At 38.0% G+C, this 72089-nt stretch overlaps 2 protein-coding genes and 1 long non-coding RNA gene across 3 annotated transcripts; all 3 read left to right on the top strand.

The window, feature by feature from the left end:
- Positions 1–36684: 36684 nt before the first annotated feature.
- On the top strand, positions 36685–39174 carry LOC149492730 (Tetratricopeptide repeat (TPR)-like superfamily protein). The gene is made up of 3 exons (XM_089715973.1): positions 36685–37253; positions 37329–37501; positions 38774–39174. The coding sequence occupies exons 1-3, from the start codon at positions 36726–36728 to the stop codon at positions 38880–38882; spliced, it is 810 nt and encodes a 269-aa protein (XP_089572099.1). The 5' UTR covers positions 36685–36725; the 3' UTR covers positions 38883–39174.
- Positions 39175–45257: 6083 nt separating this feature from the next.
- Positions 45258–54222, top strand: LOC149492729 (uncharacterized). Its single transcript, XM_089715936.1, has 7 exons — positions 45258–45375; positions 45463–45677; positions 46052–46285; positions 51489–52214; positions 52296–52460; positions 53524–53650; positions 54164–54222. The coding sequence occupies exons 1-7, from the start codon at positions 45258–45260 to the stop codon at positions 54220–54222; spliced, it is 1644 nt and encodes a 547-aa protein (XP_089572062.1).
- A 14085-nt stretch (positions 54223–68307) lies between these two features.
- Positions 68308–69701, top strand: LOC149492728 (uncharacterized). Its single transcript, XR_016318961.1, has 3 exons — positions 68308–68446; positions 68671–68826; positions 69003–69701. It is a non-coding gene; the product is annotated as an uncharacterized LOC149492728 (long non-coding RNA).
- The last annotated feature ends 2388 nt before the right edge of the window (positions 69702–72089 follow it).

The raw sequence follows: 72089 nt of genomic DNA, 5'->3' as shown, positions 1-72089 counted from the left end.
AGAAACTCCATGAGTTTTGCTTGAACGGAACTTATATTGATGTTGTGAATAGGTTCTCTTCATTTGGCAACATTATATTATAATTTAAGTTGGAACAGGTAGTGAATGAGCAATCTACTTATAACGCCCCATTTTTTTTCCCGTGTTTTAATAGTAGTTTACCGGTCTGTGAATAGTACCACCGGTCCGGAAGTTGGTATTATTTTTTGTCCGAAAAATTTCTATTTATGTTTTATATTTTATTTAACATTTTTGGAGCATGTATGCATGGTTTTTATGGGTAGAAAGTAAGTAAGGAATATTTTTGGAGAATTTAGATAATTAGTGAATAGTGAATTATGGTGTTATATTAAGTAAGGAAATTTGAGCAAATTATTTTTATGGAATAAATTAGAGAGTTTTGTGGAGATAAATAATATTTTGAAGGAATGTAATTGGAGAATATTTGGAGAAAAGACCAAAACACCCTCCTATTTGAAGAAAAGACCAAAATACCCCCTTAGTTGCTTTAATAAAGCAACTATCAATTATTGAGCACCAACTTTTGCCTTCTTCTTCTCCATACACGTTTCCTTCTTCTCCTTCTTCTTCTTCTTCTTCTTCTTCTTCTTCTTCTTCATTTTCTTCAATTCCTACTTAGTAAACACCCATCCAACTTGATTTAAGGCATAAATCTTAGAGAGTGAAGCTAGAGAAGTAATATTTGGTGACTAATTTCAAGGAATTTGGTGATTTTCCTACTTGGGCCAAGTAAGTGATTTTATGATAATCTCATTATTTTTGGGTTTAGAGTTGTCTTTTAACATATACATGCTTAATCATGCTCCAATTACTTCTTTTCTTTGTTTTCTTTGTTTGATTTTGAGTTTCTTCCATGTAGAGGGTGGAGAGCCTTCTAATAAGGATAAAGGCAAGACCAAAGCTTGAGAAGCTTTGATTAAAGCTTGTTAAAGCTTGTTTTGAAGGTTAGTGTTCATAAACACACTTACCTTACTCAAATTTTGATTTTGTGCCTTTATGCTATTATGTGTATATTTTGAGATTTTGTATGAAATGATTGGTTTGTTGAATTTTGGTTGCCATTACATGCTCTTGGATGATGTTTGATGAGTATTTATGTTGTGGTAGACATTGCTACCTTGTATCTTTGTGGTTCATGTTCCTTTCATGGCTCAAGTAAACTGAATTTGGGAAAAACGTGATTTTGAGTGCGATTTAGGACCATTTTTCAATCCTTTCTAATTTCCATCTGTGTCTGAGTCCTTCATAAAAGTTGTAGCTCTATCTCTTAGCTTTCCAACCCATCCTCTTGTGTCCAATTTGGAGATATATAACTCAACTTATGGCTAAAACACCCAAACTGACTCTGTTTGTGTCGAGCCACATGCATCACTGAATTGAGTGCCCATTTTGACCACTATAATGACAAGATTAGGTTCTGAGTTCTGCATAAAAGTTGTTGCCCTATGTCTTGAGAATTCTCTCGTTCTGAATTGGTTTAATTTGAGTGTGGGGTTTAGTAGGAATTCAAGAAACAATGGACTTGTCTGTCAGTCTGTGTTCCTAGCTTTGTTTTGTTATCTTCCATATTGATCTGGGCTGCGATCCCTTCATAACATTTGTAGGATTTTGTCTTAGCTTTCTAACGACTCTAATTTAATTTAATTTGGAGACCCATAGCTCCGGTTATGTTTTAAAAATACAGCAAAGGTCCATGTTATTTTTATGCTGGAAATTTTTCTATGTTAAGTCATTTTGTTTAAGTATGAGAATTTTTATGAATTACTTAAGTTTAAATTAAGTTTTTATTATGAGAAGACTAAAGAAAATGAATTTTATGAGAAATGTTTTTGGGCTCTAATATACTTGGTGTGGATTTGATGCATGATTTGATTTTATTATGTATGATGAGCATGCTCGGCATTTGATGCCATTATGATAAGAAGCTATGATCATATGCTAGGCACGTGGGTGTCTTATGTTAGGGCGGACACGCTCTATATGTTATGAAAAGGTTGGCGACCTAAGGCCATTATGAATAAGCTATGAAAACTTATCTGCTTCTTTTTCTCCTAAGTGTATGTGAGCCCTTATACAATATTTTTAAGGAAGTGAAATAAATGAGATCACATTATGTTAATAACTCTTAATTTACCACAACTTATTTATGATATCAAATGAATTTCTAAAGCATGATGTGTTGGTGTGCATATGTACTGCATGTTCAAATTTAATGATTTTATGTATATAAATGATTATTTTTAAGTATGTTGTCATCACAACATTGGTTTGTTGTGTTTTATGAGCAGCACTGAGTTTTATACTCAGCGAGTTGATTTTATCACGCGCAGGTTGGAGATTGTGCTTGCTGCTTAAAGACCTGAAGAGTAGCATCAGAGCTGAAGAGATCTTTTGGTAGTTGATTAGTATTTTATGTAACTAAAAATTATGGCATGTATAAGTATTACATTTTTGGAGACTGTATTATTTCATTTATAACTTAAGCATGTTATTGTAAATTATTTTGGTGTATATATATTGGGAGATAAACTTGGACTTATTTAATGGTTAGAACATTAGAAGTTGATATATTTAAATGAATGTATTGAAGTGATGAATATTATAATGTTATTGAGGAACTATGGAGTTATGAAATTATAGAAGTGCTATTGTGTTGTTATTGGAGTTTGATGGGGTTCGGAGTTTGAATTTGGGAGTGCTTTGTATTCATATGTTTGGCAACTTCTATTTTTAGGGGAAACTCTTGCAGTTTTTCTGTAGGATTCTCCCAAATCATTTTCAAAACAGAATACTATTACTTGCTAAACTTGTGAATACTAAGTCACTTCTAATTCATAATATGATTGTTTGATTTATATGTAGGTTAGGACGGTGCCTCCGGCACCGAATGTGTCATCCACCGTCGGGTCTTTCGGGATCGGGCGGCGGGTGTTACATTTAGTGGTATCAGAGCATAGGTTTAGGCGGTTCTCGGACTATATGCATATAGAGGCATTTATCTATTTTGAAGTGAGAGTATGAGTAATTTAAGTTAAATACATGCCATATTGATTTGGTTTGGAACTTCTCTCTGATGCGAACCTTTTGGTCTTTGTAGGAGTTGAGTGATGTCTCAACATCTGTCAGATGAGGAGGTGGATAGTTATGTCCCTCCTAGTGGTGGTATTCCTGTTGGAGATGCCGCTAGTGGTGCTGTGGGTTCTGATGCAGAGCACGCCTCGAGGGTGGGGCAAGCTGCTGCAGGTCCTGCTGGGCCTAATCATGATACATTTGTTCAGCAGTTAGTTGCTGCTTTGAGGCAGGCAGCAGGAGCTATTCCCCAAGCTCCAGTTGCTCTAGCCCCTGTTCCAGTTCGTCCCCCTATTGAGAAACTGAGGAAATATGGAGCTGTTGAGTTTATGGGTAGAAAGGATGATGTGGCTTCTGCAGCAGAGTATTGGCTCCAGTCTGTGGAGAGGATATTGGAGCAGATGCAGTGCTCACCTATAGACAGTTTGGTTTGTGCCACTTCCTTATTGAGAGAGGAAGCTTACCAGTGGTGGGATACTGTATCACGGACAGTTAATGCTGAGCAGAGGACTTGGGACTTCTTTCTTTCTGAGTTCAGACAGAAATATATTGGGGAGCTTTACATTGACCAACATAAAGCAGAGTTTTTAGCATTAAAACAGGGCAGAATGTCTGTGGCTGAATATGAGAGAGAGTTCATCCGATTGAGCAGGTATGCTACGGAGATGATTCGTACTGAGTCTGATAGATGCAAGCGCTTCAGGAAAGGCTTGCATGATGAATATCGCATGCATTTGGTTGCTCATCCTCATACATCATTGTCTTCCCTAGTGAAGGCAACTTTAGAGCTTGAGGAAGTGAGGAATGAGTAGCAGGCTAGGAGGCAACGGAGTCAACAGGGTCAACAAAAGAGGGTTCAGGGTATGGTATCTGGACAGACTTCTGGGGCTCAGTGGTACTCATGGCAGAGTAGCTCCACAGACCACATCTGTTGCTAGTGGTGGAGGTGCTACGTGGATTGATATTCCGCCATGTCCTCAGTGTGGAAAGAAGCATCCCGGGGTTTGTAGGAGATTTTCTGGGGCATGCTTTCGATGTGGGTCTACAGAGCATTTGCTTCGAGACTGCCCTATGACTTTGGCTAGTGCAGCTCCTCAGGTAGGGAGGTCAGCTCCTTATGTTTCGAGAGGCAAGGGCAGAGGCCGTGGTGATACAGGAGGTACTGGGAGTCAGAGGCCAGTTTCAGAGACAGTGGAAAAACTTGAGTCCAGAGCACCTGCTAGAGCATATGCTATCCGGACTAGGGAGGAGCAGGATGCCCCAGACGTTATCATTGGTACATTCTCTCTCTTTGATCTTTCTGTATATGCTTTGATTGATCCTGGCTCTACTCATTCATATTTAGGCATACATGTGGGTAGATTGGGTAATATGCATGCTGATATGTTAGAGCATAGTATTGAGGTTACTAATCCCTTAGGTCATAGTGTCATAGTTAATCGGGTGTATACAGATTGTCCATTGGTAATCTATGGCCATGTGTTTCTGGGAGATCTAATAGAGTTGCCTTTCCGGGAGTTTGATGTGATCTTGGGTATGGATTGGTTATCTAGACATGGAGTTATGATTGATTGTAGACTTAAGAGGATTACACTCCAGACTTCATCTGGTGAGGAGATTGTAGTTGTGAGTGAGAGGTCGGATTACCTCTCTAATGTTATTTCTGCTTCTACTGCTAGAAGATTGATCCAGCATGGTTGTGAGGCCTACTTAGCCTGTGTACTTGCTCCAGAGTCAGAATCTCCTAGTGTCCATGATATACCCACAGTATGTGATTTTCCGGATGTGTTTCCAGAGGAGTTGCCTGGTTTACGTCCTGAGAGAGAGGTTGAATTTGGTATTGAGGTTATGCCTGGTACTGCACCGATATCCATTGCTCCGTATCGGATGGCGCCTTCTGAGTTGAAAGAGTTAAAGATACAGATTCAGGAATTGCTTGATAAGGGGTTTATTCGTCCTAGTGTATCTCCGTGGGGTGCTCCAGTATTGTTTGTAAAGAAGAAGGATGGATCACTTAGATTGTGTATTGATTTCAAACAACTTAACAAAGTTACTGTGAAGAATCGGTATCCATTGCCTTGGATAGATGATTTGTTTGATCAGTTGAGAGGAGCTAGTGTATTCTCGAAGATAGATCTGAGATCAGGTTATCATCAGCTAAGGGTGAAGGCATCAGATGTACCTAAGACTGCTTTCAGGACACGCTACGGTCACTATGAGTTCTTGGTAATGCCGTTTGGTTTGACTAACGCTCCTGCAGTGTTCATGGATTTGATGAACCGGATCTTTCATCCTTATTTAGATCAGTTTGTGGTTGTGTTCATTGATGACATCTTGGTATATTCTCGGACTAGAGAGGATCATGATCACCATTTGAGAATTGTACTTCAGATATTGAGAGAGAGAGACAGTTATATGCTAAGTTGAGTAAGTGTGAATTCTGGTTGTCTGAGATTGCTTTCTTGGGTCACATTATTTCTGCTGAGGGTATTAGAGTTGATCCGAAGAAGATAGAGGCAGTGCTTGAATGGAAGCCACCGAAGAATGTTACAGAGATTCGGAGTTTCTTAGGATTGGCTGGTTATTATAGAAGATTTGTCAAGGGATTTTCTCTCATTGCGGCTCCTTTGACTAGGCTTCTTCAAAAATATGTTAGATTCGAGTGGAATGATAAATGTCAGAATAGTTTTGAGAAGCTTAAGATGATGCTTACTGAGGCTCCAGTGTTGACACAGCCAGTTTCGGGTAGACCGTATGATGTGTATAGTGATGCTTTACATAATGGATTGGGTTGTGTGCTTATGCAGGAGGGTAAGGTAGTTGCTTATGCTTCTAGACAGCTTAAACCACACGAGAAGAACTACCCTACGCATGATTTGGAGTTAGCAGCTATAGTCTTCGCGTTGAATATTTGGAGGCATTACTTGTATGGTGAGAAATGTCATCTGTATATGGATCATAAGAGTCTCAAGTATCTGCTTACTCAAAAGGAGCTTAATCTGAGACAATGCAGATGGTTAGAGCTACTTAAGGACTATGACTTCACCATTGATTACCATCCGGGTAAAGCTAATGTGGTAGCAGATGCACTTAGTAGGAAGTCCTTGGTTGCTTTACGTGCTATGAATACTCGATTATCTGTAGCTAGTAATGGTGCACTCGTGGCAGAGCTTATGATTAGACCTAGTCTACTTCAGCAGATTTGAGATGCACAGAGAGATGATGAGACAATTGCCTTGTGGAAAGATCGAGTCAGAGATGGAAGGAAAAAGAGATTTATGATTAAAGATGATGACTGCTTGTACTTTGGGGATCGGATTTGTGTGCCTAAAATTTCAGAGCTGAGGAAGAGTATCTTAAAGGAAGCTCATAGTAGTCCCTATGCTATGCATCCTGGCAGTAATAAGATGTATCAGGATTTGAAATCACAGTATTGGTGGCCGGCGATGAAGAGGGATATTACAGATTATGTGTCGAGGTGTTTGACGTGCCAGCAAGTGAAAGCAGAGCATCAGTTCCCTTCTGGTTTGTTACACCCTACTTCTATTCCAGAGTGGAAATGGGATAAGGTTACTATGGATTTTGTGATTGGATTGCCTTTAACTCCTAAAAAGAAAGATGTTGTATGGGTAATAATTGACAGATTAACTAAGTCAGCACACTTTCTTCCTGTTAGGACCGACTTCACCATGGAGCAATATGCAGAGCTGTATATAGATGAGATAGTGAGATTACATGGGGTTCCTTCTTCCATCATTTCAGATAGAGATCCGAGATTTACTTCTAGATTTTGGAAGAAGCTACATGAGGCTCTAGGTACTAAGCTGAATTTCAGCACAGCTTTTCATCCTCAGACAGATGGTCAGTCAGAGCGGGTTATTCAGATTTTGGAGGATATGTTAAGAGCTTGTGCTATTGAGTTTGAGGGCAGTTGGGAGAAGTACATTCAACTTGTAGAATTTGCCTACAATAACAGTTATCAGTCAAGTATTCAGATGGCCCCTTTTGAAGCACTATATGGTAGGAGATGTAGGACGCCACTGTGTTGGTCAGAATTGAGTGAGGGCAAGATGGTAGGTCCAGATTTGATTCGGGATACAGAAAAAAAAGGTCAGAATTATCTGAGATAGATTGAAAGCAGCTTCAGATCGTCAGAAATCTTATGCGGATTTGAAAAGGAAGGATATAGAGTATGCAGTGGGAGATAAGGTTTTCCTTAAGGTATCTCCGTGGAAAAAGATATTGCGATTTGGAAGAAAGGGTAAGCTTAGTCCTAGGTTCATTGGTCCATATGAGATCATTGAGCGTGCGGGTCCATTAGCCTATAGACTAGCTTTACCACCAGACCTGGATAGGATACATAATGTTTTCCACGTATCTATGTTGAGGAGGTATCGGTCCGACCCATCACATGTAATATCAGTGGAATATGTGACTATAGAGCCAGATTTAACTTATGAGGAAGAGCCAGTGAGGATACTTGCTAGGGAAATTAAGGAACTAAGGAATAAGAGAATTTCGTTGGTAAAGGTTCTTTGGAGAAACCATAAGACCGAGGAAGCTACATGGGAAAGTGAAGAGATTATGAGACAACAGCATCCTCAATTGTTTAATTCAGGTGAATTTCGAGGACGAAATTCTTTAAGGGGGGGAGAACTGTAACGCCCCGTTTTTTTTCCTGTGTTTTAATAGTAGTTTACCGGTCTGTGAATAGTACCACCGGTCCGGAAGTTGGTATTATTTTTTTTCCGAAAAATTTCTATTTATGTTTTATATTTTATTTAACATTTTTGGAGCATGTATGCATGGTTTTTATGGGTAGAAAGTAAGTAAGGAATATTTTTGGAGAATTTAGATAATTAGTGAATAGTGAATTATGGTGTTATATTAAGTAAGAAAATTTGAGCAAATTATTTTTATGGAATAAATTAGAGAGTTTTGTGGAGATAAATAATATTTTGAAGGAATGTAATTGGAGAATATTTGGAGAAAAGACCAAAACACCCTCCTATTTGAAGAAAAGACCAAAATACCCCCTTAGTTGCTTTAATAAAGCAACTATCAATTATTGAGCACCAACTTTTGCCTTCTTCTTCTCCATACACGTTTCCTTCTTCTCCTTCTTCTTCTTCTTCTTCTTCTTCTTCTTCATTTTCTTCAATTCCTACTTAGTAAACACCCATCCAACTTGATTTAAGGCATAAATCTTAGAGAGTGAAGCTAGAGAAGTAATCTTTGGTGACTAATTTCAAGGAATTTGGTGATTTTCCTACTTGGGTCAAGTAAGTGATTTTATGATAATCTCATTATTTTTGGGTTTAGAGTTGTCTTTTAACATATACATGCTTAATCATGCTCCAATTACTTCTTTTCTTTGTTTTCTTTGTTTGATTTTGAGTTTCTTCCATGTAGAGGGTGGAGAGCCTTCTAATAAGGATAAAGGCAAGACCAAAGCTTGAGAAGCTTTGATTAAAGCTTGTTAAAGCTTGTTTTGAAGGTTAGTGTTCATAAACACACTTACCTTACTCAAATTTTGATTTTGTGCCTTTATGCTATTATGTGTATATTTTGAGATTTTGTATGAAATGATTGGTTTGTTGAATTTTGGTTGCCATTACATGCTCTTGGATGATGTTTGATGAGTATTTATGTTGTGGTAGACATTGCTACCTTTTATCTTTGTGGTTCATGTTCCTTTCATGGCTCAAGTAAACTGAATTTGGGAAAAACGTGATTTTGAGTGAGATTTAGGACCATTTTTTAATCCTTTCTAATTTCCATCTGTGTCTGAGTCCTTCATACAAGTTGTAGCTCTATCTCTTAGCTTTTCAACCCATCCTCTTGTGTCCAATTTGGAGATATATAACTCAACTTATGGCTAAAACACCCAAACTAACTCTGTTTGTGTCGGGTCACATGCATCACTGAATTGAGTGCCCATTTTGACCACTATAATGACAAGATTAGGTTCTGAGTTCTTCATAAAAGTTGTTGCCCTGTGTCTTGACAATTCTCTCGTTCTGAATTGGTTTAATTTGAGTGTGGGGTTTAGTAGGAATTCAAGAAACAATGGACTTGTCTGTCAGTCTGTGTTCCTAGCTTTGTTTTGTTATCTTCCATATTGATCTGGGCTGTGATCCCCTATAACATTTGTAGGATTTTGTCTTAGCTTTCTAACGACTCTAATTTCATTTAATTTGGAGACCCATAGCTCCGGTTATGTTTTAAAAACACAGCAAAGGTCCATGTTATTTTTATGCTGGAAATTTTTCTATGTTAAGTCATTTTGTTTAAGTATGAGAATTTTTATGAATTACTTAAGTTTAAATTAAGTTTTTATTATGAGAAGACTAAAGAAAATGAATTTTATGAGAAATGTTTTTGGGCTCTAATATACTTGGTGTGGATTTGATGCATGATTTGATTTTATTATGTATGATGAGCATGCTCGGCATTTGATGCCATTATGATAAGAAGCTATGATCATATGCTAGGCACGTGGGTGTCTTATGTTAGGGCGGACACGCTCTATATGTTATGAAAAGGTTGGCGACCTAAGGCCATTATGAATAAGCTATGAAAACTTATCTGCTTCTTTTTCTCCTAAGTGTATGTGAGCCCTTATACAATATTTTTAAGGAAGTGAAATAAATGAGATCACATTATGTTAATAACTCTTAATTTACCACAACTTATTTATGATATCAAATGAATTTCTAAAGCATGATGTGTTGGTGTGCATATGTACTGCATGTTCAAATTTAATGATTTTATGTATATAAATGATTGTTTTTAAGTATGTTGTCATCACAACATTGGTTTGTTGTGTTTTATGAGCAGCACTGAGTTTTATACTCAGCGCGTTGATTTTATCACGCGCAGGTTGGAGATTGTGCTTGCTGCTTAAAGACCTGAAGAGTAGCATCAGAGCTGAAGAGATCTTTTGGTAGTTGATTAGTATTTTATGTAACTAAAAATTATGGCATGTATAAGTATTACATTTTTGGAGACTGTATTATTTCATTTATAACTTAAGCATGTTATTGTAAATTATTTTGGTGTATATATATTGGGAGATAAACTTGGACTTATTTAATGGTTAGAACATTAGAAGTTGATATATTTAAATGAATGTATTGAAGTGATGAATATTATAATGTTATTGAGGAACTATGGAGTTATGAAATTATAGAAGTGCTATTGTGTTGTTATTGGAGTTTGATGGGGTTCGGAGTTTGAATTTGGGAGTGCTTTGTATTCATATGTTTGGCAACTTCTATTTTTAGGGGAAACTCTTGCAGTTTTTCTGTAGGATTCTCCCAAATCATTTTCAAAACAGAATACTATTACTTGCTAAACTTGTGAATACTAAGTCACTTCTAATTCATAATATGATTGTTTGATTTATATGTAGGTTAGGACGGTGCCTCCGGCACCGAATGTGGCATCCACCGTCGGGTCTTTCGGGATCGGGCGGCGGGTGTTACACTACTCTAGTTATTTGCCAACTCTCATATGTTAGTTGATTTCATGTAATGAATAATTGAATTCTAGAAATTTTCTATGCGATTGCCAAATTACTTAACTTTCCAAAGTTGTAATATGAGAAAAGAATGTAAATTGCACAGTTATTGATGTTTAATTATTTTGAGTGATTAATTAAAAACTTTGATAGATGAGTTATGAACTCTACTTCTCCTGAAGTATGGAATTTTAATAGTCTATGTTATTATTAATATGAGATTCAAGACTTTAGTTTGAGAGTCTAATTGTGAACTTGTAAGCAAAGAGTAATAAATGAGAATTGTTGAAGGTTAAAGCTTGTATGAAAAGGAGGATGAGTATTTGATTTGGTTGATTGCCCGATGGATGGGTTGTGTGAATTTGATTGATGAATGTTAGATATTTGATATTGTCTAAACAGGTAGAAAGTCCTATTTTTAGGAGAGGTTCTGCCAAAATTTTGATAGAATCTTAATTACTTATCATTATAGCTAGTAAATTAGTAGCTAAATTTATTTAAAGAGATTTCTTACTCTATTCCTTTCTCTCCTCTTGATTTAACTTCTTATAGGTCGACTGAGCTCGTCCGCTACTACTAAATCAAAAACCAAAACAAAAGCTTTTTGTCCTGTATAATAAATAGTGCATTACTCCTTGCTTCATGTATAAAGATACTACTACATAATGTTATAATTACCTATTTAATTATTTATGACTTATTTAATTTATAGCATAAATATTCATTACTTTTATATTTTTTTATACATATTTGCATGTTTGTACATTTGCATAACAATCTTCGTTTATTTAATGTGTTTGCATTTAAATGCAATGTTTGATTAGATGTGTTGTGCTGATGATATGCCCTGTTTGTGTGGGATTGGAATGAAGTGGTCACCACTAGGTTTGTGAGGGCGATCTACGATAGCGTCAGCCATGTATGAGTAGATCAACGCCCCCGTGCGCATCTGATGATATGAATGATATGGAAAAACCACAGGGTGGCCTCCTGTTGGTATGGAAAAGAAAAGAGAGTATAAAAAAATGAGAAAGCTGGTCAAGTAAGGATTAAACCAGTCGACCATGTATGGGGGATCGGCTTCCTGGTGCACACGTCATGAGAGGATGGGCCATGTGTAAGGATGGCTCATCAAGGGTTTCGGTGACGCCACTGACCAATTTCCACTTGTTTGATTATTTGAAAGTATAATTATTTATGAGTGCTGATGTTGTGCCATATACTTGACTTGTTGTGTGTTCATTCTAGTATTTTAAGAAGCATATCGTGTGAATGCTTGTGCTCTGCAATAATTATTATTCATTATAAAAATCACATTTCATTTGTTTAATTTTTTCCAGGAGGTAGATTCTTCTTTGTCCCGGCTAAAAGTTATTTCCTTCACCGCAGAGTTAGAAAAGTAATTTTCTAATTCCAGTAATTATTTAAATTGTGAGCCTTACGTACAAGAACTTATTTATTTCTATTTGATATTGAACTCTACAGTTGTAGGATTATGATAATTCCTATTATAGGATTATGATAATTCAAATTATGTATGAGTGTGATCATGTTAACGGGTGACTTTAGGTTGATGATTTACAGATCTATATGTGCATATATGGACCGTTAGCCATATTATGAATAATGTGTAATGTAATTGGGCCCAAGTTATGAAATATCTAAAATGTTGGATTTGAACTAGGATATAATATGATCATAAAATTTGTTATATAAAATAATATGAGCTTACTGTTCCTGTGATCTAATGTGATGTAATTTAATTTAGTGATTCAGACTTACTAAAGGTCTTAGGGCCTTATGCTTGCCCAAGCACCAATGTCGTCCGGCCCACAGTTTTGGGTCATGACATTTACATATCTCCCTTCATTAATTGTCATGTAAGTTGTAACTATTATTTTCAATTCATACTTATTAAAATATTTTGTTATTATAAATATTGATTGTCAATTATTATTTCTATAATGATGTTCTTATCATTTAAAATAAAAAAAATTACTATCTTAAATTTAAATTTTACAAGTTTTAAAATTATTTATTTACAAATAATTTATATGAATATTAGAAAAGAATTTTAAGAAAAATTAAAATATTAAAATTAAAATTAACTATTTAAAATTAATATTTATTAAAATTATTCGTAGTCAAAGAATAAAAAAATGATGAATACCAAATATTATCTTTTTCATCATATTAATTTATTTACATTTTTCAATAGAATTTAATTCGTATAAATTATTCGTAAGTATTAATCCACACATCATGTGGGCATACGACTAGTGTTTTCATAGAATTATTGTCTTCTACAAGAGATTAATGTTGATGCTCATTTTAACTTTGTTAAAAGCTCTGCGAATGACGTAGTTCATCAATTAGCTAGAGCAACCCGTTCTTGGACAGGCATGGGTGAATGATTAAACCATCCCCCTAAATTTGGATTGTAGTCATCGTTAATGGAATGCTAGTAATATCCTCTTTTCCTTCAAAAAATAATTATTTGTTTACAAATAAGTTATATGAATATTAAAAAATAAATTTAATAAAAAGTGAAATATAAAAATTGAAATTAAATGTAAAAAATTAATATTTATTAAAATTGTGGATAAAATAAGCATGTGGCTAGTATAACTGTAAAACAAGTAGTTAGTGAAACTTCTATTGACAATCAACTGTTCAAAACTTATTAAATGGATGAAAGGCTAAAGGTTTTTTCGGTTCTAGTTGTTAGCTAATCGCTTTTAACTAGTAGTTCTTTATGTAATGGTTTAAATTAGAAATATTCAATAAAAATAATTGTTTAACTTAAAATAATAAAGAACATTAACTATTTACTTAACGGAATTCGAGAAAAATGGATATGATTGTTAAAAAAAATTAATATAATTGATAGTAGTAAGAAAGAGAAGCTTTCAGATTGATATTGTAATTGATTGTATCTTATTTTAGTACATAATAAATATATTTATAGTAACTTCCTAGCTGTAACTGAAGGATTTTAATGCCTAGCAAGAATCTTATTCATAAATATTAAAAGGGTATCTTAAACATTAATTGTCCAGTTTAAATGGCCATTTGACCGAGCGTCACAAACCTAAGCAATGCTCAAGCTACTTATATGTTCGATTGTTTTGCATGTTCGGCATATTTATTAGTTCCTATCAAAAGTAACCTGTCATTGTGCTGATCATTAATGTTCAGCCTGAAAGAGCCATGCTTTCATGTAAACTACTCATCCCATTAGCTTAGTCCTTCAAGTCGATCCTCTTCTTTTGAAAATTGATTCCCTTCTATGTATGCCCTACTTGATAGTTCACTTTATGTACATTTACTTAAGTCTCAGTTATCAAATCAGGTCTTCTCTTAACGAATGCAACTTTTGAAGTTATCAATGCGCTCCAAACGACGGTGATGCTTCGAATAATATATTTATTATTAAGTTGCGCCTCTTGAATTTCTTTTCTTCTATATCTCTTCATTTTCCCCTTAGCACTTTCCTTGTATAAATCTGTAGTTTTGGAAACAAATGCCTTCCGACTCTGCCATCATCTCCTTCAATCAAAATCCTTCCTGTAAAAACTTTTCAAGCATTTTAAAGAGAGGTAATTTTTCTTCTTTTACTTAATTTTTATAATGGGTTCTCCTATGCCTCCTTCAAATAAGGGCAAGGGCATAGCTATTGAAACCTCATCGGAACCTAGTTCCAAAGCTATGAAATTCAGTGGATTTCCAACCAACTGCCATTTAAATGCCTCTCTAGTGAGAATTAGAGCCACAAGCATTACTATTAGGGATAGTAATACCCCTCCCCATCTTAACCAACCTTCCAACATTCTTCAACCCTTACAAAACCCAAAAGGTTGCCAAGAAAAGAAAAATAGTGCCACAAAGGGAAAATAGAGTTTCAAAGTTGAGATCTCTACAAGAAGAAGGAGATATGGGTAGGATTAGGGTAAAGTATTCAATTCTTGAGGAATTTAAATTGCTGACTATGGGTGAAAATGTGTGTGCCAACTTAGAGAAAAGCCCTAACTTTCTGATTTTATATGAGGAAAATTTAAGAGTTGGTGTTTGCCTTCCTTTAATTGTGGAACTTTGCGAATACTTGAACCAAATTGGAGCTACTGTATCTTAGCTCGCTCCTAATAGATTAGGGTAGTGCTAGAGCTCAGTATTTTAGCTTAGCAGGCTAATCTAGAGTTCTCTCCTTATATAGTAAATGGTTTATACTACCTAAACAACCGAGAGGGAAGATCATCCTCATTTGTCCGCTCGAGACCATCTTGGGGCGTTCAGAAGAATGCATGGCTCTTTAAAGGGGAGATGGAAAGAAAAATTCTTTATGGTGAAGAGCCAGAAAGATTTCAATATAAACACCTGTTAGTCGAGGGCTGATCCTTGTTTTCGCGAAGATAGACTCTTAACCAACAAAAGAAAAATCTAGCATTGATACCTTAGTTGAATATGCCAAAAGACCCGTACATAAATAGGGTTTATTAGAACTTTAGTATCCTATGGTTTGCTCAGGAAAACGCTCATAGCGAAGAAAAACCAATCAAGGTACTCTCTGTATGACATTTATGCTCGTCCTCTTTGAACTGACTTTTAACGCTTTCTACTTATTATAGATATGGTTGGTGATGATTTGCTAAAGAAAGTAGAGGAGCCAAGAAGAAAGAAAAAGGAGGCACAGGCTGCTACTTGAACCAAGAAGAAGTCATCTAATAAGGAGGGCTTGGTGTTAAGGGATGAAGAAGTGGAGGATACAAATACTCCTGCAGCTTCAGATCACTACCACCATCTTCCTTACCTTCTGACTGTCCTACTGTCAAGCACTCAACCTTACCTAATGTTGAAATCAATCTTGCTCCTCCTTCCACCAAGGGTACAGAAGAACCAGACAAGACTACTATGGAGGAGGCAGGCACCGTTGCTAATGATAATGAAATACCTTTATCCAAAAGAAAGAAAAGGCTTCGATCTAAGACTATGGGAAAGTGTCCTATTCTCCTAGATATGGAATCTTACATCAAATCCACGCATGGTACTTCTGCCTCATGTTTTCAAAGTCCTATGAGCAGGGATCTTGCTAGGCTTTTTGTACTTGAGCAAGATTGAAACTATTTTGATTCAATGGAAGAAAGTGCTATCTTTGATGGCATGAATTATAACTAATTCATTGTATTTTTTTTTTTTTTTGTACTTTTAGCTTTTTCTTTTTAGCTTTTTTCTTTTTGTCAGGTTATTCAATAAGTAGGTGTTCTAAAGAAACGTATTTGTGATCTTCAGATTAATTGTACAAAACTGGACGTAGCAAAGAATGAGGCAAACCAAATGGTAGATACTACTACAGAGATGCTAGAAAATTCTACTGATACCCATAGTCAAGCAATGAGTGCACTAAAAGAAGAACTTAACCGCGTACACGAGGAATATAAGAAAATTACCGATGAGGCTTTGATCATAAGTTTAAAGAATATCCAATTGGAAAAAAATAATGCTGATTTGGAAAAAGCCAAGGAAACTATTGAATAAGAGAACAAGGAGCTAAAGCAATAATGTGACTAGTTGAATGGTGGACTACCTCTTGCTCGGAAAGAAGCAGATAATGCTATCAACAACTTAGTTGACACTATTGATAGTTTCCAAGGTCGAGTTATTGCTGCTCTTCAAAGTCGATATCCTAATGATGATTTTGACTTTATTGGTGACATTCCCCTTACTACACTAACAGATGTCCTATTAAACGATCCTCCTGAGCAAAATCAAGAAAATGCTTCTACTGAGCAAGAAAACAGTAGTGTTCGCCCAAGTTAATGGTTTTTCTAATTTACATATATCTTTTTAATGAAAAGATTATTTTTCTTAAGGCCTCTGATTTTGAGTTTCTTGACTCATTCTATCCTTAGCTTACTTAGGTTCACAATTTTATTCTTGTGCAAATTTTTAGAGTATTTTGCTATTATACTCTGTCATTATTTGAATTGGGGTAAGCAAGTATAATAATGTCTCTTTATTTCTTTCGTGAAAGTTCAAGAAAAAAACTATTTGTTAGGATCATCCTATTCTCCAAGCTCCCCCTGAGCTTCCCCTTTTACAACCAAGCTCCTAAGATCCTAACACTTAGGTGAAAAAACCTGACTTTCAATTGAAACATCTTCATACATGATATTGTCAAAGATTTTCTGCATTCCATGGTCGGGGCATTTCTTGCCTGCCTATTTTTCGTATTCTATAGGTGCTCGGACCTATTTTTTGTGTTATTTCATAGGATCCTTCCCAGTTCAACCTTAATTTTCTTACTCCAACTGATCCTTTTATGATCTCAACTTTTTTAAGGACTAAATCCCCAAGTTTGAAATTCCTGACTCTTACTCTTTTATTGTAGAACTTCATCATCTGCATTTTGCATGCTTTTGCCCATACACTTGCATATTCTCGACATTCTTCTAGTAGATCTAGAGCTATTTTTATTTTATCTTTATTTCCTTCTATGTTATAATGTATAATGTGAGTACTCTATAGGCCAACCTGAATTGGTATAACTGCTTCGACTCCATAAACTAAAGAAAATTATGTTTCTCCTATAGACTTCCTTGGTGTTATTCGATATGCCAATAGCATACTATTTAATTCACTCGCCCAATTTCCTTTTTCTTCGTTTAATCTCTTTTTTAATCCCTGTAAAAGAATTATATTTGTCACTTCTATTAGTCCATTTGTTTGGGGGTAAGCCACAAATGTAAAATGTAATATAGCCTTCCAATTTTCACAAAATTGGCGAAAATTGGTTGAATAAAATTGTTTTACATTGTCTATGACTATACTATTTGGTACCCCATATCGAAAAATAATATTTTTTTGAAAAAAGAATATGATTTTATTTGGAGTAATTGTCGATAATGCTTCTTCCTCCACCCATTTGGAGAAATGATCTACAGCTACCACCACAAATTTCTTTCTATCCAACTGTTTTAGGGAATGGACCAAGGATATATATTCCCCATTACGCAAAGGGCCATGCGCCTCCAAAAGGTTGTAAATATGCTGTTGACTATCTAGTTACTCTATCATATTTCTAGCATTATTGACATGTTCTTACTTTTTGTTTGACATGTCTCTTTATGGTTGGCCAGTAATAACCAAGAAAATAATTTTTCTTATAATGGCATTTGCTCCTTCATGTGCTCCATATAATCCTTCATGCACCTCCCTCACAGTATACTCACCCTCATCCTCACTCAAGCATTTCGACTCAGGGTGTGCTTTTGACCTCCTATACAAAGTCTATTGTTTATAGGAATAGTTTGCAGCTTTCCTTGATATTTTGGTCACCTCTTTTTTATCTGCTGGAAGTATTCTATCCTCTAGGAATTCTACTATTGGCTTCATCAATCCTTGTTGCACTGCGATTATCATTACTTGCTCTTGCTCGATGCTGGGTACTTGTTGTATCTCTAATGGTATGGAGCTATCTATCCACTCGTTTCTTAATGCGACCATTTTAGCCAAATTATTCCCCTCCATATTATTTGCTCGAGGAATCTGATGTACCTCCCATTCTTCAATTTGAGATAGAAATTGTACTGCCAATGCCTTATATTTCATCAAGATAGGCTCTTTGACATCAAATTTCCTTATCAACTGATTAACCACCGTGACTTAGAATAAATGGACAAACATTCTAGTCTTACCTCTTGTGCTAATTTTATTCCTATAATTAATGCTTCATACTCGGTGCACAACATACTGAAGTTTGATTTTATTTGGTCTTTGCAGGATGATTCCTGCTCCAGCACCTGCATAACTAGATGCACCATTGTGAACCCCTCCCCCGAAAATACGCATATAATGAATATGACTAAGGGCAGAAATGCACCTGAATGTGTGAGTCGCCACCTTGTTTAATTATTTTAGGGTAAACTAGGAAAAAACCCTAAGTTGACTCCAATTTTAATTAACCTACTTACTAGATTAATTATCCCAATGTTTAAGGCATAGTCTACGAACCCGAGGTGGATCCCGAGACTATGTCATGCTGATAAACTAACCAATGAATGAATGCTTTGCAAGGTGATTGATGTAATTGGACCAATGAAATGTTTAAGTGATTTCGACTTGTCGCTCGGGGTTAAATCCCAAACGTGCCTACGTACTTCCGTTTGAATGGAAGATCAAAGTCAACGTAGTTCGATAGGCCTTTTTTTAAAGGGCTTTGAATGAGCATGCTTAATGCATGAGTGTGTGTATGCTTCGTGCATTTTGTTTAGGCATTTTGCCAAAGAATTGATTGATTTGATTAGGCGTTTGTTGCCAAAAGTGTTGATTTAAGGCCTTTAGCCGAAAAGATTGATTTAGGCAATTTGTTTGCCAAAAGTTGATGTGATTTAGGCAATTAGTTTGCCAAAAGTGATTATTTGAAGGCTTTTAGCCAAAATGGGTTGATTTAGGCAATTTATTTGCCAAAAGTGTTGATTGGGCGATTTATTGCCAAAATGATTGATTTAAGGCTTTCAGCCAAAAGATTGATTAATTCAAGGCATTTTGCCAAAGCTTCGATTTAAGCGATTTGTCGCTAAAAATGGTTGATCTCACCTATAGGCAATTTGTTTACCAAAAGTGATCAATTGAATTGCAATATAGGCAATTTATTGCCAAAAAAATGTGGTTAACTAAGGCTATTTAGCCACAATTATTGATTAATTGGACTTAAGCCGGACTGTTCGAAATAAAGGCGATTATACCATATTCATTAATTGACCAGATACTTTAGCCAATATTGTCGGATTTAGGCTTTAACACCACAATTATTAATTAACCGGGCATTTAAGCTCAATCATATTTAATTGAGGCAGTTTATTTGCCAAATTGATGACGTGAATGCATTTATGCAGCAGTTTAATTCAGAATTGGAGTAGAAGAAGAATATGCACAAAATGCTGAAATTAAATGAGCAGGGTTTCGTTATTACCTGAGTTAATCGGCGGCCGCTTCTTAGCTTCAGCTTGAAAATTCCAGATTAAGCTCCTCGTTTGGGGAATATTAATTAGAATTAATTTAATTAAGTGACCAGATATCACAACAGCAGAGTAGTAAAAGCCTACACTAAATGCAGAAAAGCAGTAAAAGAACCGCAAGGAGCATACGGGAGAAGAGAGCGTCCGTAAACACAGACTGAGTCCCTAAAAAAGTCGCATCGGGGCTGTTTATATAGGGAAAACCGGGATGGAGGACGGCGGCCGAAGCCGCTGTTTCCGGCGACCGCAGCCACCCTGGCCAGCGGCCGCCGCCGCCGTGGCCGGCGGACTTGTTAGTCTTTCGTTCCAAAGGCTTTTTCGGGAGTTCCGTACCTCCAAAAAATATTTCGGGCCCAGTTCTGCGACTCTCGCAATTTTTCGGACGTTTCAAGTACCATATTGGCATACTTTTGGTGAACTTTCCGAATGGCCTCCAGTCCAACCGGACCATTTGCAGTCTGGGAAAACAGGCTTTTTGAGCCTCAAAATTTGAGTATTCACAGTTGCCCCCCATCGGCAACCATAAAAAATGATTTATGGGAGTCGGTGGTTGTCTGAAAAATAAATTTTGAAGGCGAAAATCTGACGAGTCCAGAAGACCCGCCTTTTGGCTATTTCCTTGATTTTTTTCATTTTCTTCGATTTTTTTTTTTGGGCCTTAGGGGCCAAATTGGGAATTTTTGGGCCTTTGGGGCCAAATTGGGAATTTTTGGGCCTTTGGGGCCAAAATGTGAACTTTTTTTTATGTTTCTGCACTTACTGTTTTATTAGCATGCACAATTGGATTAAGAGTCTCTCCAAGGTAGAAAAGATCAACTTAGGGAGGTACGGTCTTTCTCCTATCGTTACTCTTAGGGGAGTGGTAATTGACTGGGATTTTCTACGGGCCTGCATCAGACTTTGGGACCCGGAGACCCACGTTTTCCGGTTCGGGGCCATGATGGAGGAGATGTGCCCTCTTTTTGAGGAATTCTGTGCTATTATAGGGTGCGATCCCAATGCCCCTTTAGTCAAGCACGAGGTCAAAATTGGGTATGTTTAGTCGTTCGAAAGCCTGTTTCAGTTCAGCCGGCCACAAGCTAAGGCCATGATTGTTGGCGACCAGAAAGCAATTCTGCTGCCCTTGATTGACGAATTTTCAGAGGTTCACTCAGACGACCCAGACCGTATGAGGCTGAGAATGCAGGCCTTGGTTTTCTGCTTATTAGCTGGTTTCTTATTCAACAAGGACCCAGGCTTTGGGGATTTACGACTCTACCCCATGATTCGACAGATGGAGGATATGGGTTGCATCGGCGGCATTGTGCTGGCAGAGTCTATCACGAGCCTTGACAAAGCTGCTTTAGGCTTCGATGACTGGACGGTCTCTCCGACTATTCTCCAGGTATTTCCCCTTTTCCTTTTTCTTATTTTTTCTTCTTTCTTTTGGTTCATTCCTTTGTAATAGAAAGGATCCATTACTCAGGTTTGGTTAAAGGACCACCTCCAAGTGGTTGCTGCTCGTACTCTCTTGCCCTATAACCCCTCTCAGTATCGTATGCGGAGGATCCTGATCACTCATCCGTCTACTGATGCATGGACCTCATGGCTGATTGAGTTGGTCCAAACGAGGTACTGTGGTTCATTTCCTGGTATGACATCACCCGTTTTATCCAGGTTAGCTCCCGCCATACTCGGGTTTACCTTTAGGCCTTACACACTGTACTTGGTACTGGCTTCGCGCGTTTTGAGGCAGATAGGGATAGACCAGACTGTCCCAATTGTAGATGGCACTTCAGTTGATTCAGCCATCACTCCGGGTGTTACCCAAGCCGTACTTAGGGCTTGGGTTAGAGACCATCACATGGTTAGGCCTTTACCTAATCCTGCCGGTGTCCAGACTTCTCCTGAGTATCGGACCTGGTTCATTGCCATTGTCTGGCCGGTTGAAAGGCCAAGGAGGAACGCACTGCTGAGTGCACTTGAAGGTTGGGCTCAGGCTGACGCTGATAATGAGATTAGGACTGATGAGGAGATTGTGTTAGCTCCTCGGACAGGCGAGGTTGGAGAGAGTTCAGCGGCTAGAGATGACTCGGAGGATGTTGCCCCACGGAGGCGACGGGACACCTAGACTCTTATAGGCTTTTGGACTTTTGTTATTTTTCCCTTATTTTGACTTTTTATTTGGGACTTTGACTTTGGATTTTGGATTTTGTTCTTTGGCTTTGGATGTATGCTTTGTTTTTTTTTTTTTTGGACTTCGACTTAGACTTCATTATTTATTTATTTTTCTTGGACTCTTTTGCTTTCTGCTTAACTTCAGGCTGTTTGACTTTATTGCTTTAATTGGGAATCTGATTTGACTTTTAAGCTTTCCAAGCATTTTTCAACTTTATTTATTCAAGCTCTAATTTTTGCCTAAGCCGCCCTTTCGGGTTTTCAACTTAGCGAGCTACCCATTTTTGCCTAAGCCGCCCTTTTCGGGTTTTCAGCTTAGCGAGCCCCGACTTTTGCCTAAGCCGCCCTTTTCGGGTTTTCAACTTAGCGGGTTTTTTTTCTTTTTCTTTCTTTCTTTTTTTTTTTTTGCACTTTTTCTCTTTCTTTCCCCCTTTTTTTTTTGGCAAAGAAGAATGAAATATGAAATGATTTTTTCATTAATGCTTAGACCGCGCCCAAAGAGGGCTGCCTACATATCTCCGATACACAATTTCTTTTTTCTGAGGAGAATCAGGTCTAATTTAGCTCTTTTTTACACCATGCAATGACTGTAATTACACATAATATCTTTTTAGCTGATCTAAATTACATGGATTCGTGAACTCCAAACCTTCTAAATCAGTCAAAATGACGGCTCCGCCGGACAGTATCCTCTTTAGAATGTAGGGCCCAGCCCAATGAGGACGGAACTTTCCACGTGGGTCTATGACTGGTTGTCTAATTTCCTTCAAGACCAAACAACCTTCTTCCAATTTTCGGTCTTTGACCTTCTTATTAAAATGCCTAGCCATTCTCCTCTGGTAAACCTGAATTCGGTGGATCGCTTGTAATCTTTTCTCACCAATACCCAGGAGTTGGAGGTGGTAATTCTTAGCCCAATCTGCTTCGCTGATCTGGCTTTCCCGGATAACCCTCGCCGACTGAACTTCCAGCTCAATAGGCAACACTGCTTCCATACCATACATTAAGGAATACGGGGTTGCCCCAGTAGGCGTTCTGATTGAAGTCCTGTATTGTGACATCCTACCGAGTTGAGTCTTTGCATTGAGTCGAGTCTTGCATTGAGTTGAGTCGAGTTGAACCAAACCTGGTTGGGGTAGAAAGAGATTAGAAGTGGACTTATTTGCATATAAAGGTTAGGACTTGTTTGCATTAAAATATACAGCTTGTGTATTAAGTTGTAGCCTTTGTACACTTGAGGTACCAATTGGGGAGTTTACACAGCCAAGTCATTTCATCTAGAGACTACCCGTTCTTATCAACTCACTTTCCCATTTTCCCGTTTCTCCTTCTCTTCTTACTTGTCCCGCCCATTTTCTTTCAATTGTCAACATAGTTAAGCATTAAGTCAACTTCAAGTAAGTAGAATTCCTTGAAGTGTGATGTTATTTCCTATTTCATTTAGTTCTATTAGAGATGAGATATGAGAATTCTTGTGTATAGGAGAAGAAAGTTCAAAAGGTGCAGAAAAGAGAAGCTGAAATAGAGGTCAAGCTTTTGACGTCAAGGTTTGATATCTCATATTGTTTACTATTTTCTTTGCATGTAAATTGTGTGGTGTGTTGCTAGTGAGATGATATGTTGCTTATTGTTGAGTGAGAAGAGTGGACATGATGTGAAAACAGGGGATGAATATATGAAGTGGAAACAGAGTTTGCTGGAAATTTTACCAGCAACTTCGTCTTGATTTTGAACCCATTTAATGATGGAATTAGGAATTGTCACAGAAGAGTTATTTGTTCCTTTTTGTGTTAGCTTTACACACGTTTTGGAATCACTCAATTTGGAGATAGCTATTGAGAGTTATGGCCAAAAGAATACAGACTGCACAGAATCACGTCGCGCGCTCGCGCATGCTGGAAAGCACGTCGCGCTCGCGACTTCCCATTGCGCGCTCGCGACTTGAGTCAGGTAGCTCTCTGACTCTCAATTGCACAACTCGCGCTCACGAGGATCACATGCGCGGTCGCGACTTTGGCCAGAAGCTCTCTGACTCTCAGTGTGCGCATCTCGCGCTCGCGAATCACACAAGCGCGCTCGCGACTTCATCTCGCGCTCGCGACTTGTGCTGCGCGGTCGCGACTTGAGCCAGAAACCTCTCTGACTCTCAAATGGTACATCTCGCGCTCACGAGGGTTGAAGACACACTCGCGACTTGGTCTCGCGCTCGCGACTAAGGTTGCGCGGTCGCAACTTTGAGCCAGAAACTCTTTGACTCTCATTTGACATTCTCGCGCTCGCGACTTGGCATGTCGCGCTCGCGACTGATGCTTTGACATTCTTTTTGTCTTCATTTCCTATGCAATTAACTTCCTTTGCTCATCATGCATGCATCCAATCATTGTAAAACAAAAATACAACATAAGAACATGGATTAAAACAACATACAAGCATTCATATGATGTGAATCAAATCAACATGATGAACTATGAAGTTATGCAACCATTTATGTGTTATGGTGTTATAATTGACATGTACATAAGAAGCTCCATTGAGGTTAGGTAGAAACCAGGCAGATAAGGCTATGTTGCGACATAGAATAGCAGATCTGCGCCCCATACAGTTTGGAACTCCGGCTACAGGCCGTTGAGTGGATATGATTATACAGGCCATAGCAGCCAAGCATACAGTATTCATACAGTTTCATACAGTTTATCTTATCACTTCGGTTTCACTATAACCTTATGGAGCCATACAGATATTTTAACTTGCTACTACATGAATCATACAGTAAAATAAACAGTAAGAAAGATCATTAAGGTAAAATGAAAGCCGCATGTTATGTGTGATTATATGTGCTTACATAATGCTTTTTGCTTATATGTGTGCTTATTGTTGTTTTATGTTGAGATATCCACTGAGCTTTATTTGCTCAGCGAGTTACCTGTTTAACTCGCAGGTTTTGAGATTGGTCCGTAGAGGGTCCGTTTACAACTGCTGCCGTTCATCTATAGAAGACTCGGTCTTCAGGGTAGAAACTCATTTTGTTATTCTTTTTATGGCATGTACAGGGCACACAGTTGGGCCCAATCCATTTTGTAACTAGTATCATGTCTTGTAAATATTCAGTACATTATTACTATAAGCAATCTCAGCATGATATTAGATTCATTATACATTATGATTTCAGCATGTCAGTTCATTCAGTCAACCAGGTTGTAGCGTCTCGGCTCGGTTTATTCGGGTTTACGGGTGGACCGAGAAGGGGTGTTACATGTATCCCCATAAGGCATTTGGTAATTGTTTGTGCCAAGCTTTATGCTTTTGAACTGTCTTTTGTAAAATGACTTTTATAGCCTTATTTGCAGCCTCTACAGCTCCATTTGTTTGTGGCCGATAGGGTGAAGACTTGTGATGCTGAATCTTCTTTTGCTTCAACAGGTCAGAAAATTCACTTTGAAAGTGGGACCCGTTATCAGTAATGATCTCGAATGGCGTTTCGTACCGACAAAGGATGTTAATACGAACGAACTGTGCTGCCTTCTTGGCATTCAAGACCGAATAGGAGGCTGCCTCAATCCACTTAGTGAAATAATCAACAGCAACCAGGATAAATTGGTGACCATTGGAAGCCTTTGGGTGGATTTTTCCGATCACGTCTATGCCCCAAGTTGCGAAAGGCCATGGTGAAGCAATAGGATTCAAATTGATCGGAGGCTGTCTTTGCAGCTTAGCAAAAATTTGACACTCATGGCACTTCTGCGCTTGCCTCACGCAGTCTGCATTCATGGTTGACCAGTAATAACCCAGGTTCACAATTTTTCGAGCCAGAGTTATCCCGCGCATGTGTGGACCGGACTCCCCGTTATGTAAGGAATCCATAATGGTTTGAGTTTCCCCTTCATCTACGCATCTTAGGTGCAGGCCATTCCAACTTCTTTTATACAGAACTCCCCCAGTAAGGAAATATCCGGATGCTAACTGTCTCAATGTCCATTGATCAGTCTTGGTGGATGCCTCCGGGTAGGCTTCATTCTGAAGATAATTCTGTATATCCCGATACCAGGGCTTGTCATCCACCAAATTCATGATATGTGCTGGCTGTTTCTGTAGCTGAACTATCAGAGATCGAATGACTTGGTCTCCCCCTACATTAACCATGGAGGCCAAAGTAGCCAGAGCATCAGCAAACTGATTTTTGGCTCGCGGCAAGTAGTGGAAGGATAAATCCTCAAATTGCTGAGCCAATTCGTCCAAGCATTGTAAGTAAGGAACAAAACGCTCTTCCTTAATTTTCCATTTTCTCAAAGCTTGGGAGACTATTAAATTGGAATCCCCGAAAACCTTGAGGACCTTTATTTCCTTTTCCAGGGCTGCTTCTAACCCCTTTATGCAAGCTTCATACTCAGCTTCATTGTTGGTGCAGTCGAAATCTAATTTGACTGCGATTGGGACGTATTCTTCACAAGGAGTTTTGAATACGACTCCAACCCCATTTCCATGGTAGTTTGAAGCTCCATCGAAGTAAATTTCCCAGACTTCACTTTCCAAGCTCAACAAGTCTTCATCAGGAAATTCTACCTCTGGCATTTGGTCTTCGACCGGAAATTCTGCTAATTGATCAGCCAAGGCTCCGCCTTTCACTGCCTTCCGTTGTACAAATTTTAAACCATAGGCTGCGAGCACCGACACCCACTTAGCCATCTTACTGTCAAGAACCGGCCTCTCCATAAGGAATTTCAAGGGATTCGATTCAGAAATAACGTATGTGGTGTAGGACAAGAGGTAGTGTTGCAGCTTTGTACAAGCCCAAACTAGAGCCAAACACAACTTCTCTATCTTATTGTATTTTAGCTCGTAGTCTAACATCCTTTTGCTGAGGTAATACACGGCATTTTCTACCCTTGTATCTTCTGCTTGTTGAGCTAGCATTGCACCCATCGCTTCTTCTGTCACTGATAGATACAATAGCAAAGGCTTTCCTAGCCTTGGTGGCTGTAAGATTGGCGGGGATAACAAATATTATTTGACTCGGTCAAAAGCTTTCTGATAATCCTCATTCCATTTGATGGCTACTCCTTTCCTGAGTAATTTGAAGATCGGACCACAAGTATCGGCCAATTGATTAATGAACCGGCTGATGTACTGTAGCCTTCCCAGGAAACCCCGAACTTCCTTTTCCGTCTTCGGTGCTGGCATTTCCAAAATGGCTTTGGCTTTTGAAGGGTCAATCTCTATGCCCTTCCGACTGACCATATGCCCCAGAAATACTCCGAATGTAGCTCCAAACAGACATTTCGCCGGGTTGAGCTTTAAATTGTACTTTCGAAGTCTAAGGAAGAACTTCTCAAGTGCTGTTGTATGTTCTTCAGCTGTTTTTTATTTAACAACCATATCATCCACATACACTTTTACTTCTTTGTGAATCATGTCATGGAAGATGGTCGTTGCCATTCTTTGATAGGTTGCCCCGGCATTTTTGAGCCCAAAAGGCATAAACCTGTAGCAGTAGGTTCCCCACTTCGTGATGAATGCCGTTTTCTCTTTGTCTGGCAAATGCATCATTATCTGATTATACCCGACAACGAGATCGGTCAAGGAGACCATCTCGTGTCCAGCCATTTGGTCCACCAACAAGTCAATATGCGGCAGGGGGAAGTCGTCCTTCGGACATGATTTACTCAAATCCCAGTAATCCACACACATTCTGACTTTGCCATCTTTCTTCGGCACCGGCACAATATTCGCTAACCACGTCGGGTAGGCAATGGGTTCTATGAACTTATTCTCCAGTTGCTTGGCTACTTCCTCCTTGATTTTCAAGGACCATTCTGTTTTCAGCCTTCTTAGCTTCTGTTTTACCGGCTTAGCCTCAGGGTATACTGGAATCTTGTGCACTGCTATTGCCGGGTCAATTCCCGTGATGTCACTTGCCTTCCACATGAAGCAATCGACAAACTTCTTCAAGCATTCAATGACCTGTTCCCCGTTCCCACAGTCAGATGCAATGTATGTATGTTCATTTTCTTCTTTGCCAATTATTATTTTTTCTTTTTCATTTTTTATTTCATTTATTTGATTTTCATTATTTTTGCTTGGAAATGCTTGGAAAGATAGACACGCGTGGTAGCCAATAATTTGCAAGCTCTTATTGATTAGGGCGGAATCGTCCTCAAAAATTACATCAAATTTGAAGTTTGGATTTTCTAAATCCGACACAGACGACTCAGAACTGGAACTGGACTCTGACTCAGTTTCAGACTCGGGGTCAGACTCAGACTCAGTACAGGACTTGATTACAGACTTTGACTCTAGGTTTGACTCGGGAGGGGGTTTATCAGCAGCACGCTCCTCCTCGGCGTACTAGTTGGTGAGAGGCCCTTTGTACGGCTTAATTAGGCTCAGTAGGTCTTGGTTCCCATCATTTCCTGTAATGACCGCAACCTCGTCAAAGAGACTAGGCTGCATGAAGTCTTCCACTTCCAGTTTAGTTATTGTTTCGGGCTTATTGCCCCAGACATGAGAAAATATTTCTAACCCAGGCAGCATCTTCTTAGCAGTCGGGAAGTAAAATGGTTCCTGGAAGCCACAATAAGGAATTGTTTCTCCCGGTTTGCAGAAATGACCATTCAAAGTCAAAAGGTAAGGCTGCATCTGTATACTCTTCTTCTTTCTTCTCCTGGTCCTTACATCAACCTCTTCAGATAAGTCATTCAGGTCCAGGACACAGTGTCATTTATTTCTAGGAATAGTTCGAAAGGATCGATCACTTCCTGGTCAGCAAGTGATGCCATTGGGATTGCAGGTGAAGCTGGTGAAGCTGGTGAGGTCGGTGATGGCACTGTAGGTGTGACTGGAACTTGGATAGGCACTCGAACAGTGGGTACCTGGTAGGATAAAGGTAGCTGGATTAGGGTACAGTGGGTAGTATTGTGTATCAGGGTAGCTGAATGTGAGGTAGATCGACTCTTTTGTCCAATTGTGCATAACTAAAAAGAATATTTTGTGTTCTTTTTAATGTTTTTAATGTTTATGATATGTCATGAATGCGCACAATATCACGTCATAATTCGTTTTAATGATATGTTTCACATCATTGGGTGCATACAGCCCTAAAGGATAGGTTCTATAGGCTATGACACAAATAGAATATTGGCTTATTAAGGGACCCTTGAACCTTGAGTAAGGATATACCTAACCACATGTGAGACAAAGAGTTTCTCGTGGGTCCAACAGTACGCATACTCATGGCCACCCCCAAAAGGATTAGAGATGGTTTGCGGTAACAGGGAGGACGCTTTGGCTGTCCTTCGACATAATCAAAGAGACCTGCTGATCAGCGCTACTTGCTATCCAGACTCAGAAGTTTGAACAGAAGAGAAGAAATTCATTTGAAATTCGTTTTTTATGCAATGGAGAAAAAGATTCTCAATCGTGTAAATAAATCAACAAATTTAAATGATTTAAAGTAAATTTCAATTAGGTTCAAATTATCCTTATTAAGCATTCTTAAAGAAAGAATACTTAATCTTTGTTGGGGTACCCTGCAAAACAAAGCATAGTAAAACAATACCCTGAAGAAGGGCTGGTTAGTTTACACAACAATCGTAGTCGACTTTATGTAAAACGATTACATAAGTACTCCCTAGTGAAGTCGCCAAACTGTGAACTCCTCCCCCGAAAATACGCATATAATGAATATGACTAAGGGCAGAAATGCACCTGAATGTGTGAGTCGCCAACTTGTTTAATTATTTTAGGGTAAACTAGGAAAAAACCCTAAGTTGACTCCAATTTTAATTAACCTACTTACTAGATTAATTATCCCAATGTTTAAGGCATAGTCTACGAACCCGAGGTGGATCCCGAGACTATGTCATGCTGATAAACTAACCAATGAATGAATGCTTTGCAAGGTGATTGATGTAATTGGACCAATGAAATGTTTAAGTGATTTCGACTTGTCGCTCGGGGTTAAATCCCAAACGTGCCTACGTACTTCTGTTTGAATGGAAGATCAAAGTCGACGTAGTTCGATAGGCCTTTTTTTAAAGGGCTTTGAATGGGCATGCTTAATGCATGAGTGTGTGTATGCTTCGTGCATTTTGTTTAGGCATTTTGCTAAAGAATTGATTGATTTGATTAGGCGTTTGTTGCCAAAAGTGTTGATTTAAGGCTTTTAGCCGAAAAGATTGATTTAGGCAATTTGTTTGCCAAAAGTTGATGTGATTTAGGCAATTAGTTTGCCAAAAGTGATTATTTGAAGGCTTTTAGCCAAAATGGGTTGATTTAGGCAATTTGTTTGCCAAAAGTGTTGATTGGGCGATTTATTGCCAAAATGATTGATTTAAGGCTTTCAGCCAAAAGATTGATTAATTCAAGGCATTTTGCCAAAGCTTCGATTTAAGCGATTTGTCGCTAAAAATGGTTGATCTCACTTATAGGCAATTTGTTTGCCAAAAGTGATCAATTGAATTGCAATATAGGCAATTTATTACCAAAAAAACGTGGTTAACTAAGGCTATTTAGCCACAATTATTGATTAATTGGACTTAAACCGGACTGTTTGAAATAAAGGCGATTATACCATAGTCATTAATTGACCAGATACTTTAGCCAATATTGTCGGATTTAGGCTTTAACACCACGATTATTAATTAACCGGGCATTTAAGCTCAATCATATTTAATTGAGGCAGTTTATTTGCCAAATTGATGACGTGAATGCATTTATGCAGCAGTTTAATTCAGAATTGGAGTAGAAGAAGAATATGCACAAAATGCTGAAATTAAATGAGCAGGGTTTCGTTATTACCTGAGTTAATCGGCGGCCGCTTCTTAGCTTCAGCTTGAAAATTCCAGATTAAGCTCCTCGTTTGGGGAATATTAATTAGAATTAATTTAATTAAGTGACCAGATATCACAACAGCAGGTAGGAAAAGCCTACACTAAATGCAGAAAAGCAGTAAAAGAACCGCAAGGAGCGTAGGGGAGAAGAGAGCGTCCGTCAACACAGACTGAGTCCCTAAAAAAGTCGCATCGGGGCTGTTTATATAGGGAAAACCAGGCTGGAGGGCGGCCGCTGCCGCCGAGGAGGGCGACAGCCGCCGCCGTGGACGGCGGCCGAAGCCGCCATTTCCGGCGACCGCAGCCGCCCTGGCAGGCGGACTTGTTAGTCTTTCATTCCAAAGGCTTTTTCGGGAGTTTCGTACCTCCAAAAAATATTCCGGGCCCAGTTCTGCGACCCTCACAATTTTTCAGACGTTTCAAGTACCATATTGGCATACTTTCGGTGAACTTTCCGAATGGCCTCCGGTCCGGTTGGACTGTTTGCAGTCTAGGAAAACAGGCTTTTCGAACCTCAAAATTTGAGTATTCACAACCATCTGGGTACAACAACTAGTGCCATTTACGCAAATTCCTTTGCTTGTCTGCTTCTACAGTTCGTGTTAATTCAAGGATGAAGTTTGAAAGTGCCTAAGCCTTTAATGTTGCTCTAATTATGTATTGTATATCAAACGCTCCAAGCCAAATTGACCACTCAACCATTTGTCCTGATGTCTCAACCCTGTGTAATATCTTTCTTAAAGGATAATTAGTTCGAAGACAAATTGTGTGTGACTCAAAGTAATGTCTAAGTCTTACAAAAGTAACTAATACTGTATATGCTAACTTTTCTATGAGTGAATATCTTACCTCTGCTCCTCTCAAAACCTTGCTTACCTAACTAGGACAGAAGCTACCGTTTCTTTTGCCATAGATAAGTATAAGTATAAGGGTTCACCTAGTTGTGGCCTACTGAGAAGAGGAGAATAGAAGGAGGCTTTCAAGTTGTCCAATGCATCTTCGCATTCTGCTGTCCACTCAAAGCTTTGTACATTCTTTAATGTTTTATAAAAAGGCAAGCATCTTCTAGCTGAACATGATATTAATCATCCAAGCGCTATGATTCACCCATTCAATTTTTGTACATCATTAACAGTTTGAGGTTGTTGCATATCCAATATAGCTTGTATTTTTTCTGGGTTAAACTGAATTCCTAATTAGGAAATCATGAATCCCAAGAACTTTCTTGCAGTAACACCAAAAACACACTTATCAGGATTAAGTTTCATCCCATACCCATGTAATATCTCAAGTGCTCGCTCTAGATCAGAAGCATGATGCTCGGCCTTGCTTTTCACTATCATGTCATCTAAATCGACCTCCATTGAATTACCAATCAACTCTTTGAACATTTTGGTGACCAATCTCTAATAGGTTGCTCCCGCATTTTTTAGTCTAAATGGTATAACTCTATAATAGTAGGTTACCCTATATATTATAAATGTCATTTTCTCTTCATCCTCCTTACTCATATCTATTTGGTGGTATCCTGCTGTAGCATCCATGAAACTATACATTTTGTATCCTGCTATTGAGTTTACTAATTGATCAATATTAGGCAATGGGTAAGAATCTTTAAGACAAGCCTTATTCAGATTTGTAAAATCTACACATAACCTCCATTTACCATTTGGCTTAGGTACAAGGACTACATTTGCTAACCAAGTTGGATATAAAACCTCCCTAACAAAACCTGCTTTAATCAATTATCAATTTCTACAACCATTATTTTTTACCGCTCAGGAGCATGATTCCTTTTCTTTTGTTTTACTGGTTTAATATTTGGATCTATACTGAGCTTATGACTCATAATGTTTAGGTCAATTCTTGTTATGTTGCTAGCTTTCCATATAAAATCAGATTTATGAGTTTTTTTAACTGTTATAATATTTTGTAATATTACCCATTTGGCGTCTGTTCTTACCTTGACCTTCTTTCCCTCTTCTATCTCCATTTCTATTGGCTTTGTCTCTAGCTTAGGGTTTAGCTCTGTCCGCTCCTTTGGTATATCAAATGGTTCTACCCCTTTCTGCAGATGGCTGCTTCTTTTCTCCCAAGCTCGGATTGAAGTGGGCAAAGAATGATGAGATCCTTTTAAGGCTACAATGTAGGTTTCTCCTGCTACTCGTTGGTCTCCCTAACCACTGCAATACCAATGCCAACTAGGACTTTCAATGTTAGATACTTTTATGGATGTACAAGCATTCAAATCAAACAATAATGGTCGTCCAATGATGGCATTATAAGGAAATGGAATATTAACAATGAGAAAATATGCTCAAAATGTTTTGGTATGCTCCTCTTCGCCTAGTTCCATTGATACCTCAATGGATCCTTCCACCTAAACCTGCTTTCCTACCAAACCTACCAAAGGTGTTTGAAAAGATTTTAATTTGCCCATATTAAGATTTAATGTTTTAAAAACATCATAAGTCAATAAATTTACTGCATTGCCATCATCGATCAAAATACACTTAACCCTGCAATTTTCAATGATTCCTTGAATCACTAATGCATCTACATGGGGATGCTGCACTTTTGCTCCATCTTCATTAATAAAGGTTATTGGAGGTTACTTGCTCGGGACTTTCTCACGAATTGAATAGACCTCCCTTGCATTCCTTTTCCAAGCTATATTATTGTCTCTCCCAATGGGGCCTCCAAATATCATGTTGATGAGACCCACTAACTCCGTCTTAGCCAATGGCTTTTACTCTTTTCTTTCATTTGCATTGGTTTCTGTTCGTCGCTGCATAAAATTTTTAAGCACTCCCCTTTGGGTTAGTTTTTCTATTTCCTTTTTTAATTGCCAACAATGCTCGGTACCATAACCCACATCTCTATGGAAATCACAGTATTTGCTTTTATCTTTATATGCAAAAGATTTGTCCTGCATCTTTCTTGGATATGTAACATAAACGACCTCATCATGCCTTTAAATCCAATCTAAAAGGTATGTTCGACTGTGAGCCAAGGGTGTGAAGCGTTCATCTTCATTATATCTAGCTCAGGAATATGGCATTCTGGACACGTAATTCAACCGAGCAAGGTGAGGCCCAACAAATTGAGGTGGTGACCGTCTCCTAACTTGTTCATACTTCTTCCTTTCTAAAGGAACTTTGGTCTAGGCCTGCTGCTGGGTCTTCCAAGCTTCATCTAATCAAGCATAATTGTTCGCTCGTGATATTAGCTCTATAAAAGAAAGTGGAGGATTAATATTAATATAATCAAATAATTTACCATACTTACAGTTTTTTTTCACTATTGCACCAATGGCTACTTTTGGATTTAAATCCTCAATCTGCATAGCCAACTTTTGAAATTTGTTAAGATAGTCCTTTAGAGATTCTCCATCATTTCTCTTAAGATCTATCAAATCTGAGGATATCTTTTGCTCGGGATGCACGTAATGAACTGAGCTTTGAAAATTGAGGCCAGTTGTGCAAAGGAACCAATTGACCTCATCTCGAGCATCTAGTACCATTCCTATGCTAGTCCTTTTAAAGTTACTGGGAATGCTCGACACCAAAGAGCATCCTTTGTTATTTGAGTTTGCATTATCGTTCGGAAGTTCGCCAAATACTCCTTGGGTCTGTGGTGCCATCATATGTCTGAAAATTTGGCATTTTGAATTTGGATGGAGAAGACAATGCTAACACCTCCTGAGACCATGGGGAGTCATTTTTGAGACTGTAGTCACTGCTGTCACTGATTACTCTATATTCTGAGGGTTTCTCTGATTCTTGTCTGGAAGCTTTCATCACTTGCTTCCTTTTGAAAATTTAAGTTTGACTCAATTCTCTAAGATGACTCAGTTTCCTCAACTGGATGCTCTGTTTCCTCTTCCCCATTCTGCTCGACCTCCTTCCCATTTATGAGTGAGTATTTATGATTCTGCTAAAGTCAAGAGTGAGGCTAGAAATGTATAAAACACTCCAAAATTGACGCGAAATTGTTGTAGGCTTATGCTAAGGCCTTTACTACCTGAGGATATATTGCGGGCGATGGATTTGAGGCTAAAGGAACCTCAATTGCATTAACGGGAAAATAATTATTTCGTCCCTAAGGTTTTTCATAATTATTTAAGTAGTCCCCGATATTTATATAAATATTTATAACATCCTTGAGGTTTACTTCCGTCTTATTAATTTGTCCTTCCGTTCAAAAAACACACTTTTTCCGTTAATTTTTTAGAGGAAAAGACGAAATTATCCTTTATAAATTTTCATTATTTCGTCACTGAGGTTTGCCATAATTATTTAAGTAGTCCTTGACATTTATCTAAATATTTATAACATCACTGAGGTTCACTTCCGTCATATTATTTGATCCTTCCGTTTAAAAAATACACATTTTTCTGTTAATTTTTAATAGAATGACCAAACTACCCTAAATCCTCTAATTAACATATCATCCCATTCAACTACCCTAATCCTCTAAATTTACCCAAAATTTAGAAAATTAAATCTAAAGTTTGGGTAAATTTCTAAATTCCTAGTCTGCTTGTTCAATTTTGGGTTTAAATCAAACTGAGTGATTAATTTAAATTTAATTTACAATTTATGATTTAAATTTATATGAGCATTTGTTAATGGTGGTGTCGGGTTTCAAGTGAACAAGAGTAAGCTAAATGTGCTATGTATATTTTTGTTTTGCTATATTGGTCTTCTTTTTGGCAAATTTTGCATATGGTTGTTGTTTTTGGGATTAATTGCTGAGGTTATTGAGCAAAGTAATGCATTGAATGCAAATACAAAGATTAAGTACATGAACATGTTTGATGCTCAAGTAGATGTTGTTCATTCTGCTTTGAGCTATATGAAATTTGTTTATACCATTTTTGTGAGCGAGTGAGAAGGAAAGCAAATAAGTTGAAAAGAAGGATATGTTAATTAGAGGATTTAGAGTAGTTTGGTCATTCTATTAAAAATTAACAGAAAAATGTATGTTTTTTAGATGGAAGGATCAAATAATATGACGGAAGTGAACCTCAGGGATGTTATAAATATTTATATAAATGTCAGGGACTACTTAAATAATTATGGCAAACCTCAGGGATGAAATAATGAAAACTTATAAAAGATAATTTCGACATTTCCTCTAAAAATTAACGGAAAAAGTGTGTTTTTTGGATGGAAGGACCAATTAATAAAATGGAAGTAAATCTCAAGGATGTTATAAATATTTGTATAAATGTCGGGGACTACTTAAATAATTATGGCAAACCTCAAGGACGAAAATAATTATTTTCCCTTGCATTAATCAGTACATGTGCATTCAGAGTATCATTTTGAGCTCCACTTAGTAAATTTTGAGATTCATTGGATGTCATTTTTGAGATAGTTGTTAGGAGAATATTGTTGAAAAGCTGAGGTGTATTTCAGGCTCACTGTAGCAATTTGATGGTAATAAGAAAAAGATGAGCTTTCAAATTGATATTATGATTGATCATGTCTTTTTTAGTATATAATACATTTATCTATCGTAATTTTCTAATTGTAACCGAAAAATTTTAAAGCGTACCAGAAATCTTCGTCATAAATATTAAACAAAAATTTTGTACATTAAATGCCCAGTTTAAATAATCTTTTGACCGAGCATTACAAATCTAAACGATGCTTTGGCTACTTTTATGTTCGGCATATTTATTAATTTCTATGAATAATTAATAGAAATAAAATTTTAATTTGATTAAAATTTTAAAAGTTAACTTCAAAAGCCGTAAGGGTTGCCAAATGTGATGGAAGAATTTTCTTTGACAGTAGAGTACGACGGTGCCGTCCGTAAACCTTGAGCAAATCGTGCATGAATTTCCACGTAGTCTAGCCATGTCACTTGATCACGCTTTTCCTGTGACGCGTGGCTTACACTCCTAGAAAAAGTTCCCCATAGCCGACCCCCACGCTCATGCCTACTCCTTGGCTCTACTCACGTGAAAGCTTACACGTGTTACCATCTGCTTCGTCCTCAAGTCAACTCCATCACCAAATCTAACGGCCCTCCAACTCCTATATATGATATCAAATCAAAATCTCAATTTCCAACTTTACCTGCGACTGCTATAATCACTAATCAGCCATGAAATCTCTTCTCTCGAAAACTGGTTCGATTTCTATTCTTCCCGAACCGCCCAAAATTTCTATCTCCCGTCGCGATTCATTCAACGGCATCTTTTCTGGCGAAAAAAACACCGTGAGTTCTCCTAAAATCTCAATGCACCTAGAAATCAACCGCCAGAGAGACACTCCGATCCGACGAGCCTTGTCGGAATCTGATCTCATGAAATCGGAAGCACATGTCTTCAGCCGGTCGTTTCCTGCAATTATACCGGAGGAGGAGCATCATGACGTGGATTCAAGAAATTTTAGTCACACAGGAATCTGGCCGAATAACGGTATTCCTTTGGAAGAGCTAGGGTTCAACGGAGGTGGATTCGGAAAAGGAAAGAAATTTGGAGGCGGAAATGGCGGCGGTGATAGACACAACCGAGAGTTTAGCGGCGAGGGGTTCGACGTAAGCAAGATGAGTGATTATTATAAAGAAATGTTGAAGTCAAATCCCAGCGATTCCCTTCTTCTAAGAAATTACGCGAAATTCTTGCACGAGGTATTTATTAATTAAACAAATCTTAATTACTTAAAAATGTTAATTAAAATATTAACTAATATATTGTGTTTGAAGGTGGAAGGAGATATGGAGAGAGCAGAAGAGTACTATGGAAGAGCAATACTAGAAAGTCCAGGAGATGGAGAGGTGTTGGCTATGTATGGGAAGTTGATATGGGATGCCCAAAAAGATGGAGAGAGAGCTAATGCTTATTTTGATCAAGCTGTTTCTGCCTCCCCTGATGATTGGTAAGATCTGTATTCATCGATAATTTTTTTTATGACATGATTTCCCAATTTCTTTTTGCTTTTTTATGAAAATGAAATCAAATAACAGTTTTTAGAGTAATATATATATTATAGCATATGTGAAGGGTTTACCAATATTTGAGAGTGATACTCTCCAATGACTTGATACGAAGGATTTATCAGTGGGATGAGCATTTTCGGTTCTAGCCAAATGAATCGTGCAAATTGGATAAATTGATTTTTTTTTTTTTCTTTTTTTATGCTAAAAATCAAACTGAATCAATTCAAATCAATTTGATTTGATCTTTTGATTCAGGTTTGTTTATTTATTTATTTTTGCTTTTAAGTTAATAAAAAGAAAATTAAACTAAAATGTTTTAATGTTTTTTTTTTATTAAAATTGAAATTGAAGTGAATGTTTTGAAGATTGGGCCAAATCTAATTAGTTTTTTGATAGGTTGTACACCCTTAAATTTGAATTAGTTCATTTATTTAATGAACTTAATTTTTAATTATAAATTTGTGGATATGAAAAGAAAAAATTACTTATGATTCACACATAAGATTTAATGTGTTATTTATAAGAAAATAATCAATCGTGATTGAATAATCTCACATTATTTAAATACTTAGAGTTGGTTTGTAAAGAGGCTAATCTTTTTTTTATTATTAAATCATTCGATATTTCGAAACTAATTGATCCGATTTATTCAGATTTACACCGAATAGGTCCACAAAGAGAGAAAACTCATTTTTTTTTTTTTAGTAAGGCCTGTTATCCCATCTTCGTATAAAGACAATAAATATTTATATTGAACATTGAATTAAATTATTTAAATGTTTACTTTTCATATATTTAAGTATTTTTCAATTTTTTAACAATAATTTTTTATAATTATTTTTTAATCTTTCAATATGTTTTATAATTAGTTTAAAGTATAAAATTATTTTGTTGGTTGTTATTCCTTTCTTGAATGTTCCAAAATGTTTGTAAGGTTTCTAATTATATATGTAAATAATTATTTTTTTCATAATAATCTCTATAATTGTTCATTAAATGAAGGAGTTTTATTAACATTTTAATGAATTAAGGGTAAAAAATGGCAAACTAACTTTTATTGACTAAATTCTTAATATGTATGATTGTGTCAAACCATGTAAATAAAATAAATCGGAGGGAATATAAGTTTGAGGGATTTGTTGAACTTAAATTTATAATTAACGTCAATTTTGCTATACATATACCAAGTAAAATGATATTTTGTTTTGCAGCATGGTGTTGGGATCGTATGCTCACTTTATGTGGGAAGCAGAAAATGACGAAGAGGAAGAAATAAGTGGGGAAGCTGAACTTTCATCGGCAATGGTTGCTGTTTTCTAGCGGGACCCTCTTGTGAAGTTATCTTTTGCTTTTCGAAATACCAAAAATTATTACTAACTTCAATAACAAAGGGGGAAAAAAAAATCAAAACAATAAAGATTTCTGACTCTTTCACGTGGAAAAGAAAAATAATTGGAGGGGGAGGAGAGATTATTGTAATTGTTTGAGCTTGTACTTTATTTTGTATAGTTATCTGATGTTTTTGTTTACTTCTTTTCTTCTTCTCGTGTTTTCAGATGCAAAATATTAACTATCTTGTTTGCTTTTATTTATAAAATAAATTGTTGTGCGATATCATCTTTTTTATTTTTTAGTATTTTTACTTTCAAATTATTTTTTATTCATTTGTAAGTGAAATTTTCAGATAAATTTAAAACTAAAAATTCATTTGCTTTTATATTCTAAACTTGATATAATAATTTTAAAAGATATAATAATTTTAAAAGATTAGAAATATGGATAGATTTATCATACAACTTTAGATTGTTTATGTTTATAAAATTTATATAAAAATTTTATTTTTTTAACAAAATTTGATTTGAATTTGTAAATTAATTTTATAAAATTCCATGGAATTCATTTATTCAAACCAAGAGTTAAATTTATAAATTTTTAACTTTATAAATATGATGGGAAGAGATAATTAATGACTAATTTAATTTTAGTTATGTAACAAGTGATGGAACAAAATACTGATAATAAGCATCTCTTGTCGGGATTGTACTAATTCATACCTAAGATAGTGCGGTAACATTTAGTACCCAGTATGGTCCTAGTTAGGGGTCGGGATGTTTCAGATTCCAAAATTAACGGTTTTAATTCCAAAAAAAATGTCAAATCCTAATCAAATTAGAAATTTACGGTTTCAGTTACGATTTATGATTTTAATTTTGATTTTTAACGGCTCCAAAGCCGACGGTTCCAAACGGTTCTTCAATTAATTTTCCATGTGGTTGCATAATTTTAAAATCAAAACAATTTGGAATTTTTTTGTTCAAGATTTAAAATTTAAATAATGAAATAATTTTTAAAAATAACTTTAAGAGAAATTTTTAAAAAAGGCTTGAACTTAATTAGAGACCGGAGAAATTATTTGGACAATAATTATAAATTGGAGAGCTTAGAGAGATTGCAAAGTAGAGAGAAATAATTTGGTGTGAGGAGAATGAAAATAATGGGGTATTTGTAGTAAATCCAAAAAATTTAACTTCCACAAATACTTTTAGCCGTTTATAATTGATAAAAATTTTTGAAAAAAAAATTTATGTTGAAATGGTTGAAACTATTGTTTCTATCCAGTTGTCAAAACATTTAGTTCTTGGATCCGCCGGTTTACAGTTCTCAAAATATAGAACCAGAATTGAACCACAATCCCTCGGTTTCGGTTCCAACCGATTTTAACTGGGAGTTTTGATTTCAAAAACTGAATTTTGGCCACCCCTAATCCTAGTCAATGGGTTTGGTTTGATTAATGAGAAAATTACAACTACCTTATATAATGCCTAATACATTAGTTCGTCCTCATTTTTAAGAAAAAAAAATCAAAATATCCTATATATCAGTTCTGTTATACTCTTTAATTCTTCTGTCCAATTTTGATAAAAAAATTCATCGATCAAAGAAAAAAAGCAGGAACCTAATTAGGAGAGAGAATAAATTTTTAATAAAAAAAATGTCCTTTGGTGACATCTCCTTTGAATAAGATTAACCCATAATTATTATTAAAATAGCTCCATTACATAGAAATAGTAAAATTAATCATCTATCACTCAAAAATAAAATAAAAAATTTAAAATAAAACGCTACAAAGAAAACGCGGAATAGTAACTGAAATCTGCGACTGAATCTAGTTGGTCGACGTAAATCTATGACCAATCGGCTACCACCAGTGACCGTTTTCTATAATAGAAAAAATAAAATTCTAGTGGCTGTTTAGTTATCGGTTGCTAATTTGCGCACTACTTATTACCGCAAGTTTTTATAACCTTTTAGCATCCGAATTATGATAATTTTGTGACAGTTTTTCATAATAGTGATTGTGACCAAATCTGTTGGTCGCTAATCTGTAGGTGCTTTATAACACGTAGTCATGACTTAGTCTTCCCTTTCTTTCCTCCTTTTCTTTTGTTATCCTTTGTGTCTTGCTGATTCTATGTCACCAGAGTTACTCGGCGGTGGTTGGTGCCACCGGAATCGTCACTATTGTCAGAGTTGGTCTTCATCAGGTAGGTTTTCCTGACGCCCTCTGTCCCTTTATATTTTGTATATTTGGTTGTTTGTATTGATTATATATAGATATGCTTTTTTTTTTTTGTTTTGATTTTGTTTGTGTATATTTTGTTGTTTGATGTTGCTAAAATCCGTTGTTTGGTTTTTGTAATTTTCATTTTGATGAAAATGGGTTGGTTGGTTTATGTTGATTAATTTATTTTAATTCCTTTTGTGTTTCTATGAGTTTGTGTTCTATTAGTTTGAAAAAGATGTTGGAAAAAAAAATATATTAATGAATATGAAAATGTAGAAAAAATTAACCAAAATGACAGTTAAAAAAAAAATCTAATTTAATATTATTTAGTGTGAAAATGTGTACTTGATGTGTAAATGTGAGAACTTTAAATTTTGATTAGGAGACTAAGAAGTTGTTTCCCTTAAAACATAGTGAAAAAAAACATATTGTTTACTCAACCAAGAACTGAAAGTGGTCATAGGATTTTGTAATTTCACCCTAACAAAAATGATTTAATTATATTATTTTTGCTTTTGAAGTTGAAAAATTTTTCACAAGAACAAGATGGTTTGATCACAGTTTGAGATAAAATAAAATAAGCATCAAATAGTCTATATAGATAGTTTAGTCTAGTGATTAATTAGAGCAAATAGAAAGCAAATTATGTTTTAGGTGGTTTTTGTTCCAAAATTTGATATGCATATACCTAAAAATATGATATATAGTCTAGTGATTAATTAGTGCATACTAAATCTCCCATTTGGTCATAAAATTAAGTTGTAGTTTTTGTGTTTTAGGTGGTTTTTATAAAATATGATATATATAGAAAGCAAATTGTGTTTTAGGTGGTTTTTGCTCCAATCAAAGTGAAAAAATACACATAACCAAAATGCAATTGCTTGTTTGATATTTGGCAATTTAAATGAAATTGATGGTCATGGAATTGAAATGTATACTATAAGTACAAATATGATCTACATGTAAAGTTGATTCAAATGCGTGTTGAATTAAATTTTTTGTTTATATGCCGAATTCATATTGAGTTTCATATGTGTGAATTGGAGGCCTAGTAGTGGTCATGAATTGGTTTGGTGAATGGTGTTGGATAATATAAGTGTTTTTGCTATTGTTTTGAATTTAGATTTAAAATTTTTATAGGGAGGTGCTGTCGAATTTTATTCAGAAATTAATGATTTATACACAATATACAAAACCTTGAGACACTTGCAATATAAAAATAGTATAGTTGACCTTAGTTGCACATAAATATGTCTTTCTCATCCGTATAGAAGAGAAGGCACTGAATTGTCCAAGTTGGACAATTCGAAAATGTCTATGTACTAATAGCACGAATGATAACCTCTTGCATATGCACCTACCAAGAGTTTCATTTGTATCTCCTGATTGTGTTCTCTGAATGCAAAAGTGGATTTAATGAAATTAAATCACATTGTGCATTCAGAGAATTATGGGGAGATGCTATTGAAATTTTGGTAGATGCATATGTAAATTAGTTGTTTTGTACTGGCTAGTGGCTATAGGACATTTTTTGAATGTCATAGATTCATACCAAATATGAAATGACAAGCTAAGTGTTGGTATAAGGATAAGGTAGATATAGGATGCTTCTTTGGTACTCGTGTACTGAAATTAATAATTTATTTAAATGACTTGTATATTATTTTATCGCTTGAACAACAAAATTTTCATTACTAATAAAAATGCAGAGTTTTCGGGAATGGATGTATTCGAGGTACGAGGTAAATGGGATATTGATAAGAGAATTCTTAGAAGGATTGGAATCGTTCGTAGAATTTGCAATTGCTAACCTGAGTTGAATGGATGATAGCAAATTGAGGTGTCCATGTAAGCATAAGAAGTGTCAAAACAGAGCATTTTATGATGATGATGCGATTAAGCTTCATCTATGCAAGAATGGTTTTATGGAGGACTATTATGGATGACGACACCACGGTCAACCTCGAAATTCTAGTGGTTCCGGTCATCCTTTTAGTGTGCCATCGGCCAATCAGTTTTTACAATTTCTAGTAGATCCAATCAGCAGATATAATGAAATGGTTCTTGATGCGATTGGGCCAAAATTCAATTGGGAGAACATGGAGGAATTGCCTAACTTGGCAGCGTAGAAGTTGTTTAATATGCTAAATGCAGCTAACCACGAAGTGTGGCTTGGATGCAAACGTCATTCAGTTCTTTTTGTTGTGGCACGATTATTGCATATGAAGTCGGAGCACCATTTTTTAGAAAGGTGTTATGATGATTTTTGTGCTATTAATGAAAGAACTATTGCCAGAAGATCATTCCATGGTGGATAACTTTTTACCACACAAAGAAATTAGTTCGTGGTTTAGGATTACTGGTGGAGAAGTTTTACTATTGTCGGAATAACTGTAAGATATAATAGGCATTGACTCTGAATTAAGAGCATGTAAGTTTTGTAATCTTCCTAGATATCAACGGTGAGGCAGAGGGACAGGGAGAGTACAAAGAGAGAAGGCATTCAAGAAGATGTATTACTTCCCTTTGATTCCTCGCCTACAAAGGCTATATGCATCTAATGCAATAGCTCAACACATGCGATGGCATGTTGAGCATGAATCAGAGGATGATGTAATGACTCATCCGTGAAACCCTGAAGGATGGAAACACTTTGATAATTAGCATCCTATATTTGCTGTTGAGATAAGAAATGTGAGGTTGGGGTTGTGTACAGATGGGTTTCAACTTTTTGGACAATCAGGATAACAATCCAATCTACCGCCCTCGATTTGTATGAAAGATGAGTACATGTTCTTGTGCATAATTGTACCAGTCCTAGTAATCTGAAATGTAAAATTGATGTGTTTTTACAGCCTTGATTGTTGAATTGAATGAATTATGAGAGTCTGAATACATTAAGACAGAAAAGCTGACATAGATGTTATGGGCCAATTTTTTTTTTTTTTCGCTCGCCCCTTATAGCTGGATAGCTGGAAATTTTCCAGATTCCATAAAGGAGCCGAATGAAACCAAAGTTTCATGTTCGGTTTTGAATTAGAGACGTTAAATTAAAGATGATGAATCAACGTCGACTATAACCCCTAGCCTTCCAAGCTAGCAATGCGGGTTCGATTCCCGTTATCCGCTTATATCCCTATACTCTCTAAAAAATAGAGATACTATATATTATAAATTTATATATAAAAATTTAATTATATAATAATATATATAATTAATAATATATATATATATATATATATATATATATATATATATATATATATATATATATATATATATATATAATATTTAAATATAGGGTTGAAACATTTGGTATTTCTATGAATCAGAATTTCATACTGCCAAGCTGCTCTGCTTTGGACGAAAAGTGATTTTCCAACGTTAGCAATGTTATCTGGATGGAGTACCATAGGGAAACTTGTGTGTCCCTATTGCATGCAGAACATTGATGCATTTACATTGAAAAATGGTGGAAAACAATGTTGGTTTGACTGTCATCAGAAATTCTTACAGAATGACCATATTTGGAGGCAAAATCGACAATGATTCAGAAAGAACAAGGTTGTTTCTGAACCCCCTTCACCTCTAAAGTTAGGAGCAGAAATATTAGAGGAAATTGAGGCTTTAGGGCTCATAAAAGTAACAGAGATAGGGATAGAAGAGATGCATATTGAGAAAATCGTATTCAAGAATCTGTTTAACACTATTGAGGGGAAATCAAAGGACAATGCCAAAGCTAGAGCGGATATGAAGGAAATTATCATCGCCCTAAACTTGAACAAAATGCTTTGATAGGGAAGTTTTCAAAGACTTGTTATACATTAGATAATCCACAAAAGCAAACATTGTGTGAGTGGGTACGCATATTGAGATTTCCAGATGGATATGTATTAAACATGGGTCGATGCAGTTACGTGAATAAATACAGACTATTTGGTATGCAAAGTCATGATTATCATATTTTCATGTAAAGGTTGGTCCCTATAGCATTTCGGGAATTGTTGCCGGGAAAAGTTTAGGGAGCAACGACAGAGCTTAGTTTATTTTTTAAAGAATTGATAAGCACTGTTATCTGATGCAATGATATGGAATGACTAGCACTGGAAATTCTCATAATCATAGGCAAAATGGAGCAGATTTTTCCATCGGGGTTTTTTGATTCCATGGAACATTTACCAATTCACCTGCCATATGAATGTCGTATTGCAGGACTGTACAATACAGATGAATATGTCCATTTGAGAGGTAAATTATTCACATACCATACAATAAATATCTCTCAACTTAAATAAATTAGGTTTTCCATAATATTTTCTTTTTGTGAAAAACAAGCGCTGCAGAAAATTAAAAAGAATGTCCGTAATAAGGCTAAGGTAGAGGAATCCATTTGCAATGCCTATTTGGTCGAGGAAGCCTTGACCTTTTGTTCATATTACTTCGAACCGCATGTTTACACTAAGCATCAAAGAGTGTCGCGTAACAACGATGGTGGAGATCTGATGGAGGCAGATATTAGAAGGGAATTTGTCAATTTTCACATATCCTGGGTATACAATTGGACAAGCAAAGAAAAGGAGACTAACTGATGCAGACATACGTGCAGCTCAAAACTACATTTTATTAAACTGTGAAGAAGTTACTCCATTTGTAGAGTATGTGACATCTTTGAATGCTTTATCTCTATTACATATCATATTCATATTTAGTAATATTTGGAACAACGCTTCTATAATAGCAAAATGTTGAGGATTTTACAGAGAAATAATCCCGGTTTGACGGATAGTGCAATAGATGTAGAATTTGTAGATTGATTCAAATATTATGTAAGTAACCTATACTTTTTATTCAACATAAATTATATGGTTGTTCCTCTTTCGTGCATTAAATTTTCTCATATTCAACACTATGATTTTGCAAACAGGCCATAAATTGTGCTACTGACATTGGTAACAAATTCATTATTGATCTAACAAGAGGACCTATTCCAGTAGCAAATGCATATTTTGGCTACTTTGTGAACAGATACAAGTTTCAAACTGAGGGTTATAGGACAAGCAGAAAAATGATGAATAGTGGGGTTTGCATAAAGGGGTCAAACTACAATGATGAATGTAACGATTTTTACGGGAAATTGATTGAGGTTTTGGAGTTAGAAGTATCGAGTAATTCTAAACAAACTATTTCAAGAAAATATAAATATAGAATTAACTAGCAAAATGAAAATGTATTTTATAATGTTATTTCCTTTTACAAGAGCTATTCATGTGGGAGGAGGCTATAACAGCCATGATGAGGGTGGCCTAGGAGAAGCAGTGCGCAAACCGATATTTTGACTTCACATATAGGATGTAGAGAAGCATGAAGAATCAGCAGTGTGTTTCTCAGGAGATATGGGATGCTTGGCAAGAGGCTTGGCGGCAACCCGATTTTATGAGGAAGTATGAGATATATGCCCAAAATAGGTAGAGTGAGACTAGTGGTCCAAGAGCAAGTCCTTCGAGACACACCGGTGGCTCCATATTCACTGTAGAGGTCACTGAGCAGTCGGTAAGAAAATAAACTCATAAAACTATATTGTTAATGGATTATTGATGTAGATATTAATTATGGTATTAAAATGCATTGCAATATAGGCATTATAATTAGGTCAGGAGCCTACACCGATCGAGGTCTTCCAATACACCCACATGAAAGACCACGACAATGTTATATTTGTTGACAGGCGAGCGAATACCGTTAATGTGAGTATAAGACATGTTTCAATTTCATTGCTAGTATGTTATTTATTTTTGCATTCAAATTATGTCCAAATTTCATCATCTATAATAGTCAAATTATTATTTTTAGGACAATTACAATAAAACTTGAGACCATGTAATGTCTTCATAGCCTGAGGGTGGAGAGCAGCTTACTGTTGATGAGCTATAGTTATATTAGGAGGCTGTGGGAGGCGAGAAGAAGAGAAAGGTGTACGACATCGGGTCACAGGCACCTCATTACTATGCATAGTCAAGTTGTGCATCTGCAAGTGCTTCCACACCAGCACAACCAAACTCTGCTAGTGCTAAGGAGGTTTGTATGCTGCGAACTCAGCTTGATGAGTAGGAGAGGCTCCTGTCAGAGCTTAAAGAGTGTGTGATGCAGATGTCCAACGCACCTGCAGCTTCTGCTTCTGTACATCCTCCTGTTTTCCCACCCGGAGAAAATCAAAAAAGTTTTTTTTATTTGTTTTGATATGTTTTTTTTTAAATGTTTATTTTGGAAAAATGGTGATAAAAACCTCTTTTTGGATATGCGCTACCGATAAATCGGTCTTATAAAACATTTTAAGTCGCCACCCATTATTTCGGCAATGGGACCGTTTCCAATTTTATTTTATAAAAGTGACTTCATTTAACCCAATTTTATTCAAGGCCAAATTATTTAGAAAAACTGGTCAAGCGAACCAATGAGGTTCTAGGTAAGGGAATTGGGTACGTCGGCCCATTGGAAGCCGACGCCCGGAAAAACCGGCCTCTTTTAACCTACCATTTCTAATTTTATTTTATTTTAGAAAAGCCAATTTATTTAAACCCATCCCAAATAAATCAAACCGAGTTCCTAGGTGGAAAATTAATTAACCGTCCCAATTAGGTTCATTCATTGCATTCATCACAAATAAATCATCATATCCATCATCCACCCATAATACATATCAAATAAAGATAAAAAGACCCGCTCTTGCCTTATGGTTAAAGGCAGGCCACAAACCAAGTTTAATAATATAATTAATGATAAACAATAAGAAATAAATCCTAAAAATCTCATAATCATCAATAATTAATTGATTTAGTTTGATTAAGGCTCAGTTTGCCCATAATTGAGCATTTTCCGGGTTAGGATTAAAATCTACTTAATGAAATGAAATTAAAATAAAATAACAAAAAAAAATTGAAACTAGGAAACAGTCGCGTCACGCGGGTGTTCTATGGAAGAACAGTCGCGTGGCTCAACTCTTATCCTTTATTCTGGAACCTATAAAAGTTGCGTCACGCAGCTGTTCTATGAAGAACAGTCGCGTGACGGAACTCTATCATATTACTGGAACTTGGAATAGTCGCGTCACGCGGGTGTTCTATGGAGAACAGTCGCGTGACGGAACTCCTACCTACGTGACAGAACTGTTTGTGACTTATTCCAAATCCTTGACTTTATTGATTATTTATTCAAGATATCACATCAAACACAAATATGAGGATAAAAGTATACTGGGTATACAAATAGCTACGTCACGCAGGTGGTCCAGTCTGAATCAAAGACTTTTGGAAATGAACAGCCGCGTCACGCAGGTAGTAGCTGCGTGACGCGACTGCTCTGATCCGCAACTACCTTTCAAACTACCTTTTTTACGTTTCTTTTTTGTTAACAGTGGTTTAACACAACTCAGAAATACTCAGAAATGGGCAAAATAGCATTTAACCAATACCAAATTAACCAAATACTAGAAAAATGAGATTTTTAAGAGATAGAATATTAGAAATGAAAAAGAGAAGTTAGAATCGTTACCTAGCCCTCAGATTTGAGGATTGCATGCACTGAAGTTAGTTCAGAGATGTTGTATCAGGATTCCAGACGCGTGGTTATCAAGCAAATGTTTTTCTTTTGTCTTTTCTCTCTTTTGCTCTCTTTATCTTTTTTTTGTTTTTCTTTTGATTTCCAAAACCAAAAATGTCTAATGGTTTGATCTTCCTTAAGTTTACTCACTTGAGTTCTTGGGGAAGAAAACCCTAGCCGTTTTTTTTGTAAACTTAGGTTAAAGCCTTTTAATTTTTTTGAGCCAAGAATCAGAGAAAATGTCAAAAAGTCCCGTTTTTGCTGTGAAATGTTGTATTTATATGGCTAGGGCAACAGGGCAGTCGCATCACGCGGGTAGTAGCTGCGTGACGCACCCGTAAACCTGCGTGACGCGACTTACTTTTCTTACAGTTGCCGCGTATCCATACAAACGATGCAGGCCGTTGCACGGGCGCGCGCCAGAGGTGTCAGTCCTGTTAGAGCTGCGTGACGCATCTAAGAGTGCCGTCACACAGGTACTAGCTGCGTGACACAGCCCTAACACGGGTCAGGCTCCTTTGGGCGGTTTGATTCAATTTTTGGTTCAAACACTTCTGGTTTATCGTGATACCTTGTCCCTTGTCCTCATATCATCATTGGGTCAGGTGGAGGCATAAAATCACGCGTCAACAGTTTGCCCCCCCACTTTATCATTAATTGTATAAACGATTAATGTTAAAGTGGTCCATTGACGCGCCTTCTATCAGGCAATCCTCTCGGAGCTCGGTTTGATCGGCTTGGAAAGATGCTGAATCAATCATCTGGTCACCTCCTAAGCTCGGTTTGATCGGCTTCGTCGGTTTCCATCCAACATATGAATGACTTCAAAGCTCGGTTTAATCGGCTTGGAAGACACCTTCGAGGCTCGGTTTGATCGGCCTGAAGGGTTTCGAAGATTTGGTCACCTTCTCAGCTCGGTTTGATCGGCTTCGTCGGTTTCCACGGAATCTGAAGAGACATCCTCGAAGCTCGGTTTGATCGGCTCGAAAAATGTTGATTTGGTAACAAAGTCTTCGAAGCTCGGTTTGATCGGCTTGAAGAGCTTTGATCTGGCCACCTACTCAGCTCGGTTTGATCGGCTTTGTCGGCTCCAGTCGGTTTTGAAAGAGCATCTTTGAGGCTCGGTTTGATCGGCTCGAGAGAAGTTGATTTTACCCTGGTCAACTTCGCAACTCAACATCATTGACTGGGGAAGAAGTCCCGAACAGCTTCGCAATACATCATCACTGATCGGAAGGACCTATCGGCTTCGAAAAACCATCACCGGTTGGCCTGAAAAATTGTTCACCAAAAGAAAAAGAGCAGTGTCCGTGTATGAATAGACTTTGCCTTCTGTTAGAAAAATATTGGAACATCACATGTTCCCATGCATTACTTATGAAAAATTTTGCAAAAATTTTGGCGTAAACGATTTAACAGGAATTTGTTATCTGCATTTTCAGATATACCTTTTATGATATAGTAGTCGAAAGAAAACTCACCTGAGGGTAATCTGGGCAATTTGATGTCCTGCCCCCTGTGCGATGAGTAGACAAAAATTGCTGACGTGTACGAGGCGCACATCGACGTCAAGTTGCCGGAATGGGTCGTTGTGGGCTTTTGAAATGGGCCGTGTGGGCCTGTTGGGCTTGAAAAGAGATAATGGGCCCGACGCTCTTTTTGGGCCTGGAAGAGTGGGCTTGGGCCCAGCTTGTTTACTATAAGTAACTTCTTTCATAACCAATTCAGTTTCACTCATTCACAAACCCTAAGCGATTGAAAATTCTCTGAACTGTTCAACTGAAAACGATGTCTCAGATTTTAGAAATCCCTACTTCTGCTTACACTCGGGAGATGGAGACCCTCGGGGCCCTACCCGATATCCCAACCTTTGACGGCGAGCCGGTGCCGGTGAGCCGGAATCCGTTGACCCCTGGGACACGACCGTTGCAGCTTCTGCCATTGCCGGGTACGGAGTTCCCGGTCCGGTACGAGACAAGCCGGATGCGCGGCTTTCAGTCCGAGGTAAGTAGAAAATTCCTTTCTCCTTTTGTTTATTTATTTATTTATTTTTTTTTTACCGCTTTTGATCCGTAGCTGTAGTAAAAATTTTCAATTTTTGTGTTTAGGCCTGTGTCAACAGTCGCGTCACGCAGGTAGGAGTTGCGTGGCGCGGCTGTTCTTCCATAAACAGTTGCGTGACGCGGCTGTTCTTGGGTGAACAGTTGCGTGGCGCAACTGTTCGAGGCGCCAGAAACCCTAGCTTGCCTTGAACCTTATAATCGACCCCTTTTTACTGTGTTAGACCTTGATTTGTTGACGTTTGACTGTTGATAACTCTAGGCGACTTGATTTTGCCCTGAAAATTGCATGAAAACAATACAAACATAGTGGAATTAGGTTGAAATTGAACTACTGCGTACCTTCGACGCAGCTGTTCTTTGGAAGAACAGTTGCGTGACGCGACTATTCGTCAATGTGTAAGAGTCTTGAACAGTTGCGTGACACAGCTAGCGAGATGCGTGGCGCGACTTCGTGGTTGCGTGACGCAACTGTGGAGTGGTGTGGCGCGAGTGCTGAAGTGCGCTACGCAGCTGTGCTTCTGAGTGCGCAACTTGGGCAAAGCTGCGTGGCGCAACTACGTAGACGCGTGACGCGACTTTATAGTTGCGTGACGCAGCTACGGTTCAAACCGAACTTTGTTTTTGTTTTTTATTTTTCCTGCCATAGAAGAAAATGAACAATTGTTAGTGTTATATTTATTGAAATCGAAATTTTTCTTATAGGTTAATCTGGGCAAGGCCCGCTCGGGCGGATCGGCTACTGATGCTTCTACTTTCTGGGATTTGCTGGACCCGCCTATGCGAGCTCGGGTCGTCGCTGCAGGCTTAGGAGATTACGCCGCCGGATTGCGCCGCATGCAGCCTCGTTTCCCGCCCGCTATGCGATATGCATTGATGGAGCGGTGGAACGATTGCACACATACTTTCGTATTCGGGTTCGGTGAGATGACTCTCACGCCCGTGGACTATGCTGCTATTACTGGCCTGCGCTTCACTGGCCCGGTTCCCCCACTGGATGCTCGGTATCAGACGGCCACCCTCGAGGCCCAGTTAGTCTGTTCCTTGCTCGGTGTCACTACGCAGACCTGGTACACCGTACAGGGGTGCATGTCTTACGAGACGGTCTTTCGGTTCTGGGCTGAGAGGATCAGGACCCGGTTGGAGGCTTGGAGGGAGTTGCTGGAGGAGGTCCGACCTGCTGCTCTTGCGTATACTCGGGAGGAGAGGGACCAGGCTGCTCGGTCCTTCTTGTTCTATATTATCTCTTCCCAGCTGTTATGCACCTCCCAGAATAAGGGGGACCCAGCGGTGCTGGCATGTCTTCGGGATCTGGGCCAGGTCGGGTCCTTCGACTGGGCCACACTCGGTTTGGCTCATCTTTATCACGGTCTGGATGTCTGGACCCGTGGTAGCGGTGAGTCGAACTGGCTGTTCATCCGGCCTTTGGAGGTACCATTCTTTCACTCTTTGCCTTTTATTTCTCATTCTGAACTGTTCAACTTACTGATGTCGTCACTTTTTCTGCTGCAGGTGTGGTCCTATGAGTACTGCATCTATCCGGGCGGTCCGAGCGGTGACTCTCCCATCGAGACGAGGAGGATTCCTTGCTATCTGGCCCACTGCCATCACACTTACGCCAGTGGTGAGGATCCCGAGTACTGGCGGAGCTTCCTTAATGACCGGGAGTTGTCCGATGTGAGTACAGAAAGAACCTCTGAATCTTTAGCTTATTTTTCTTTCTTTCTTCTTTTTTTTTATACACAACAAATACTGATTTCTCCTTCTTTTGTAGCTGTCCCTGACTCCATGGGATTGCGAGGCCTAGAGGACCTATCCGGGCCGGGAGGTGGCTTAGTTGCACACCCGGTCAAGGCTGCTGATGCGGGGATATTGGGCCGACCGCTACTTCCTTGGAGAGAGAGTTTTCGACACTCCGGTAGTTCCATCACAGCGGAGGGTGCCTCATGCTCCCCCTCGGCATATGTGTCTTCTGGAGGGCTTGACCCGGGAGGACTTGGAGGTAGAGTACAGAGGCTTCTCGGCGAACGATTTCCTGTCCGCCGGCGATTTCCCCTTTTACTTTGCCTCTCGGATGCAGGCGCGGCTTCCCGAGGTCCTCGAGTACACCCAGGTAACTCATCTGATCTTCTGCCTTATTTACTGCTATCACTATTTTCACTGTTTCAAATCGCTGATGCCATTATTTTTTCTGCAGGAGCGGAAGACGCACAAGACTGCGGCTCATTACCGAGCTGAGGCAGCGGCTGAGGCCGGTGGCGCGGCGGCTCCGGCTGGACCGGCCGGTGTAGTGCTGGGTGACGTGCCGTTCCCGCCTGGTATGGAGGTAGTGCTGGATCCTGGTCTAGGCCTTGGATCTGGCATCATCATCCCTGCTGATCTTCGGCAGGCTCCTCCTCCGGTGCAGCTGGACCCTGAGCACGCTACACACGTAAGTTATAAATCGAATTTACAAAGTTAGGAGCATTGTACCTGAGTAATCTTTAATGGATGTTCCTGGTTTGCAGGTGCCGGCCCAGAGGTATCAGGAGATCTGCCAGCGGTTCGGGTTTGCTCGATCTTACATTGGTCGGCTCTACTCCGAGCGGCACGAGCTGGTATGAACTTTACACATATTTACCTTTTTGCTTCTTATTATTTTGGTAAACTTTCTTACACATGTTTGCCTTTACAGGAGCTGGAGAACGGGAGGCTGCGGAGGCATCAGTCCCGTCAGTCCAGTGCCGTGAGCTGGCTTCAGGCAGAGGTGGAGCGGCTTCGGATGAGACTAGAGGTTGAGGGCTTCCTGCTCGATTCTTCTGATGAGGATGAGGATGGTTCTTCTTCCGATGGCGCGCCATCGTCTCCACCTCATCCGACTGTTGCTGGTCCGAGCCGCAGGCGGCGGTAGTCCTGCTGCACGTCTCCTCCATTTTTGGACATTTTTAGCATTTTGAAATTTTATTAGTATTATTTTATTTTTTGATGGTTGTACAGTTATTTATTTTTATTTCATGGTATTATTTACACGCACATTTTTTATACTGTTGTATGTGTTTATATTTTACAACTGCGAAGTCTTGTTCCTGCAAAATAAAACACAAACACAAACACAAAAAAGAAAACGGTGTCTCGTTTATTTGCAAAAACGGTGCACCTTGTTAGTGGTCCAGGGACCCATTTATTATAAATAAAATAAAATAATGAACTTAAAATGAGATATCACAAGAATCAATTAGTAACAATGGGTTGTGTCACCTACCTGACAGGGCGATTAACACGGTCATAAAGATTCAACCTCCTTATTGTACCAATCGTCCTTTTTATTGATTAGTGCGGCTTTAAATGCTCACCAACCCAAGTAGTCCATACATGAATGTCTTTTCAACTACTCTTGACAGTGGGCATTAAGTCGAGTGATGACAATGCTTCACTCACCGGTCCCTTTACCTTTCTATAAATGGGCGTTTCATTTCACTATTCCTTCGCATCCAATCATTCAAAGCAGATCAATTTCTTAGTTAATCCATTTTTCATGGCCTTCAGAAGCCAAGTCTCATCCTTTCTCCAATCCATCTCTGATGACTTGTGGCAGATTCCCCCTATGGATCAACTTGCCTGGTTAAGGTATTTCAAAGATCTAAAACCTAATCATGGCTTCTTGTCTTGGCTCGTTACTCATTTTAATCCGAATACCATGGTTTTCCAGTTTGAAGACTCTGAAGTGACTCCGACCTACGAGGAAATTTGTGCCGTGATGGATCATCACCCTGATCAAGACGAGACTCCGGCTTTGCCCCCAGGTCCTAGGTATAATATAGCTGAGATTATGGCCTTATGTCCTGTTTATTTCCCTGATGGCATAGACACGGACCAGGGTCTACCTTTAGAGCCCTTTCTCAACAAGGTTCTGTCCATGAATGTGGATCCTTCTTGGATTCGAACTTGTTGCTTCTTGTTGCTGAATGTATATGTCCTGAAGAACCGTCAACCCGGAATTGGAGATTTCCGACTTCTGACAGTAGTTCGTGACATGCAGCTGTACCGTCGTACTGTCTTCATGATGATCATGGGAGAAACGATGTGCTGGGTGACGGATATTGCCCTTCATATCACCAATTTCAATATCCATCATCGCGGTTGTCCAATATTGCTGCAGGCCTAGGCTTTAGACAAGTTAAGTCTGCTTCTTCCGATCCCTGCTCGTTTGATTCCAACCTATGGTCCTGCCAACTTTCGGTCTCGGACTCGAGAACACTTCGACTTTGGGGATAACCCCACAATTCGGTGGATTTATCCCTGGTGGAGAATTAGAATGGTCACGACTGGAAGTATGAATCTCAACTATGTGTTGTCTGCCAGTCTAGACCGTTCCATGGCCTATTTTCCTGACAGGATTAGCCATCAGTATGGGGTGATACAGCATGTTCCTCGAATCCATAACTTCGAAAGCGGTCTAATAACATCACATCTGTTGACCAGTTTGGCTGATCGTTGGCGAAATCGAAACACTATGTATTTAGATGAAGGAACGATGTAGGATGCCATGACACCCGCATATGTCAACTGGTTCTTTACCCCACAATGATGTCGTGCCCTGTGAGGACTGGCCCTTACTGATAGGCCCTACTAGAATAAATTATTGTCTTTTCTTTTCCTTTTTGTACCTGGGCCATGAGCTTTTATTTAAATGTATCTGCTTTTCTTTCAATTAATGACCTTGATGGCTCTGCCTTTATTAATTTCTGCTTCCTGCACACATGAATCAACAACATACAACAAACTTTTTCCTTTGGAATCATTTGTCGTGTTAGTTATTTGGGCCTCCTGCCCTTGGGTCAATAAATGACAACTCATAAAATAAAGGTTGTTCTGTAAAGACAAAAGCTTGTGTTTGGAAACAACAAAGAATGGAGTGACTGTTTTATTACTTGCACAAATCAAACAAAAATAACAAATGTAACTCCTTTATGTATGCATGAACCTATGCAAGTGCTAAGGTTTATTCGTGGTTTTATATTGATCTTTCCAGGGAAATCACTGAGAAAATGGTGTTCGTCCCTCTGATCAATGTCTTAAAAGAGCTCATTGTTTAAGCAGGGCCAACAGTCGTGACATCTTAGATCAAATGAGTCGATCTTGGATCAAGTAAGCGGAGAGGAAGGTTTTGCATCTTTTGACCATAACCCCGGAACAGTAAGAAAATTTTGAAATTCAAATCCTTTATTGATCTCACTTCTTTTCAACATTATACAGAAATAAAAAGAATTTATTTTAATACAATGGTCATTTGCTCTAACTACTCGATTTCCTATTCTCCTTCGAGTCAAGTTGATGGTGTTGAGCAACCGATCACACATTTATCACGAACGCATGGCATGAATTTTGCATTTAAACTAAGCACCACGCGTTGATCCTGAAAATTTTATTTTATTATGCTCTAATTTTTGCCTAGGCCGCCCTTTCGGGTTTTCAACCTAGCGAGCTTAATTTTTACCTAAGTCGCCCTTTCGGGTTTTCAACTTAGCATTTTTTTTAATTTAATTTAATTTTTTTTTGTTAATCGAAATCATCACTTCAGATATAGAATTTCTTCATTTGGTCTTGATTGACGATTCGATTGACAGGTTCCCCTTCCATAGTGACCAATTCAGCGGCGCCTTTTGCTAATAGTTTATGAATTCTGAACGGTCCATGCCAGTTGGGTTTAAATTTCCCACCAGGATGATGTTGGGCTTCGTGATCCAATAATCTGATCAATACCAAATCTCCGTTCTTTAAGGCCCTTGGATGTACCCGCTTGTTGTAGAAACGAGCAATCCTCCTTTTTCTCATCTGATCCTAGAATCGAGCATTCAATCTTCTTCCATCTAAGAGCATCAAATCTTCATATCTCTTCTTAACCCATTCCTCTTCGGTCAGACCAGCTTCTACCAAAACCCTGAGAGACTGCTTTTAGAGCTCTATCAGTAACACTGCCTCCATTCCGTATACAAGTTCGAAGGGAGAAGCTTTGTTTACTGATTTGAATGCAGTGCAATGCCCCCAGAGTGCGAAAGGAAGTTTCTCAGCCCAGCTTCTGTACCTTTCACACATCTTTGACATGATTCTTTTGATCTCCTTATTCGCAGCTTCTACTGCACCATTAGCCTGAGGGCGATAAGGAGAAAAATGGTGATGCTCAACCTTGTATCTGTAAAGCAATTGGCCAAGGTCTGCCTGAAAGTGAGAGCCATTATCTATAATTATATGATGGGGAACACCATAGCGACAGAAAATGTTCTGTTCGATGAATCTCGCCACATGTTTGGCGGTTAAGGTTTTGTAAGATTAAGCCTCAATCCATCTAGAGAAGTAGTCAACTGCAACCAATATATACTGATGGCCGTTGGACGCTGCTGGTGAAATTTTGCCGATGATGTCTATACCCCATGCAGAAAAAGGCCAAGAAGGAGTTGTCGGGTGGAGTTCAACAGCAGGTAAGTGGTTTTTATTATCATGGTATTGGTAAACTTTGCAATGCCGCACATAATGAACACAGTCACCTTCCATCTGCAGCCAGAAATAACCCAGCCTCATGATTTTTCTTGCTAAGCTCATGCCGCTTAAATGAGTACCGCAGACTCCTTCATGCACCTTCCTCATTATGTCTTCTCCCTCTCTCTTACTCACACATCTCAGCAACATTCCATCCCAAGCTCTTCTGTATAGTTCACCATCGGCCAGAACATAATTCAGAGCCATTTTTCTGAGAACTGCACGGTCTTCCTTCGTAGCATTATCAGAAAAAGTACCGTCTTTCATGTACCTCAGGATATCCGTGAACCATGGTTCTTCCTCCGATTCTATCTGGTTCACATAATGTTCTTGATAGCACGGGATATTGGCTGCGGTAATGATAAATGGCTTCTTCGAAACTTTGCTTAAATCCTGCCAAGCCGATGCTAAGTTTGCCAAGGCATCTGGAATTCTGTTATAGGTTCTTCCTATGTGAGTGAAAGTGATCTTGTCGAATAGTGCTGCTTTCTTCAACAAGTACTCAACATAGGGTTTTAGTCTTTCTTCCTCTACCTTCCATCTCTCGTTAGCATGTTCGATAACCAATAACGAAGCTCCTATTACTTCGACCTCCTTAGCACCGGATACAAGGAGAGCTTCCATCCCCATGATGCATGCTTTATATTCTGCCATGTTATTAGTGACCGGAAACAACAGTCTCTTGCACATCGTGGTAACCTCGCCATTAGGTGCTTCAATTACAATACCAGCTCCGGCTCCATTTCTATTGGCTGATCCATCAAAGTACAATTTCCAAGCTCCTGCTTCGGTACATAATAAGTGCTCGTCCGGGAACTCCAATTCCCAAGGTTCATCACTTGCAATTGGATTTTCTGCCAAGAATTCTGCTACAGCCCGACCTTTGACCGTTTTCTTCGTTATAAACTCTGCATCCACGCTAGACATCTGAATTAACCACTTAGACAACCGTCCCTCTAGAGTGGGCGTTTTCTGCAAATACTTCAGAGGATCAATTTTGGAGACAAAAGTGACCTTGAAGGAATCAAAGTAAGGCCGCAACTTCTTTATCGACCACACTACTGCCATGCATGTTTTCTCAATCAGATTGTACTTCTCTTCTGTAGGCAGTAGTTTCTTGCTAATGTAATAGATAGCCTTTTCTACTCCAGCTGTGTCCGGCTGTACCAATATTGCTCCCACTCCTGCGTCTTCTACAGATAGATACAAGATTAGAGGTTCTCCCGGTCTTGGTGAACTGAGCACCGGTGGATTCATCAAGTATTTCTTTATGTGGTCAAAAGCCTTCTGGCAGTCCTCGTTCCACTTGACCGACTGATTCTTCTTCAGTAGCTTAAAAATTGGGGCACAGGTGATGGATAACCTCGAAATAAACCTGCTGATGTACTGGATCTTACCTAGGAAGCTTCTCACCTGACGTTCTGTTCTCGGCGGTTCCATGTCCTGAATGACTTTTATTTTGTCGGGGTCAACCTCAATCCCATTAGGTCCTACAACAAAACCTAATAACTTCCCCTTTGTTACTCCAAATACGCATTTCTTGGGATTGAGTCTCAAGTTGTACTGCTTGACCCGTGCGAAGAACTTTTCCAACATTTCCGCATGTTCTTCCTGCGTCTTTGTCATGATCACCATGTCACCTACATATACCTCCAACCCTTTATGGATCATATCATGAAACAATGTTGTAGCCATTCTCTAGTATGTTGCCCCGGCGTTCTTCAATCCGAATGGCATCACTTTGTAGCAAAATGTTCCGAAGTCCGAGGTGAAGGCCGTCTTGTGCTTGTCCACTAAAGCCATCAGTATTTGATTGTATCTGGAGAATCCATCCATAATAGAATAACATCCCATTCCGGCAGCACTGTCGATTAAAACATCTATGTGCGGAAGTGGAAAGTCATCTTTAGGTGAGGCTTTATTCAAGTCTCTGTAATCAACACAGAACCTTATCCTCCCATCTTTTTTCAATACCGGGACTATATTAGCCAACCATTCCGGATAGTGTACTACTTCTAAGAATCCTGCATCCAACTGCTTCTGGACTTCAGCTTTGATCTTATCCTGCCACTCTGGTCTGACCCTTCTCCTTTTCTGCTTTACCGGCTTAACACTCGGATCAGTAGGAATGAAGTGCTCTGCTATTGATCTGTCGATCCCTGGCATGTCCGCATAGCTCCAGGCAAATACCTCTGAATTTCTTTTAATACATTCTTGAAGATCCTGTCTGAGTTCAGGTTTAAAGTCTGATCCGATTTCGATTATTTTAGGATCTTTAGTAGTGCTTAAGTTAAATGCAAAATGATGCAATGCATTTATGTCAAATATGCGCGTGGTATAATTAATGCCATGAACGTGACAATTAGGAAAACAAGAAAACAAATAGTCAAAGTTCACTTCCATTGATTGAAATAAAAGAGGAAAGCCATCCATACTGTTCTCAAAACAAGCATCAGAAAAGCAAAATACAGGATTAACTGCCTGTTCAATACATTCATTACAAGTGTCTTTTATTGCCTGGATCACTTCGTCGGCATCTGCAAATCCTGCTTCTTCCTCCGGGGTAGCTTCTATCTTCTCTTCAGCTAGCTTCACCTCCAATGCCTCCCTCTCCGCTTCTTCAGCGTCTTCGGCAGCTAGAACCGACTGTAGGATGCGCGCCTTGGCTTTTTGTTCTTACATCAGCTTTGAAGCTTCATCCCCAATCCCTAGAAAGTCTTCAAACTTGGATATCTTCTTCAACCACTCAGATTTAGTGCTTGCTTGTGTCATACCCACCATAAACTCAGTCCCATCTACCAGCTGTTCCAAGGAAGGTTCGGGCGACTTGATCAGCTTCTCCTCATAATCAGTCATAAATATCTCCAAACCGGGGTAGGTCTTTCCCCTACTCTGAAATTCCCCTTCAGCTTATGGAACAAAGAATATCTGATTCACATTCGACGCTCTGATTGGAGACCGAACCTCATATTTTTCTTTCCTTCTATTTTCAGAATAGCCCAATCTGCGCTTGTCTTGTTGACCCAATGCCGATGAGAGAGGCTCAAACCTTCCTTGCAACTCCCGGCCTAGACCCTTGCCGTATTGCCAATTCATCTTCTTCATCATCTTCCTAGAGAAAGGACTCATTCCATTCACTGCACATTTGCTCTTGGCGGGGGACGCATCAATTACTGCCACCTGAAAACCCGATAACGGTACTGCCAGCTCTAAACCTTCCACTGTTGCCACACTCAGATCCTCTTGCGCGTTGACTGTCACCATATCCGTACCCCACGAAATTTTTACTTTTCTGTGCAGAGTGGACGGAACTGCGCTAAAGGGTGTAGCCATGGTCTTCCTAGCAAAAGAGCATAATTGGCTAAGATGTCAAGCACAACTACATCTACCCAACTTTCCACAGCTCCCATGGATATCTTTGCTTTAAAAGTCCCTTTTGCATTCCGCATAGTATTATCATAAGCCTTGACCACCATATTTGATGGTTCGAGTTCAGACTCTTCAATTTTAAATTTGGATAGCATCTTCAGTGGACATACACACAATGCTGATTCATTATCCACCATCACATTCCGGGTATCTCGTCCATTGACGGCGATATGAATGTACAACGGCTTACAGTGGTTTCTTCCTTCTAGTGGAAGGTCTGAGTCAAAGAAAGTGATCTCGCCTATCCTCCGTTGTAGCACATTGATCATATCAACACTTTGAATTCGCGCTGGCACTCTGACAAAAGTCATGGCTTCAAGTAAAGCTTCCCTATGTTCCTTAGATGCTATCAACAAATCCCATATTGAAATGTCAGCTCTTGTTCTTTGTAATTGACTCAGCACCGAACTGGCAGTCACCCCATTAGGAGCCTTGTTCTGACTGCTTTCTCCAACCTCAACAGTCTTCTTCTGTCCTTTTACTACCTCCTCCTCTTTCTTCTTTTCTTTCGGCTCCTCTCTGCCTTTCTCTGTCATTCTCTGCTTCGTTCCGTCAACAGCAACCTCTTTCCCCTTGGTCTGCATACTGCTCTCGGGATTGTACACCCGCCCACTCCGGGTCAAACTCTGAACACCTACCTCGTTCACTTCCTCCTCACTGCTATAGTACCACTGTTCTTCTTGATCAGCTAAGCTCTTCTGAATGGCCAGATGGCCAGCTGGAGCTATTCATCTTCATCCTCTGGTACATCACCCACTTTCACAGTGATACTTTTCTCGATTTCAATCTTCATTGGCACCTTTTCTTCCTCATCACTACTACAATCATCCCATATGTTCAACATTGCGCACATCCGCTCTTCCCATTCCGCTTCGGCCAGTAGCAAGCCACTCCCGATCGCATTGACCGATCCACCTGACTGAGTCTTACGGGAGGGATAATTATACTGATATTGGGGAAGCGGGTTGTTCTTGGTACTTGGCTTGCTCTTGTCTGAAGGCTTGGTAATCTTCCCGCTATCAATCAAATCCTGAATATCGTGCCTTAATTTGAAACATTCATCAGTTGAATGCCCTTTGCACTGATGATAATCACAGTTTCGGTCCATATACCTCCCTCGCACGGGCTTAGTCGGATCGACCGGCAGCTTTGACAACACTCCGTTCTTGATGCATGACCTTAGCACTGTGCTCAAGGGTCTGCCTAAATCCGTGAATTCTCTTCTGGCTCTCTCATTAACTGCCCCCACTATGGCATTACTGTTCCCTGACTGGTTCTGATTACTGCCCCAGGCACCTCTGTCACCATAAGAAGTCCGGTAGTTGCTAAATCCTCTGTTCTTTTTCTTTTCTTCCTTATACAGCTCTTCTATGTTCAGGCCAGCGCTTTGAACTAGAGCAAAATCGGTGAGAGGTTGGGTTAACATCCTTTCCTTGAAGAAGGGCAACAGGCTCCTACTAAAGATACGAATCAATTCTTTATCCTTCGGTCTTGTCTGAACTCTATACAGCTTCGTTCTCCACCTCCTGTAGTAATCAGAAAAGCTTTCATCTTTTCCCTGTCTTAAACTTTCCAAGTCGCGTAAGCCAAACTCGTCACTCTCGTCAGTCTTGAAGTGTTTAAAGAAAGCGGTCTGCAACTTGATCCAATTCTTCTGCACCTCTTCATCTAGACCATCATACCACCTCCGATAGTCTTTATGCAGTGTTTGCGGGAATGCGCGCAAAACATCTTCCTCGTTATACCGGTTCATCTGTGACACTCGGAGAAATTCGGACAGGTGAGAACGAGGATCATTATCTCCTTCAAATATGGTATGCTTGAAAGTCTTGAATGAGGCAGAACTGCTCGGGTGTAAAACATATTCAGTTATGTGAAAGTTGGTGACCGGGTCTTTTTCTTTTACTGCAGCCATTTTGTCAAATCTTTCCTTCAGCTCAGCCAGTTGCTTGAGCACATCATTCTCAACAGGTGTGGCGTTTCCCACAGAAGTCTGATTATCTGACACAGGGTCAGGCACTTGCCTCTCTTCAACCACAGGCTGGCTGCTAGAAGGGGGAGTATTTTGGTTTTGAGCCCTGTCTTGAGCGAGAGCAGCGGCCACAATCTGAGCGATGGTCCTCATCTGAGCTTGTGAAAACCCGGGCTCACCCCCTATATCATCTGCCATTTCTACTGAATCTGAGTCGGGCTCTGAATCTGATGAACTTGGATAGTTTACTGAACTGACCGGGATGAACTCGGGGATTGGGGATGTTCTGAGTAGACGCTGACCAGGATGTCGGTGCCAAACTCTCGAAGCAGTTTCCCGGGAAGGATCAATTCTGATAGAAAAAAATTCTGAGTTAAAGGGGGGTCCTACATGTATGCATGCGAAAATGAAAGCACATAGGATGAAAAATGCATTTCTAATGTGCTAAAGCCAGCATGGAAATAAGATCTCGAGTTCAACGACTGGACCAAAAATTCGGTATGAATAATATAACAATAACTTATTTTGTATTTAAGCATTTCGAACATTATCTGTCGTCGACCGTTCCTTTTGGATTTTTGATCGACCATTTTCTCTCAAATCCCTAACTTTTGCCTCGGAATGAAAGAATTTTCGAGCGGGATTTTATTATTTTGTTATTGCGTATTTTATGTATCCTTACTTTTTGCCTTGGAACATATGGTCCCAAGCAGGATTTTCATTTTATTCTGTTACAAATTTTCTAATCTCTCACTTATTTTCAGATAATGCGAGAAATGTAAAAATACAAAGGAATCACAACCCCTTTATATCTCCCTTTTCTTTCGGGTATCGATTCACTATAAGCGATTGCATAATATTATTCAAAAAGAATTTGAAATCCAGTCTTAAAATCAAGGTCAAATGTCCATACCGAACATTAGCTCTTATTAATGCATGGCTGAAAAAGAAAAACGTTACATGGTGCATGAATGCCACAACATATGTACAGTTTATATCAAATAGGGGAACGGGAGTTGGGAAATGCATGCCTTCCAACCTTATTTCTCCCACACACGAATTCCGTTGGTATAAATTCTGACATCTGTTTCCTAGGAATTGGTCTAATCTCGACAACCAGCAGGGGGTTTTGAGATTGACGAAATAAACTCTCGGAAATGAATGTGGCATATCAACAGCAAACAGAATCGGGTGCACCTTAGGGGAAGTAACTAAAGCTTTTATCTATGTGCATTAGCTTTGGTCTTATTGGGTTTAACAAAGTCTGGGTTCCGCAAACAGGATTCGGGCTTTGTTGGGCCTACTCCTTTTGACGCACCTTTGAGGTACTAGGCTTGTGGTTGGTAGTAATGTTAATTCTCGGATGGATGCACCTAAAACATGATGTTTAGGCTAGATCCACCGTCAAACTTAACACCAGTACCGAAGGGTAGTACGGGTAGAATGAGGTGAGAAGAGAGAAATGCGAATGAATGCAAAAATCCTATGAAGGAAAAAGAAAGCAATTAAACACATACGGACGATTAATAATTTTCCATCGGCTTTTCTAACCAATTTTATTTTAGAAAAGTAGGCTTTTTAGAGTCAATTCCTAATTGCAACCACTACATTGTTTATTAAAAACAACCGGGGATTAGTGGGTGCAAAATCCCCAGTGAAGTCGCCAAACTGTTTTCCCCCCCGGAGAAAATCAAAAAAGTTTTTTTTATTTGTTTTGATATGTTTTTTTTAAATGTTTATTTTGGAAAAATGGTGATAAAAACCTCTTTTTGGATATGCACTGCCGATAAATCGGTCTTATAAAACATTTTAAGTCGCCACCCATTATTTCGGCAATGGGACCGTTTCCAATTTTATTTTATAAAAGTGACTTCATTTAACCCAATTTTATTCAAGGCCAAATTATTTAGAAAAACTGGTCAAGCGAACCAATGAGGTTCTAGGTAAGGGAATTGGGTACGTCGGCCCGTTGGAAGCCGACGCCCGAAAAAATCGGCCTCTTTTAACCTACCATTTCTAATTTTATTTTATTTTAGAAAAGCCAATTTATTTAAACCCATCCCAAATAAATCGAACCGAGTTCCTAGGTGGAAAATTAATTAACCGTCCCAATTAGGTTCATTCATTGCATTCATCACAAATAAATCATCATATCCATCATCCACCCATAATACATATCAAATAAAGATAAAAAGACCCGCTCTTGCCTTATGGTTAAAGGCGGGCCACAAACCGAGTTTAATAATATAATTAATGATAAACAATAAGAAATAAATCCTAAAAATCTCATAATCATCAATAAGTAATTGATTTAGTTTGATTAAGGCTCAGTTTGCCCATAATTGAGCATTTTCCGGGTTAGGATTAAAATCTACTTAATGAAATGAAATTAAAATAAAATAACAAAAAATAAATTGAAACTAGGAAACAGTCGCGTCACGCGGGTGTTCTATGGAAGAACAGTTGTGTGGCGCAACTCTTATCCTTTATTCTGGAACCCATAAAAGTTGCGTCACGCAGCTGTTCTATGAAGAACAGTCGCGTGACGGAACTCTATCATATTACTGGAACTTGGAATAGTCGCGTCACGCGGGTGTTCTATGGAGAACAGTCGCGTGACGGAACTCCTACCTACGTGACGGAACTGTTTGTGACTTATTCCAAATCCTTGACTTTATTGATTATTTATTCAAGATATCACATTAAACACAAATATGAGGATAAAAGTATACTGGGTATACAAATAGCTACGTCACGCAGGTGGTCCAGTCCGAATCAAAGACTTTTGGACATGAGCAGCCGCGTCACGCAGGTAATAGCTGCGTGACGCGACTGCTCTGGTCCGCAACTACCTTTCAAACTACCTTTTTTACGTTTCTTTTTTGTTAACAGTGGTTTAACACAACTCAGAAATACTCAGAAATGGGCAAAATAGCATTTAACCAATACCAAATTAACCAAATACTAGAAAAATGAGATTTTTAAGAGATAGAATATTAGAAATGAAAAAGAGAAGTTAGAATCGTTACCTAGCCCTCAGATTTGAGGATTGCATGCACTGAAGTTAGTTCAGAGATGTTGTATCACGATTCCAGAAGCGTGGTTATCAAGCAAATGTTTTTCTTTTGTCTTTTCTCTCTTTTGCTCTCTTTATCTTTTTTTTGTTTTTCTTTTGATTTCCAAAACCAAAAATGTCTAATGGTTTGATCTTCCTCAAGTTTACTCACTTGAGTTCTTGGGGAAGAAAACCCTAGCCGTTTTTTTTGTAAACTTAGGTTAAAGCCTTTTAATTTTTTCGAGCCAAGAATCAAAGAAAATGTCAAAAAGTCCCGTTTTTGCTGTGAAATGTTGTATTTATATGGCTAGGGCAACAGGGCAGTCGCGTCACGCGGGTAGTAGCTACGTGACGCACCCGTAAACCTGCGTGACGCGACTTACTTTTCGTACAGTTGCCGCGTATCCATACAAATGATGCAGGCCGTTGCACGGGCGCGCGCCAGAGGTGTCAGTCCTGTTAGAGCTGCGTGACGCATCTAAGAGTGTCGTCACGCAGGTACTAGCTGCGTGACGCAGCCCTAACACGGGTCAGGCTCCTTTGGGCGGTTTGATTCAATTTTTGGTTCAAACACTTCTGGTTTATCGTGATACCTTGTCCCTTGTCCTCATATCATCATTGGGTCAGGTGGAGGCATAAAATCACGCGTCAACACCTCCTTCATCGGATCCACCAACACCATCAGATGACAAATTCTGCTTCTTGTGCATCTTTCCATCACCTATCACACATCCTACCAGCATTCCAGTGCCTACTTCTGACCCTACAGAGTCTAGAGCCGACACTACAGCTCCTCATACAGACACCTCTGGGTTCTAGAGCCATAGATTTGATTTTGGACCTTTCTAGGATTTTTTTTTTTTTTTTTACTCATAAATACTACATCTGCTAATAGATTTCTTATTTTCGGCAAATTATGGAATGTGCTTGGTGATGGGATGCATATGTATGTATGTATGTATATATATACATATAGGTGTACAAATTTTTGGTTTTCATGCCATTTTTCATTATTTTTTTCTGTAATTTTAAATTTTCAACCAATTAGTGCAACAACAATAAATAAATAAATAAATAAATTTTATGCCACAAACTTAGCGATCAAACACATACCAATTAGCGACCGATTTTGCAATCGATTACCGATCATTCAATGCCCGTTCTTATTTGCGACCGAAGTGCGACCAATTACTTGGATCCCCTTCGATGTCGTATTGCGACCGACTGCTTCACAACTGCGACCAGCTTTAGTGTTCGCTATTTTGCAATCAATATCTGCGACCATTTGTTGTTGTCGCTATTTTGCGACCGACTTCATTTTCGGTCGCTGAAAAATTAGCGACTAGGTTTTCAGCGTTCGACTTCGGTTGGTCGCAAAGCGGTCGATGTATAGTAATTGACCAATTTGTCGGTTGTTAATCAATGCTTTGTTTGTAGTGAAACATTTGCTTCTACTAAACAAAGAAATAAATAAGAAAAGAGAGTTTAATCTTTATATAGAAGACTCTAAAAATTTTTAGCCCCTTAATGATATTTGGTACAAAAGTAATTGGTAAAAAGATTACCAATTAAGCAAAAACTCACCCTCACATAGCACGCATTTCGTTTGTAGTAATGGTCTACAGATAAAGCATATTTATAGCATAAGACCATTTAAATTTGAAATAAAATATTTCACCTGCTATTCGAATAACCTCAAAATTCATTTTCTCTATGTCTTTTCATTATCAAAACTATGTGAATGTTCATCACTTAGGCTCCAATTCGCATTCACAACATAGTCATAAACCCCACTAGCTGCCCAAGGATGGAAGGGGGTGATAACAAATAATAAATTTGCGAGCAGTAAGGATACTTTGAACTCAGCAAATTCAAAGATTCCATCATAATTCGAGAAGAGCTCCGACTCAATCTTGGCCCTATAGACATGGATAACAGTGACATGTGTTCATTCCCGCAGCTCTATACAAAAATTGTTGTAGTGAGCTAACCAAATATCAGATCAATGAAGAAAGAAAATGGATCTAAGAAGAAGAGATGGTGAATTGAAGATTTAAGGAAGAAGAAGAGAGAAGAACAGAATAGAAATAAAATGAAAAAATTCAATTGCATTGAGATTGGGATAAGTAAAGGGCATTTTGTCTTTTTAATACAAATTAACAGTAAAAAGTTACAAATTGAATGAAAGTACTAAACGGTATAATGAAATTGATATATAGGGATATTATAATGTATTAAAAAAAATGAGGACGGACTAATGTTTTCTGGCATTATGCAGGTACGTAATAATAATTTTTCTTTGATTAATTATTGATAAGTGAAAATTAAAAGAGGCAATTCAGAGAATATATAATTATATTGGATTTTTTTCTCTGTCCCTTAAAGGTATTCGTACAAGAATTATTGAAAAGTAAAATATTCGTTGCCTTCGTCTGAGCAGGGGACAATGCATTAATCGTTAAGCAAATATCACGTATGATTCAATGTGAATCTTTCACTGAGTGTTATATATTTAAAGAAGAAAGGGGGATTAAATAAGGAAGAGAGAAAAGAAAGGTATTTATATTTCCTTTCCATTTTGTCAAGTCAACTTCAACTGACCTTTTTAACATTTCCTTTTCTTTGCAGATATGGCTTCAAAAGAATATTTGAAGAAACCAGATGATGCAAGAAAGAAAAGAAGTTCCACAGGTAAATCTACAAAAATTAGGGAGAAAAAGAAAGTAGGACCTGTTTTGATTATGAGGGCGAGCAGGTGTTAGTGGAGTTTTCTCATAAAAAATCCTTGGTGTCAGTTCCTAGATCACTGGTAGCTGATATTACAAAATCTACTAAGCAAACTGCCTTAGCTCGGGAAATTTATAGTGGCGATTCAAAGGGATTTTAACACTGAATTTGTCAATCTTTCTTTGCAGGAAGAAAATGTTGTTCCAATTGAAAAAGCTTTAGAGAGGCAATCAAGAAAAAGGGCTCGAGAGGAATCTTCTCATGAGCAGAGTTCAAGGCGTTGGAACGTTGGAGCTTTTATCAAGGCTATTCATGGCTCTTCTGCGTCTGTCTTAGACAGCCCTGTGAGCAAGGATTTCTCCGAGCTTTGTATTCTTGATTGGGATTTCAATTATTTTGATCATATAGATGAAAATGTCTTCTTGGACGGGATGAATTCAATCTTCTCGTTGTAAGTCAACTATTTGTCTCTTCATTTTTTTGTTTTTTTTAATAAATATTATCTTGCTTTCCTTTTCAGCTTGTGCATCAAACTGCTGTAATGAAGAAACAAGTTCGGGATCTTTAAATGCATTAATATGCAAAAGAATGAAGCCTTTCAATTGGCTGAAACTGTTTAGGATCTTTTGGAAGCAAAATTCAATACTCATATAATCAAGAGATTTAGCACACTCACAAAGAAGTTAAATTTTGCTACAGATGAGTAAAAAAGGGTAGCTAATAATGCTCTTGATTGAGTAGCAAAAACATGAAGTTGGAGAATAAAAAGGTTGAGCTGCTGAATAAGTAGAGTCAAAATGTAGCAGGAGAAACAAAATCTTGAGTTGGAAAAAAATGAGCTTCTGATTGAGCGCGATCAGTTAAAGTTAGATTTGGAGAAGACTCATGAGAATGAGTCGAATGGCACTAACTTTGCGCTTAACACTGATGAGATTTTTCAAAATAGAGTGATTGCTCTCAAAGTTCGTTTTCTCAATGAAGATTTCGATTTCATTTCTGACATCTCTCTTGTGGGCGAAGAGGCTGAGGAGTTGAATAGAGTAGTTGATGATGCTCCATGTAGAGAAGTTGATATTGAGTTGAATAAGTGGATAAACAAAATAAAGAACAAGAGTTGGGTGTTGTTCTTCCAAATGTAGATTTGGTTCCTCCTAATGAAGGAGTTTGCTAAAATTTATGTACTTTTTGTTTATTAATGAATTTGTTTATTTTGTTTAAATTCTGGAGGTATTTTTTCTAATTTTTGAGCTTCTTAAGCCTCAAAAATTAATTCTGATGAGCTTCCTTATGCTCAGAAATTTTCTTATTATTATTATTATTATATTTTTTGAGCTTCTTGAGCTTCAAATTATTTTTAAGTTTTTTAGAATACTCGCTGAATGCTTGATTCATTTTTGGTGAATACTCAGATTCATTTTACTTTTTTGCGCATGCATGTAATTTTTGTAAATAGGGAAGACCTATTTATTAGGATCTGATTTTATTCTCGAGCTCCCTTGAGTTTTCCTTTTACATCCATTTCCTAGGTTAAAAAAGCTGACTTTTATCTATTTATTCATTCACGAGAAATGGTACAAATCTTAGATGTAGTATTTTCCATGGTTCTGAAAATCAAATCGGACCAATCGGTTTGACCGGTTTAATTGAAAACCGGCCTTTAGTCTAGTCTGGACTGGACATCTAAAACGTAAAATTAAAAAATAAATGAAAAGCGGTAAAAATCGAGAGAAAATCAGAAAACTGGACCGGTATTTACTACGGTTCAATTCAAAACAACAATCACTCTCATGAGTCAACCTGTTTCAAAACTAGAGTTTATAGAGAAATAGAAGCGAATCAGAGAAATGAGATCGGAAATTGTTGAAGAAAGGGGATTGATATCTTCTGGTGATCTTGGTTTGGACCATCATCTTGTGGGTCTTGTGGATTATGGGTTTCTAGCTCAGAGACTTCTCTTCTCCTTATTGTTGTTGTTGTTCTTGATTGTTAGTGATAAAGTTGAGGTCTTTTAAAGGAGAGGTGAGAGATCGATTTTGAGAAGTTGCAGGAAAATTCATGTTGGCCAAGGTAACTACAATGGAGGCAGAGCGGCAGAGGCGTTCACTACAACACCAAAAGTAAATTGATTTCTACCGGGTCACCAACCCTACTTTTAACCTTTTTTTTTTTTTTCTTTTGAGAAGGTACTTTTAACTTATTTAACTTTACTTTTTCATTTAAAAATTATTTTTTTAGCTTTGAGTTTAACTTTAATTTTTATTTAAAATTATTCCCTTTTTTTTGGAATTATAATGTATTACATTACTTGTTAATATTGTTTTCATATAGCTAATATTGTTTTTGTATGCATGAAAATACAAATTTTAATATAATAAAATAAAAAGAGATTTATTAATTCAAATTTTGTATTATGTCTTAAAAATTATCCTCTTATAAAAATTATTTAGTATTTACAAATTTAATATTTTAATTGTATTATATAAAAATCCGGTTGAACCATATTGAACCCAGTCAAATCCTCTAGTTTATTGAATCATTGCCTTCAACGGTTTGTTAACCAATCCGGTTCTCAGAATATTGGTATTTTCTAAATTTTTCATCATTTAATGTTTAGTTAATTCTGATCCTCTCTTTTTCTTTATTTATAAGTACGCGTCCCTATCTTTTGTGTTATTTTCATATGGTTCTTCCCAATTTTGTCCAGGTTTATTGACTCTAGTGACCCTCTTATTATCTTTGATTTTTTTTAATAGTAGATCCACAACTTGGAAATTTCTTGCTCTGACTCTTTTTTTCTAGTATTTTATCATATGTTGTCTATTTGCTTCTACTTAGATATTTGCTTCTTCTCTTGGCTCTTCTACTAAATCTAGATTCATTGTTATATCTTGTGTGTTTTGATCTATGTTGTATTAAATTATTCTTCTACTAAGCATTCCAATCTCTACTATGATAATAGCTTCTACTCCATAAACTAACGAGAAAGGAGTTTCCCTTATAGATGTTCTTGGTGTCGTTCAGTGTGCTTAAAGGATGTTGTTTAACTCGTTTGCCCGATTTGACTTTTTTTCATCAAATTTTTTCTTTATTCTCTGCAAAATAGTTCTGTTAGTAACTTATGTGAAACCATTTATTTGTGGGTATGCTACTGATATGAAACACAGATTTATTCCCTAATTTCTGCAAAAATCTTTGAACAGTAATGAGTCGAACTATTTGTTATTATCTCTAACTATAATATTTAGTATGGTATATCTTAAAAGAACAATATTTTGAAAAGATGTTATTATCATGTTGGTATAATTATAGATAGAGCTCTCAACTTTTACCCATTTTGAGAAGTGATCAATTTTAATCACAATAAATTTCTTATGTCGACCTGTAGTTTTAGAAAAAGGATTGAGTATGTTTATTCCTCATTAAACAGATGGCCATGATCCTCCTAAAGGTTGCATATGAGAGTTTGGTTATCTAGGTACCCAGTCGAATTTTTGACATTGTATACACGTTCTAACTTTTTGTTTGGCATCTTTTTTCATTGTAGGCCAACAATATTCGAGTAGGGTAATCTTCCTTAATAATGCATCTGACCTTTCATGTGCTCCAC

Source organism: Jatropha curcas, chromosome 11 (assembly GCF_041381405.1).
Source record: "Jatropha curcas cultivar XTBG-Jc1 chromosome 11, XTBG_Jcur_1.0, whole genome shotgun sequence".
Classification (NCBI taxonomy): domain Eukaryota; kingdom Viridiplantae; phylum Streptophyta; class Magnoliopsida; order Malpighiales; family Euphorbiaceae; genus Jatropha; species Jatropha curcas.
Note: the sequence above shows the minus strand (reverse complement) of the source record. Positions and strands in the feature narration are given on the sequence as shown.

Bases quoted from the DNA above. Each gene is read 5' to 3' on its own strand.
- LOC149492730 (XM_089715973.1), top strand. From the start codon at position 36,726: ATGAAATCTCTTCTCTCGAAAACTGGTTCGATTTCTATTCTTCCCGAA. The intron at 37,254-37,328 runs GTATTTATTAAT...TTGTGTTTGAAG, and splicing joins ACGCGAAATTCTTGCACGAG to GTGGAAGGAGATATGGAGAG. The intron at 37,502-38,773 runs GTAAGATCTGTA...TTTGTTTTGCAG, and splicing joins TCTGCCTCCCCTGATGATTG to CATGGTGTTGGGATCGTATG.
- LOC149492729 (XM_089715936.1), top strand. From the start codon at position 45,258: ATGGAGCAGATTTTTCCATCGGGGTTTTTTGATTCCATGGAACATTTA. The intron at 45,376-45,462 runs GTAAATTATTCA...GTGAAAAACAAG, and splicing joins TGAATATGTCCATTTGAGAG to CGCTGCAGAAAATTAAAAAG. The intron at 52,461-53,523 runs GTGAGTACAGAA...AGCTGGCTTCAG, and splicing joins ATGACCGGGAGTTGTCCGAT to GCAGAGGTGGAGCGGCTTCG.